At 40.9% G+C, this 71,845-nt stretch overlaps 4 protein-coding genes and 1 long non-coding RNA gene across 7 annotated transcripts in view; 1 reads left to right on the plus strand and 4 right to left on the minus strand.

Moving 5' to 3' along the window:
• Window positions 1-9,985: 9,985 nt before the first annotated feature.
• On the minus strand, window positions 9,986-23,557 carry LOC109197114 (T-cell surface protein tactile-like). 2 transcript variants are annotated; one of them, XM_019352278.2, is made up of 5 exons: window positions 23,158-23,557; window positions 21,317-21,334; window positions 21,002-21,206; window positions 17,985-18,362; window positions 9,986-13,256 (listed from the first exon to the last, which is right to left on the minus strand). In XM_019352278.2, exons 1-5 carry the CDS (start codon window positions 23,419-23,421, stop codon window positions 13,138-13,140), a joined length of 984 nt encoding a protein of 327 aa, XP_019207823.1. In that variant the 5' UTR covers window positions 23,422-23,557; the 3' UTR covers window positions 9,986-13,137. The 2 variants fall into 2 exon arrangements, with proteins under 2 accessions (XP_019207823.1, XP_019207824.1); XM_019352279.2 differs by having other exon boundaries at window positions 21,002-21,334.
• Window positions 23,558-33,075: 9,518 nt separating this feature from the next.
• On the minus strand, window positions 33,076-40,682 carry LOC102078586 (uncharacterized). Of its 2 annotated transcripts, none has more exons than XR_002058369.2 (4): window positions 40,621-40,682; window positions 40,392-40,490; window positions 37,652-37,736; window positions 33,076-34,372 (listed from the first exon to the last, which is right to left on the minus strand). It is a non-coding gene; the product is annotated as an uncharacterized LOC102078586 (long non-coding RNA). The 2 variants fall into 2 exon arrangements; XR_001223510.3 differs by having other exon boundaries at window positions 40,392-40,493; window positions 40,621-40,677.
• Window positions 40,683-40,884: 202 nt separating this feature from the next.
• On the minus strand, window positions 40,885-42,791 carry LOC109197071 (Fc receptor-like B; the record flags this gene model as incomplete). The annotated part of the gene is made up of 2 exons (XM_019352155.2): window positions 41,191-42,791; window positions 40,885-41,111 (listed from the first exon to the last, which is right to left on the minus strand). Coding segments are annotated over exons 1-2 (525 nt in total), but the record flags the coding sequence as incomplete, so codon positions are not given.
• A 22,475-nt stretch (window positions 42,792-65,266) lies between these two features.
• On the plus strand, window positions 65,267-68,070 carry LOC100705985 (butyrophilin subfamily 1 member A1). Its single transcript, XM_013267005.3, has 3 exons — window positions 65,267-65,581; window positions 66,873-67,211; window positions 67,450-68,070. The coding sequence occupies exons 1-3, from the start codon at window positions 65,512-65,514 to the stop codon at window positions 67,662-67,664; spliced, it is 624 nt and encodes a 207-aa protein (XP_013122459.2). The 5' UTR covers window positions 65,267-65,511; the 3' UTR covers window positions 67,665-68,070.
• Window positions 68,071-71,490: 3,420 nt separating this feature from the next.
• LOC109196786 (uncharacterized) overlaps window positions 71,491-71,845 on the minus strand; it is a 3,014-nt gene continuing 2,659 nt past the window's right edge. The window contains exon 5 of the mRNA XM_025906026.1: window positions 71,491-71,785. Within this exon, the coding sequence (XP_025761811.1) occupies window positions 71,742-71,785 (44 nt within the window). The 3' untranslated portion in view covers window positions 71,491-71,741. The remainder of the gene's footprint in view (window positions 71,786-71,845) is intronic.

A 71,845-nucleotide genomic window follows, 5' to 3' on the forward strand; every position in this document is an offset into this window, starting at 1 on the left:
CTCTCACTCTGCCAATATTCATCTTAAACACTTCTCTTTCAACTGCTGCTGTGTCCACAGTGTTTGCTCTACAGCCATCATTTTACCCTCAAAACGAAGCCATCGTTGTTCTCTTTCCAACAGCGTGTCTTTCAAAGCTCAGAGATGTAAAGTTTTTAAACTGTGTGGATCCAAGTGGAGGGATCACATTTTAGTCATTCAGTGATTCAAAGAATATGAACTTTTAATATTCATTCAGATGTTTTCTGACTCTAAATAGTCTTTTCTCATTTTTTAGGTTTTTCTAATTTACATTTAAAACATTTTCAGCTGTTTTCTAACTTCTTCTCTGTGGATGTCAGCTTTTAGCAGTTCAGCTTTTTTGTTTTCAGGTGCAAATTTCTGTATTTTTTATCTCATTCAACATTTTTAACTTAAAATTCAGCAATTAATTCATTTCAGCGCATATATTCAGATTCAAGCATTCACACTGCAGTTTCTTCAGAAAATGCACTTTCTAGTTATATATTCCGTACGTTTTTTGTACTGCTTCTCCTTCAAAACCGTTCAACTTAGAAAAGCCATTCAAACACCGTTAGATTCCTCTTCTTTTGGACATGACTGCTTCTATTTTTCTCATTTATAACATTTATATTTTTAATTTTATTCAACTTTTTTCAACAAAAATTTCCCATGTATTTCAATGGAGAGACCCTTCAAATTCTCATTCAACTCACTCCTCTTTAAACTGTATCTACTTCCACATACATTGACGTAGAGCCATCATTCAAACTTTAAAACGAAGACAAGACATTTAACTATTCAACTTGTATTTATCTTTTCAATATCTATTATACTTTTTCTTCAGTTCCAGTTTAAGTTTCATGATGATTTTTCAGCCGTTTCAGAGTTTATAATGGGTGTGTATGGGACGGAATGTTGGGGCTAGAGTGAGACAGCTCAACTGCCAGAGTGAGAGGAGCGGAAAAATTAATCTTAAAATATTTTTTAAAACTGCTGCTGTGTCCGCAGCGTTTGCTCTACAGGTCTGATTTTACCATCAAAACGTAGCCATCGCTGTCCTCTTTCATCCAATGTGTTTACTATTGTACTAGGTGTTATGGTTCTTTCATAAATGTCACCAAAGCACAGCCTCCTCCCTCCAACTCCTCCATAGACTCTAATGTTAAAATGGCTCAGAAGGTTCGTTTGAAAATCAGAAGAGCATGGTGTTTTTACACTGTCACCACGTCCATATAATAAACTCCACAGGCATGAAAAATGAGAATTAGGTAGACTGGACATTGCTGCCGCTCACGGTGAAAGAATTTCGTCAATAGGACCTGTACTTTTCATTTGGTAGCGATTTGTTTCGACCTGACTTTTCTGTTCATTTTAAGCAGCAAAAGTGAGGTGCATGTCTGTGAGCGTGTGTACTGAGCCATTGGGTGCAGTCACTATAGTAACCAGGCTCACACCTGCCTGCCTAACGAGCTCTGTCTCTCACTGTGCCAAGATTCATCTTAAACACTTCTCTTTCAACTGCTGCTGTGTCCACAGTGTTTGCTCTACAGCCATCATTTTACCCTCAAAATGTCGCCATCGTTGTTCTCTTTCCAACACCGTGTCTTTCAAAGCTCAGAGATGTAAACCTTTAAAAGTGTGTGGATCCAAGTGGAGGGATCACACTTTAGTCATTCAGTGATTCAAAGAATATGAACTTTTAATATTCATTCAGATGTTTTCTGACTCTAAATTTTCTGTTCTCATTTCTTAGGTTTTCCAAATTTTAATTTAAAAACTTTTCAGCTATTTTCCAACTTCTTCTGTGTGAACATCAGCTTTCAAAAGTTCTGCACTTTTGTTTTAAGGTTAAAAACTGTATTTTCCGGCTCATTCAACATTTTTATTTTTAACTTAAAATTCAGCAATTAATTCATTTCAGTGTATACATTCAGATTCAAGCATTCGCACTGCAGTTTCTTCAGAAAATGCACTTTCTAGTTGTCACTATACAGTTGTACAATGAGATACAGAGCATCTCCTACTCAGTGCAAACATGCTGGGGGGGGGGCAGTTCTGCAGCGCTATATACATATGGACAGTATTAACAGAGTTAATGTGTTATCGGTGCATGTGTGAGTTCAGGGTGGTTATGGCTTTGGGGAAAAAACTGTTTTTGAGTCTGTGGGTCTTTGTGCTGATGCACCTGTACAGGCTGAACATGTTGAAGCCAGGGTGGGAGCTGTCCTTGATAATGTTTGCTGCTCTGCTGAGGCAGCGGGAGGAATAAATGTCCATCAGGGAGGGGAGAGGGCAGCCGATGATCTTTTGTGCTGTCTTGACCACACTCTGAAGCCTCACTCTATCCGCCTTGGTGCAGCTGCCGTACCATACCGTGATGCAGTAGGTTAGCAGACTCTCAATGGACGAGCGGTAGAAGGTCAGCAGCAGGTTGGAGTTCAGCTTGTACTTCCTGAGGACTCTCAGGAAGTGCAGCCGCTGTTGGGCCTTCTTGACGACCGCTGAGATGTTTTCTGTCCAGGAGATGTCAGCAGAGATGAGGACACCAAGGAACCGGAAGGTGTGGACCCTCTCCACACACTCCCCGTTAATGTAAAGGGGGGGCAAGTCGGTGCTGTGTCTCCTGAAGTCAACAATGAGCTCTTTGGTTTTCTTAGTGTTCAGTGCCAGGTTGTTTTCTGAACACCATGCTGCCAACTTCAGGACTTCCTCTCTGTAGTCTGCCTCGTCTCCCTTTGAGATGAGTCCAACTACCGTGGTGTCATCAGCAAATTTGATGATGAGAATGTTGTTGTGGGTCGAACTGCAGTCGTGAGTGTAGAGAGAATACAGGAGGGCGCCCAGCACACAGCCCTGTGGGGAGCCGGTGCTCAGTGTGTGAGTGGAGGAGAGATGAGGGCCGAGTCTCACAGTCTGGGGCCGGTTTGTGAGAAAGTCCTTTATCCAGGCACATGTGAGAGGAGGGAGGCCAAGAGTGACCAGTTTGTTGATGAGGATGTCTGGGATGATTGTATTAAAGGCTGAGCTGTAGTCCACGAAGAGCATTCGGACGTAGCTCTGCCACTGCTCTAGGTGACTCAGCACAGCGTGGAGGGCTGTGGCGATGGTCTCTCCTGTGGATCTGTTTGCGCGGTATGCAAACTGGTGGGGGTCGAATTCTGTGGGGAGGTAATCCTTGATGTGATCTGGGATGTTGTGTGTGCGAAGAAAGTCCAGTGAAACAGATGTTTGATGCTGGTCACCGATGTCTATGAGGCTCTGGCAGGTGTAGCAAACTTTGAAAGCAGAGCCGATAGTGCAAAAAAAAAAAAAATAAGAAGAAGGACATACAAACTAAACAAACTAAACAAAAGAAAGGAGTACTGAGACAGAGAGCCGTAAGCCGCTGCAACAGTGTGCGCCACCATCTTGAAGAAGCTTCCCGCCATCTTGAAGAAGCTATTGTGTCTTTATCATGAAATGATATCACTTTTGAGATTCTATGATTAATCTTGTGTCAGCATGAAAACTTCCCTACCAGATTCAGGATGTCATAAACTGGCCAGAGTGACTTTACTGGAGCGATGCACGGCAGTAAGACTGAACATACCCACATATGCCTACAGCTGCATTCGATCCATTTTTCTTCCTCTCTTGTTGTCCCTCCTTGTTTGTCATTGAGTTGACTGTAGAGAAGGTCACCTGCTAATTGGATGGTTGTTGGTTCAATCTCTGTGTGCTCTACTCTGGAGTTCTTACCAAGGTGTCCTTGGGCAAGTTACTGAAGCCCATCTTGGTCTCTGATGCATCCATTGGCATGTGAAAGTTAAAAAGCAGAATACATTGTGTATAATACTTTCAGTGCTCGAGTAGAAAAGCAACTGAAGGAGTATGGGACCTGGCATATGTGCTTGGACCACAGTAGATTGTCTTTCTCTGTGACGCATGAGAGAGTCATGCATCGTCTGTCACTGGGAAGGATAGAAGACCAGATCAATGTTTCCTCACACACTGCAAATATTTCTGTGTCTCCGCTAACTCCTCTTTCTTGCTTGATTCTTTTTCTTCATCATAATTTAAATGGAAGATATGTAGTCCTCTGACACACCTTAGCGTTAATGTTGTTCCTGTCTGATTCTTGGTCTTCAAAGTTAAAGACAACAGTAACGTTTACAAATTCACGCCAGTTAGGTGAGTTTGATTTAACCCAGTAGTCGAATAAGTGGGCGTTGGTCAAGACAAAGTTGTCAAATAGCAAAAAGCCTGTGCCTTGCTTTATGAAGAAACCAGTTATATAACACTGCGAATTTCAGTAAAAGAGTGCCAGCTCTTTCCAAAGTTCTCCTTCCTGCATTTCAGTGCTTTCTGGAAAGAAGTTTTGGGGAATCTACTCTCCATCCATTGTTTCAGACGCGGATACTGTTGACAAAGTAGATCGTAAACCTCCTTACGGTCAATGCTGCTGCCCGTTTCTTTGATTGCCGTTTTTAGACTCAATCCGTTCTGCTGTGCTACATCTAAGACTGATGTCATTCCACCACTGCGCTTTGCATTATTTGATGCGTGTGGAGGTTTCTGCTGCCCTGGGATGGCTACATCTTTTATTTCCGTATCTGCTCCCTGTGGAAAACATATCTGGAATTTCATATTGTCCAGATGATCAATTATGTCTGTGCACTCAGTCTTACGTTTGTTGTTGATGTTAACCAGCTCAGAGTAGCCCAGGTCATCGGTGAAGCGACCGTCTCTTTTCAGAGCCTAGCCCGCAGTTATTCCCTTCTCCCCATAAACACAGAGATACTTGAACTGTTTTAAAGCGCCATTTTAAAAAAAACTTCTCTCTTTTTTTGGCATTTAGTCCTCCCCTTGTTCCGATGTAAAAGACAGGATAGTAATCTATCGCCTTAACCATCTTCTTATATTTATTGAAAGGCCTCCAGGTTGAACACAGTTAATGTTTCGTGTGCCGTCAGAACAGGATTTCAGTCTGAACTGATGTCCATGTGGGTCCTGCAGGAAATCAGAGTTGGAAAAGGTAGAAGTTGTTAATGTAGAAAGACAAAATGTATTGCATTTTGTTCATAATCTCTTTTAAGCCATTATCTTTTTTTTTTGCTTTCACTGGAGTGGGTAAATTAGTCTACAAAGTTAAAAAACAGATTTACATTTATTGTTTATTACTTTTATTGGACATCATCCGATCCCATTGATACACAGTTAAGATATGAAGTGGAAAATATCTTTTTGTTTGCATATGGAGACTCGGCATTTGAGCCATCCTAAATATTTGGACCGGACAGCATTAGGAACCAAGTCCTCAAGCCGGCAAAAAGGTCAAGGACACAGTTACACGATCGCTAAACACCTCATGGTCTTATTTCCAGTAGCCCTTGACTCAGCTGCAAAGTGCTTACAATTAGTTACGGGTTTTCCTTTTCATCAGAATTATCTGCCGTCAACCGGACATAAGTTGAGCAATGGTTTAACCAATTTTCCATCAAACCATGAAGGGAAGTTGGATTTAAACAGAACATAGGATGTAAGTTAAGGAAATATAAGTTTATGTTTGACTATGGAGCTCATCTCCTTCAGTGTTCACGATGACCCGAGTGGACTGCATTTCTCTCAGTCAACTGACTGTTTAGGGGAAAAAGCAGCTAATAGTTATTTAGTTAGTGGGTTCTGTGTTTGTGGATGTGTTGTTTTTTCATCACTATAATTAATCTAAAAAACAAAAAATTTAATCTAAAAAACAAGCCAGTCCCTGAAGCTTATTTATCCCACAGATGCTAATTCGGTGACAACTCAAGTCTGTGTAAGGAATGTTTTGGGACTGGACCCCTGTCTGATCGGTTGGAGGTTGATCATGTAGCAGCATGAAGGTCAAAGGGAAAGTCCCTCCCACGCTTCCGGTTATGCTTCCATCCGACGTAGTCATCCGACCGATCCATGCTATATTGCCCCTCCCAACGCGGAGTGGTATAACGTGTTGTAGAAAAGTTTGATCGATTCTCTCTCTGTCTCTCTTAAAAATAATAAATTCTCTGGGTCTTTTTCTTATACATTTGTGGTACCCGACAGAGGAAGTTGAAGCATCCCGAGCTCTCGGAGGTAATTGACCAGGATGAACCGATCCTATTGACGGTTGTCTGACTCCTTCTTGACCCACGGTGTGCGTAAAACAAGGCTGTTTTCTTTTAGGGTGTGTTTTTCTGTCTATCGAGCATTTTATGCTAATGAGAAAACCTGCATCCCTGTTGTAAAAGTGGCTCTAAAAAAAGAAAACTCTTTCCCACACTTAACCTAAGAGGGGGGTGAAGTTGTTTTAATAAACTTATTCGAGTTCTGAATCCGTGCGTGGTGCTTTTTTTTTCACTAAGGGTTATTTTACACATACAAGGATTTGAGTGGAGGTCTGTACGTGTATGAAATTCTTTGCTAGGTTACAAGCATTAAGAAATAGTAATATTGATTAGAGGGTTGTTGACTCCCTCTTGACCTGTGCAAAACAAGGCCATTTCCCTCATCTCACGGTAATTATCTTTTTGGGCTTATTTTTCTGTCTATCGAGCGTTTTATGCTAATGAGAAAACCCGCTTCCCTGTTGTAAAAGTGGCTCTAAAAAAAGAAAAAAAAACATCTTGATGCATTCTCAATCATCCAGGAAAGTAAATCTCCAAAAGTTGAATCTGTTCATCTGGACGTAGCGTTTTGTGGGAGAAACGTTTCGTCACTCATCCAAGTGACTTCTTCAGTCTCGAGACTGAAAAAAACAAACAATTTCACACAATAAACCTAAGAGGGGGTGAAATTGTTTCAATAAAATTACGCAAAAGTCACACATATGGATCAAATTAGTCACACATCTGGATTCGATTAGTCACTTCCGGAGTACTTCTGGTAAGGTCAAAAGGTCAAGGCAAAGGTCATCAATCAAACTCGCATTCTTGAGTGACACAAGCTGGGTACCTTGTTGCAGATATGCAACAACATCCTAATGTCTGATACAGCAGAAAGCAAAAGCTTGTCGTTCAAACCCAATCATTATCTGTTGTTTGGAAAAACTTTGGAATCAGTGCAATTTATGTTAACCAGGAACAAATCATATAGAAAAAGTGCTGCAGAGTTGTGTTTCCGCTGTAAAACAGCTGAAAGCACATTACAAATAGCAGGATAAATAATGCAATAATGCAGACTTGTGTAAGCATTTCTGGAAAAAACTAGTGTGTGCACTCTTTACATGGTAACCTCTTAACATGTACCATTTGGCTGAAAACAACTCACTATAGGAGTGATGCTAGAGTTCAGCTGAACATGTAGCTTCCTCAATCAGGTCTCTTATATACATTTTGGCCCGGCAGTTTTTCTGTTATAATGTTTCTGTTTGGTTATGTCAAAACAGTGAAATTTCCCCTTTAAGATGAAGGTTCGACACCTTGTAGGTGGATGTTAAATAACAACCATAGATCTAGAATTTGGGTCTTTTCTGGAAACATTTTTATTATTTATTTATTTTTTATGCTGTTCTGTTTTCTTCTGCTTTTTGGTTACGTTTATACACTTTTGTAGAATTATTAAAAACATTTAGTTTGTAAAATGTTCTGTTTTTACTCAATGTTAAACATTAAAAGTTTTATTTCCCAGAGAACTACTCTAATTTTGTAATGATCATCATCTACAGGTAATAAAAGCAGCACATAAAGGCTGTTAGAGCTCATTTAACAGGATGTGAGTAAAGCAGTTTTATACACACATACACATACGACCTGTTGTCAAATTATCAAGAGCCTGACAGCTCACTGACAAACATTTCTCCCTCATTTTCTCTTATCTCTGTTGACTTTGGGGTTAGGAAATAGGGTGAGAATTACCCACTGTTCATAGCACTGTGATGTTATATGTACGATTGCAGGATATTCTTTTTAATTAGTACGGAAATTAAGTACAGAAGGCGCAAACAAGCCAAAAGACTTGAGGAATGCAGCACATATTTATTCGGGAATAATAAAATACTCTAAAGAGATTATATTCATACTGCATTTAATGAAATTATTGCTTTCTTCTCTCTTTTCACTGTGGCTCTAGCTGCAATAATTATAGTAGTATTTGTAATATTCAAGCAGACATCAAAGAAGTATAAAACCGTGATTATACTTATACTTGTTGTTGGTGCCGACCACCTGTCGTCCCACAAATTTGGTCCCACAAATGTGTCCGTCTGAGTCCATGTTTCTGTTCATATAGGGGGGAGAGTTTTCATCACCTCGAGACGGGCTCCTGTGCAGTCCTCCAGCAGACTCAGCATGAATACAGAAACAGATAGATAAATGTCGGGGAAAGTGGTAAGGACAGACAGACTAACATTATTCGGGACACAAAAAAGGTAAATGCTAGTCTAAGTCTGATGCTGGAACAGCTCAGAGAACAAAAACATTGTTGGAGTCGTTGTGACTTGATGGGTTTGAGAGACAAAGGGTGACAGAGTCAAGCTAGTCAACGGAGGTAAGAAATGTAACAGTGGCTCCTTTTTGTCCGACCAGAAAATAACAGAGCTCTGTAGGAATGGAAGGAATACTGACAGCTTGTTTGACTTTCAGTGAGCAGAGACCTTTTCTTCTCCTCAGCCAACAGAGCTTCTTCAGCTTAAATCCAGTAAGCACTCCTGTTTTTCCTATAGTGTTTATTTCACAGGTCTACATGCATCCCATTGAAAGGGTCTGCATCTGCTGCACTCATCTGTAATCACTCTTCTTCTCTTTCTTTTCACCTGGTTATATCCATATAATCTTTTTCATTTGTATTACATTTTTGCTTTTAAATGAAGTGCTTTTGTTTCCCTCTTTTAATAAAACAATGAATGGCATGCAGTTTTGTCTTTATGTACAACATAAGAGTATATAGAAATGTACAAACCCACACTTTTATTTAGAAAATCTGGTACAGTCTGAACTTCAAAAGAAAATCTTTTTTATTGAAGCACAAAGTTAAAAAAAGACTTTTACTGAAACGGAACATGAAGCTGTGAGTGTTTGTTTGTTTTTTGTTTTTTTAACAAACCCCGTCTCTGATGACTAATTTTTATAACATTTACATCTGTCAACTTTGGTTTTTGGTTCAGACTGATGGTCTAACAGGCAGGGAGGAAATATTTGTTACTGCAGCATGCAATTTATTTCTTCCTTTGGTTTCATGATACTGCAATAACACAAACTGCCTATTTATAATTCATAAACCTCCATCTGTTCTTCAGATACATCTGTCATAAACAGTGTTTTTAGAGTGAGGAAATCTCTATGAATATCTGAAATATCTGACTCTGCAGCATCTTCTTTGTGTTGATCCATACTCACATAACAAGCTCACATCTGATCTCATAAACAGCTGCTGAACACGAGGCTAAAACAAATCAAATCATCACTGATTCTAACTTTACATTTAACAAGAAATTATTATTATTATTATTATTATTATTATTATTATTATTATTAATAATAATAATAATAATAATAACATACATAATTCATTGATGTATACAAAAACACTGAAATTAAACTATATCACATTGCAGTGCATTATTTTGATTATTTAGTTTCCCTGCAGAAAGTTGAATAAAAGTTGTTTATTATTCATTTATTTATATTTATTTATTTATAAAGCACATTTAATAACAACAGAGGGTAGACCAAAGTGCTGTACAAAGTAATAATTAAACAATGACATTAACATTAACAACAGGTAAGAAAATTAAAAGAAAATTAGGATAAAAAGAATTGGTAACTCTCGTGCAGTATCGAAAGCCAAAGTGAAAAAATATGTTTTAAGATATTTTTAAAACATATTTTCCTTTTCCTTTCCTTCTCTCACCCCAACCAGTCGCAGCAGATGGCCCCGCCCCTCCCTGAGCCTGGTTCTGCTGGAGGTTTCTTCCTGTTAAAAGGGAGTTTTTCCTTCCCGCTGTCGCCAAAGTGCTTGCTCATAGGGGGTCATATGATTGTTGGGTTTTTCTCTGTATCTACTGTACAATATAAAGCTTTTGTTGTGATTTGGAGCTATATAACTAAAATTGAATTGAATTGAATTGAATTGAAGATGCGATTTAAAAAGAGTGACAATTGGGACCTTTCTAATGCGGAGAGGTAGATTGTTCCACATTTTCGGCGCCACAGCCGCAAACACCCGATCCCCACTATGAACCATCCTAGACTTGTGTAAGGTAAGGAGTAAATGATCACTTGACTGAAGGGCTCTAGAGGGCATATAAAGCTACAAAAGGTCAGACAAATATTCTGGTACCTGGCCATTTAGTGCTTTATGACTCAAAAGTAAGATTTTAAATTTAATTCTAAAATGCACTGGAAGCCAGTGAAGGGAAGCAAGCACCAGAGTAATATGCTGATGTCTCTTCACACAGTCAAAAGGCGGGCTGCAACGTTTTGTACAAGTTCGAGCCATGCCAAGCTGGACTGACTGACACCAACGTATAGTGAATTATAGTAATCCAGTTGAGATAAGACGAATTCACGGATTGCTCGTTCCAAGGTTTTAAAGGATAAAAATGACCTCACCTGGGATAGGAGCCTTAATTTAAAGAAGGACAGCTGAACAACTGAATTAATTTGTTTCTCAAATGTAACTTTGTTATCCAAGAAAAACCACAGATTTTTCCTGTGTTTTGACAGCAGATGTTGAGTTATATAAATCCAAATCTGAGGCATTCAAATTACAGCTTGGTCCAAAAGTAATTACTTCAGTTTTATCCTCATTGAAGGTAAGAAAATTTGAGGCCATCCAGGTTTTAACTTCGTTAAGACATTTGACTAGCGATTCCATGGGAGTGGAGGTGTTTATTAAACCGAAGATAAATCTGGGTGTCGTCGGCATAGGAGTGAAAGCAGATGTTATGCTTCGTAAAGATTAGGCGTAGGGGTTACATATAGATTGAATAGAGAATTGGGCTTAATACGGAACCCTGCGGGACAACACAAGTAAAAGGAGCTGGGGAAGAAATAAAAAGTCCTCTCGGAGAGGTAAGACCTAAACCGTTCCAAAGGGATACCTGTGATATCACATTGCTCCAAACGGGAGATCAGAATGCTGTGGTCAATAGTATCAAATGCTGCAGTTAAGTCTAGAAGCAGGAGCACAGTTGATTAATTAATAAAATATCATTAAGTATTTTTAGGAGGGCAGTTTCTGTACTGTGGTGGGTTTTGAAGCCCAACTGGAACTTCTCGGACTATTTAGAAAGGATTGTAGCTGCTCAAATACAATCTATTTTAGAATTTTTGACAGAAAGCTTGGAAATAGGTCTAAAATTAGCAAGAAGAGTCAAGGTTCAGTTTTTTTTTAGTACTGGCTGCACTACAGCGTACTTGAATCCAGTTGGTACTACTCCAGAGCTAAGACTACTATTAAAAACAGTTAAAATGTCGGGTTAAATGTCTGGGCCGACTACCTTAATAATCTTTTTTAGAAAATGTGTTGGGACTCAATCTGTGGTGCTACATCAGTCTTTAACTTCGTGTAATCTCATAACCATTTGTAAATGTAAGATTTCATAAGTTCGATTGAATGAAAGATCATGCAAACGCTTCAGCTCAAAAAGATCAATGTCAACTAAAGAAAAGGCAGGTGAAGAGCTTGGACTCCCCAGCAAGTAAAAACTGACTGAGCTGTGTGTGGTCTTGTTTTGTACACAAATGATTGGTCTTTGAGTCAGCAGAGTTTAAGTGTTAGACCCAACAAGTTCTCTTAAATTTTAGACCAATCTCCAAACTCCCCTTCTTGTCCAAAATCATAGAAAAAAATGTTTTACTTAGCTTCAGGCTTTTCTGGAAAATAATGGCATCTCAGAAACATTTCAGTTTGGTTTCAAAGTACTACATAGCACTGAAACGGTGCTTTTAAAAGTTTTTAATTATCTTTTATTTTCATTAAAAACCAGAATTGCTCACTCTGGTAACTCTTCCATTTTAGTGCTTTTAGATCTGAGTATGCCATTTGAGAGCGTGGATAATGGGATTCTACTGTAAAGACTGGAGAGCTGTGTGGGTATTAGGGAACTGCACTTGAATGGTGTAGATCGTTTTTCTGGTGGCTCTTCATCCACATCCACCCCCTTTACATGTGGAGTCCCTCAAGGATCTATCCTTGGCCCAGTACTTTGCTCCAATTAGGCTCTATTTTCAGGAAACATGAAGTCTCATTTCACTGTTATGCTGATGATTTTCAAATCTACTTTCCTCTTAAAAAGAATTCTACAGTCTCTTTATGAGTTTTGCAAGAATGCCTCAATGAAATTATATAATGGTTGGCATTACATTTTTTGAATGCAAATGATAAATAAACTGAGATTGTACTATTTGGACATTCTGACCCTCGTTCTTCTCTTTATGGTAACTTTGGTCCTCTGGAAAAGTCTGTAAAAAATCTGAGAATGTTCTTTGATGGCAGGCTTTCATTTGAGAAACTGAGAACATTTTGTCGTCTGCTGACTTAGAGAAAGTGACACATGCATTTTTTTCATCCAGGCTTGATTACTTTAATAGTCTTTTTTTGGTATCAGCCAGGCTCTGCTCTCTAATTTCAAGTTATTCCGAATGCTGCAGCCTGACTCTTGACAGGCACTCGTAAATGCAACCATATTTCTCCCGTCTTGGCTCGTTTACACTGGCTTCCAGTACATTCTAGAATTGATTTGAAGATTTTATTTCTTGCTTTTAAGTCTCTAACTGGATGAGCCTTAAAAGACCTCATACCTCTCTGATCTTTTAAATAAAAATACTCCAAATAGGACTCTCAGGTCATCTGTTAAGTTGCTTCCAGTTGTCCTAGGAGCAGGCTAAAAAACAGACTAGATCAGGCCTTTGCTATTGCCTAAACTTTGGAACAGTCTTAGGATCTCCCCAACACCTTATTTTTAAATCCCGTCTGAAATCACATCTTTACTCACTAGCATTTAATTGTGACTGACTGTTTGTTTTGTCCTCTTTGTGTGTGTTTGTTTTACTTTTTATTTTGTACACTTTGGTCAACCTGTGTTGTTTTTAAATGTATTGATTGATTGATTGATTGATTGATTGATTGATTGATTGAGAAAGAAAATGAGAAAGAAAATCACATTATAGATGTTTGACATCTATGTCTGCTAGATGTTCAGGATACTTTAACAGTTTTTTTTAAAACAAAACAAAACAAAAATCCAGCAACAGCAATAAGCAGACCAGAAACTATCAGTCCAACAAATCGATTCTCTGTGTCTCCTCCTCGCTGACCTGCAGGTGAGAAACAGGTGTTAGATGTCAGGTAGCTGATGATGAACCAGGGAAGTCAGATAAAGGTAAAATCACAACTGTATACTTTATTCATTTATGTATTTTAACAATATGGTTTGTTTATTTTACATTTGAGTTTTACTTGTTATTTTGGATTTAATTAGTTAAACCTAATAACATCCACCAGGTCAACAGTGAACCAATTTGTCAGATGCTAGACAAACACACCTTCAGTAAGTGGAAGACACAGGCTCAACTTCTTTAAATATTTATCTGTTAAATGTATCTGAATGATTATTCTTATTTCCTTTGACTTTGGAGAGAATCTTACAAAAGCAAAAATTTCATGTTTGACAGCACAGGTCTGTATACTGACTACAGAACAAAGTACAACACATCATACTGACATACATTACACTTCTTTGTCGTTGTCACGGCTGCACACACTTGTGACATCTTCACACAAACAGACAAACTGTAAACCTGACTGATGCTCTTTATGCCATGGTTCTGGGTCAGTTAACCCGGGATTTTGAGTTTCTTTGTTTTGGTGACTGTTATAGATCAACTTTAACTGGTTAGTTGTAAGTTTATTTATATTATGTCCCCAAGTTAACTTGTGATCAATTTAGTTCCTTGTTTATTAGGTTCTCCTTGTGTCTTTGTCCAGTGTCCCTCTCTCTGAGTCTCTGTTAATGTCTCTGTGTGTGTGCCCTCATGTCTTCTTTCCCCTTTGTGTTCCCATGTTCACTCCTTGTGTTTCATCTCATGTCTCCCCTGTCTGTCACATTTATCCATGTTTCCCCGGCCCGTCATGTCTCTCTCTCTCCCTCTTCATTCGCCCTCTCTCGTCCCCCCTCGCTCTTGTGTTTCCTTGCACTCTGTGTCCTCTCCCTCATCCTCTTAGGAGCACCTCTATGTTGTCTTCTTTACCCGTTCCCGTGTTTCTCTGTGTTTCATCTGGTCTCCCTAGGCTGCCATGTGTGCAGGTTCCATGTCATATTGGCAAGCTCGTGTTGTCAGTCTATGTCTCACAATGTTTCCTGTTTTATTTTGACAGTCTCATGTTCCATGTTCGGTGTGTCTAGTTTTGCTTCTTCTGTGGCGTCTTTTTCATTTGTGTCAGCTGTGCTCCCAGTGTGTTTCAATTTTCCTCTCTACCATTTTGCTCATTTATGTCCTCTGTCTCTCTCTGTACAGGGAGTGCAGAATTATTAGGCAAATGAGTATTTTGTCCACATCATCCTCTTCATGCATGTTGTCTTACTCCAAGCTGTATAGGCTCGAAAGCCTACTACCAATTAAGCATATTAGGTGATGTGCATCTCTGTAATGAGAAGGGGTGTGGTCTAATGACATCAACACCCTATATCAGGTGTGCATAATTATTAGGCAACTTCCTTTCCTTTGGCAAAATGGGTCAAAAGAAGGACTTGACAGGCTCAGAAAAGTCAAAAATAGTGAGATATCTTGCAGAGGGATGCAGCAGTCTTAAAATTGCAAAGCTTCTGAAGCGTGATCATCGAACAATCAAGCGTTTCATTCAAAATAGTCAACAGGGTCGCAAGAAGCGTGTGGAAAAACCAAGGCGCAAAATAACTGCCCATGAACTGAGAAAAGTCAAGCGTGCAGCTGCCAAGATGCCACTTGCCACCAGTTTGGCCATATTTCAGAGCTGCAACATCACTGGAGTGCCCAAAAGCACAAGGTGTGCAATACTCAGAGACATGGCCAAGGTAAGAAAGGCTGAAAGACGACCACCACTGAACAAGACACACAAGCTGAAACGTCAAGACTGGGCCAAGAAATATCTCAAGACTGATTTTTCTAAGGTTTTATGGACTGATGAAATGAGAGTGAGTCTTGATGGGCCAGATGGATGGGCCCGTGGCTGGATTGGTAAAGGGCAGAGAGCTCCAGTCCGACTCAGACGCCAGCAAGGTGGAGGTGGAGTACTGGTTTGGGCTGGTATCATCAAAGATGAGCTTGTGGGGCCTTTTCGGGTTGAGGGTGGAGTCAAGCTCAACTCCCAGTCCTACTGCCAGTTTCTGGAAGACACCTTCTTCAAGCAGTGGTACAGGAAGAAGTCTGCATCCTTCAAGAAAAACATGATTTTCATGCAGGACAATGCTCCATCACACGCGTCCAAGTACTCCACAGCGTGGCTGGCAAGAAAGGGTATAAAAGAAGAAAAACTAATGACATGGCCTCCTTGTTCACCTGATCTGAACCCCATTGAGAACCTGTGGTCCATCATCAAATGTGAGATTTACAAGGAGGGAAAACAGTACACCTCTCTGAACAGTGTCTGGGAGGCTGTGGTTGCTGCTGCACGCAATGTTGATGGTGAACAGATCAAAACACTGACAGAATCCATGGATGGCAGGCTTTTGAGTGTCCTTGCAAAGAAAGGTGGCTATATTGGTCGCTGATTTGTTTTTGTTTTGTTTTTGAATGTCAGAAATGTATATTTGTGAATGTGGAGATGTTATATTGGTTTCACTGGTAAAAATAAATAATTGAAATGGGCATATATTTGTTTTTTGTTAAGTTGCCTAATAATTATGCACAGTAATAGTCACCTGCACACACAGATATCCCCCTAAAATAGCTAAAACTAAAAACAAACTAAAAACTACTTCCAAAAACATTCAGCTTTGATATTAATGAGTTTTTTGGGTTCATTGAGAACATGGTTGTTGTTCAATAATAAAATTATTCCTCAAAAATACAACTTGCCTAATAATTCTGCACTCCCTGTATATTGTCGGATTGTCTGCTAACCACCCCTGTGTTTCCTTGGTTCATACATTCAAGTATTTTATTTATTTAGTTTCTCCGAGTTTAGGGTTTTGCTAGTTATCTGCCTGGTTATGTTATACTTTATTATTATGTTTATTTTTGCCCACAATAAAGGCTTTCTTTTTGTTAAGTTCAGTTCTACCTCTCGTGGACATTTGGGTCCACACTGCTATTCTGCTCAGTCTGCATCATCAGACCTTGACACTTTATCCTTCTTTATCTCAGAGATAAACTTTTCTTGGTTTTTAAACAGCTAAAGCGCATCTGCAGAGACAAACACAAAATTAAGCAGAGTGATGCAGGTACAAAAGACATTTCCTTGTTAGTATTATTGTTTTTTTTTAGTTGGTGATAAAAATCTGGGTCTGTAATTTTAGTGACTAACAGAGAACCTGAGGCTAACTCTGATCAAGTGGGAGGTTGCAAGAAAGTCTCTGACTGCATTCATAGATGTGTCCTTTCAGCTGCTCGCTCTGATCCAACCTTTGGTCTCTATGAAGAGGCTTCAGGGAGATGTTTGCTACGTTGGACTGTAGGACCATCAGAAATGTGTGCAGTAACAAAACAGGCAGCACTGAAAGGAGTTCTAAGTGTTGTGTTGTTCAATGATTTGTGCACAACAACAAAAATGGGACCTCTCTCATCCATCAGTCATCATGTGGACATTTTTCTGACACACTTTGAAGCTGACGGACGTTTTGTGTCTGCACTAAGTACGTTTTCATGAGCTATGGCACCGGCAGGATTCACTTTCACAGACTCACAACCACCAGCTTTGTCAGGATCTGGACGGTTGACTGGAAGGTTCGGTCAGGCAGCTGAGTTCTTTGGACTCCACCCCTGGCAAAGCCATCATCTATCCTGCAGTCCTGCACACCTGAGGCTGATTCTGGGTAATCAGGTTGAGGATTTAAGCTCCACTCACACTCTCCTTCGCCGCCAGTTCGTCAGCGACCTCACGTTGGTATCGGCTCTAATGTTTTTCATGCTCTTGCTACTTGTTTAGTTGCTTACTCTGATTTCCTGTGCTACAGTTTTCCTGGACTTTCTTTGCCTTTGCCTTCAACCTCAGCTCTCCTCGGATTATTCTCGCATTCTGGAACAATGCAAAGAACCTCTCCTGCCCCACTCACCACCTCAAACACAGTGTAACTCAGGTCAGCCAGCCTTTGCCACTACTCACCTGGGCAGTTACATGGGCAATGTAATCCGATTACTTCTTTCAAGTAACGAGTAAAGTATGGGATTACTATTGCAAAAAAAAGGTAATTAGATTACCTTTTCTTTCCCATAAGAACGCTGCGTTACTGCGTTACTGCGCCACTCCCTCAAAGCCAAGTTCACCCAGACTATCAGTAAGCATTATCAGTCATTACCAACTCCGTTAAATACCCTGCGCCTGCCGGCTTCTTAAGCCCGTTCTCTTTTCTTCCCAGATGCACCTGCTCGTCCTCGTCGCTACCTGCTAATTCCTCATTCACCCCACTGACCCACGGCCACATCATTAGCAACACTTTGTCACGAATTCACCTGTTGACTTAATAAACACTGTAAAACGTATGAGCCTTCTCTGTTGTGGTTCTCTGCATTTGAGTCCAGTTTAGCTATCGCCCTGTAGCCATTGTGACAAGCTTCACCCCTCCCCTCCCCTCCCCCTCCAGCTGTAGGCTTTAACATTGAGTTTCCCCACACATGTTTACAGACGAGTTAGAGAGCAAGAGAAGAAGAGACTGATTCATAAATGTCTTTGTTTCTGCTCTAACCTTACCCAAACAATGCTGCTCTACAACTCTAGACTACCAGCCACAAAGACAACAGTAAACATCTGTCTACCTCTGACATCCACCAGCTCATCCATACAACAAACAAACATCAACAACCAGGAAGCAGCTTCACCTCTGATCTCACTCAACTCTACTCACTCACCTGGAGGAAAAACAACAGTCAGATTGATGGTGCCAGTGATGCTGTTCTTCCATGAGCGTGTTTCTTCCATGAAGACACGGCACTCGTATGTCCCAGTGTCATTAATCGTCACATTCTTCAGAATCAGAGACACGTCTCCATCCTTCATCTGTCTGTCCTGCAGATCCACCCGGTTCTTAAAAGATGGATGCTGGTGATCTAGATCAAACCGCTCATTGTGATAATATGGATCAAAGTGACCATCCTGGTACAAAAGAACATGTTTATTTCCCAGGTCAGGTCTGCTCCACTCTACAGCTATGATTTTGTTGTTGTCATTTGTAACTCGACATGGCAGAGTGACATTCTGTCCAGACTCAGCTGTGATGTTTTTCGGGTCTGAAAGAGGAAACAACACAAGAGCAGAGAGGTTAAAGGTCAAAGTAAATTGATGATCAGAATGATTGACTTTAAATATGTCATTTATTTATGACATATGTCAAACATATTATTTATTTGACTTTTGAGTTTTTAGGGCAGCACTGTGTCATGATAGTTATCAGTGTTGTCTCTTGGCAAGAACTTTGTGGGTTCTCCAGCTTGCTCCAGAGACATTATTGGGGTTACAATAATTTCTGATTCTAAATTGCCCGTAGGTGTGAATGGGAGTGTGAATGGTTGTCTGTCTGTCTCTCTGTTAGCTCTGCAACAGACTGGCCACCCCAACTCTTACCCCAAGACAGCTGGGATAGACTGTAGCCCCCCGCAACCCTTTAGCTTCACAGAGACTTCACCCGGGCTCATGTTGCCTTCCCATACACAGAAAAACTGAATCAATATGAAACATGCAGTTAACACCTGTAGGCGCCAGACGTCTGCTTTATATTTGAATGTATGACTGAGTTCATGTTTGTTTTATGATTCATAGATTTGTTACATAATTCATCTTTTCAGAATTAAAAACTATGAATATTTATGTTGTGTTTACATAAAGTAATGTTATGTCAATGTTTGGGATTGGAACCTAAAAAGGGGTACCTCTCACTTTAAGTATGTAAGTGCAATAGTAGCATGAAACTCTGTGTGAGGGGGAAGGGGAGGAGCATGGACAGAGAGGTTAGGAGTCTCACGGTTTTCTGACCGTACACAGGTCACACACACATCCCTACCTTCAGTGGTGATCCTCTAGATTACAATACATTCGTAAGAGCCTTTGAGCATGGAGTAGAGTCTCACACTGAAAGTCCTAAGGACTATCTCTACTTCTTAGAGCAGTTCACTAATGGACAGTCGAAAGAGCTAATTATGAGCTGCCTTCATATGAAGCCAGATGTAGGCTATCACAAGGCTAAACAGCTCCTTAAAGAGCATTTTGGAAATGACTACAAAACTGCTGTAGTCGACATGAACAAAGTCTCAAACTGGGCACCTATCAAGACAGAAGATGCAGAAGCTTTAAATGCGTTTTCACTCTTCTGACAGCTTGCTGTAACACCATGGCTGAAGTGAATTACATGGAGGAACTTGATAATGTCACAAGCTTGAAAGCCATTGTAGCTGTGGGGGGGAAGGGGAGGAGCATGGACAGAGAAGTTAGGAGTCTCACGGTTTTCTGACTGTGTGCACAGGTAGTTCTGGATAACTGCTTTTTTGGGGAACTTTCATGCTTATTTAGTAAGTTCATTGTTCCATCTTCAGTTTGTAATAAAAAACAGTCTTCAAATCACAATGCAACTGGAAGCATTTCTTTTGGAAACCAGGAACACACGTCAACCATAGACTCCCTTTTTGAACTTGGTTTATTGTTACACATGTGTAAGTCTGTCGTTTCAGTGATGAATAGATAACTTCAAATTAAAACTGATCAGATGAACTTTGAGGTTGTGAGAAAGTCTCTGACTGCATTCACAGATCATGTGGTTACTTACTCAGAGTTACAATCTCTCTACTCCTTTACATATTCAATATGTAATATGGGGATTGGACCCTCAGTCCAGACCCAGAGGGCATCTCTCTGCCAGATGCAATACTGGTGAGCGACTCCGGCAAGACGCGATTACTGCAAGAGAGCAGCACGCTTTATGGTTGGCCAGCAAGATGCTGAGCCAGCCACAGAGATGAAGGCTGGCGTTGAGGGGCACCCAGCACCTGTTTGGGCTAGCTGCTACACTCAGAGGGTAGAACATAGAAATTATCAATACAGATGACCATGCTGCTGCCACACAAATAGCAGAGTGGGAGGTGCTGCTTCACAAGGCCCACAATATAGCCACACTGCAGGTTTAGTCGGCTAAACAACCGACTAAAGGAGAGAGACTAGAGAGAGGCATATAGAAGAGCCCGTGGCCAGGGATGTGCCAGGGTGTCCCACAGCAGGGGAGGGTCATCGTCCTGCAGGGAGAAAATCAGGTGGCAATGTATTGACTCTCTGGAGGCAAAGAGGTCGAGGGCAAAGAGGCCCTCCTGAAGTGGCGCCAGATCTGGTCAACCACTTGCTGGTGGGGTCTTGTGCTGCCATGTTCAGTTGCCCTGGCAAGTGAATGGCTCTGAGGGAGTGGAACAGGGAGGGCCACAGCCTGGCAGCTATCCTGCAAAGGAGAGAGGTGAGCCTACGCCCCCTGCCTGTTAACAAAGGCTGCCATGACCAGCCTGTCTGTCCTGAGAATTACACGGAACCCCCACAGTCAAGGGAAAAACTACAGGAGTAGGATGGGAGCCTGTGGTTCCAACACATTAATGTGGTGGGAAGCCCAAAGGCTGGTGCAGCAGCTGTTGACCTCACAGGAGTCCCCAAAGCACTTGGAAATCCAAATCCTTCCCCTCGAGCCAAAGCCTCAGAGGGTACATATGGAATGTGTAACAGAGTCTCAATATGAAAGAACTTTCCTTTCAGCTGCTTGCCCTGATCCAACCATTGTTCTCTAAGGAAGAGGCATCACTGAGACGTTTGCTATGTTGGACTGTAGCAACAAAACTAAAAAACATGAACAACCAGGAAGCAGCTTCACCTCTGATCACATTGAACTTTACTCACTCACCAGGATAAATAATCAGGTTGATGATGCTGATCAGGCTCAAAGGCTCTCTTACTCTCTGAACAACATAACACTTGTATGTTCCACTATCAGCAGTCGTCACATTCTTTAGAATCAGAGACACGTCTCCATCCTTCATCTGTCTGTCCTGCAGATCCACCCGGTTCTTAAAAGATGGATGCTGCATGTCTGGATCAAATTGTTCATCCTGGTAAAAAAGCACATATTTATCTCCCAGGTCAGTTCTGTTCCACTTTACAACTATGATGTTGTTGTTTGGAGCTCGACATGTCAGAGTGACTTTCTGTCCAGACTCACTTGTGATGGTTTTCTGGTCTGAAAGAGGAAACAACACAAGAGCAGAGAGGTTAAAGGTCAAAGTACAACTATGATGAGAAGGGTTTACCTTAAATATTTTGTTATGAACCTCTGAACATCCACCAGGTCACCAGTGACCCAATGAGGGGGAATTTTAGCCTCATGCTAAACATGCACACAACAAGTGTCAGAAACTACAAGATATTAGCTTCCACAGAACAACAACACTCAAAGAAATGAGATTGGGTAGTTTTAGTTTTACAAGAGTCTAATTTATAATTTGAATAAAATAATTTCATGTTTATATGGTGAATGTAATAAAATATTTCAGGGTCTGCATGAAATTCAACAACTTAACTTTTTCTTGTTTATATGACGTGGTACAATTAAGTAAGAGTGGTTAGTTGCCTGGACTTCACAAGATCACACAAGATTTCAAACCGCAGAAAATTACTGGGGTTATAAGAAGGAGACAACCATGCACACACCACATGTATGCTATTGCTATTTATTGTGGTTTAACCTGTCAAGGACAAAAATGTAAATTCTGTATTAGGCTTTTAAATCATAGCTGTTGTACTTTTTTAAGCGTAGCATGACACCTCGGTAGAGCAGTGGTTAGCACTATTGCCTTACAGCAAGAGGCTCCTGCGTTCAACTCCACCATCAGGCCTGGGCCTTTTCTCTGTGTAGAGTTCTGCTCATGTTTGTGTGGGTTCTTCTACAGGTCTAAGACAATGATTAGGTTAACTGGTGATTCTAATCTGTCTGAATTTGAATGCAGATGTTTGCTAGCCTGGTGGCCTGCCCATGTTCATAACTTGCATAGTTCACATTTCTGTATAGCTGTATATCTCATATTTCTGTATAGTTTTTCATATTTATATCCTGTTCATATCCTGTACATAGCTTGTACTCACTACAGCCTGTACATACTTATAGTTATAGAATATTCATAACATACTTCATACCGTGTACATTATAACATACCATAATAGACCCATTTCTGTAATATACTTACACATCTCTATTATTGCTAATATATATTGTAATATATCTATATCACGGCTAAAGCACTTCTGGATGGATGCAAACTGCATTTCGTTGCCCTGTACCTGTGACATGTTCAATGACAATAAAGTTGAATTCTATTCTATTCTATTCTATGATGTACCCCTGCCTCTCACCCTATGTCTTCTGGAATAGGCTTCAGCCCTCCTGCATAAAAATAAGAGGATGGATGGAGTGAAAGTTCTTATAAATTCAAGTTTTATGTTAACCAGATTCTAGACTGTTAAATGTTAAAACAAAATAACTCTTTTTTTATTAGCATTGTTGTTGGAATAATGTAATTTACAGGGGTTGGATCGACTCAGTTAAATAAAGTTAGACTAAACTGCAGTAAATAGGTTTGTTCAACATAATCAATTAACATTGTCCAACTAAAGTACATTAAGTTGGAATAACACAATTGCATAACGTTAAAAAGCAATGAATGGCATGGAAATCATATTTATGTTCATTTAAATAGATAATTTCTTGAGTGTATAATGTGTGAGAGAAAGCAGCCTCTCATTATAAGACACTGTGAGTCTCTGCATGCTGCCTTTATGGAGCTACAGCTGTTTGTATACACTGAACAAAAAGCTTTGTAGCTGTATACTGACTCCTGACACTACAACACATCACACTGACACACACACATTACACTTCTTTGTCTCTGTCACAGCTGGATTACAGATGTGAAGTGTCCATCCAGCCTTGTGTCTCCTTTACACACACGGAAGTCAATATGAAAGTAATTCGAGAGAATACTTTAGTTTCTAACAGTTAAATCTCACCTGCACAGGCAAACACAACAAACAGGAAAGTCGAGCAGAGTAACTCAGTAACAGCAGACATTTCCTTTTTCTCGAGTGCTGACGACGCAACACGTAGTTTGTTTGTTTGTTGGTATTTTCACTGAACAGTTTACCACTCTCCGTCTTCCGCACACATTTTCTGTTTTCACCAAATGGTCGTCTCAGTCTTTCAGTGAGAGATGCGGTTTGATAGGATTGAAGACCTCGGCAAAAAAGTTCTCCAGCTCGTGCAAATGAAAGCATGCATCAATATTATCTTCAGAAATTATTTTAATTAAAATTCCGCTTGGTCTCGTGCCGCTGTCTCTCTGTAACACTAATAACGATGAGACAGTTTCCCCAAGACACCACCGATCAGCTAGACTGACTCTCGAGATTACCTTCTAACTTCCTGTTCACCTGTAACCTGTTCAACACCTGCTGTTTACTTAGGAAACGCCCACGTTACTTGGTGACAGTCACAGTGTAACGTGGGCAGCTGCTGCTCGATATAATGCAGAGTATATTTAGAGCACTTTGAGCTGATCATTGTCTTTGAATGAATGTGTCAGTGAATGTAACACGGAAGGGAATTCAGAATCAGAATACTGATGTAGCCAGATGGGCTACTCGCCTTTTTTTTCTCTCTCTCTCACTCTCTCTCCTGCGCTCGCTCTCTTCGCTGCGCAACTAGGTTAATTGGGAACCCACCCGCATATTGATTGCAGGGTGGCGTCAGCCCGTGTAAAGCTAAGCCGGTGTTTGTCTAGTGAAATAGTGAATAGTGAAAACTATTTGTATTAGCATTCACTGCTATAAGGGTCTAAGGTTACATTTATCTGTTGTTTTAGGGTTTGATTGCTGTATTCACCTCTCCGTGGCAAATCGCCCCAACCTAAAGCGGAAGAGTGAAACTCCTTCCCAGCCGCTGTTGTGAGGGCTCCTCCTCGGTGGAGCCTGCTGTCTTGTCTTGTCTATCTTGTCGTGAGACTGTTTTTATTAGGTAGGCCTACCTTTTCCTGGTTCGCCTGGTTTTATTCTATTTTATTCTGGACTGTGGCTTGTACCCACGCTTTTGTGATCGGGCTGAAGCGATCCTCTGCCCGAGTGTCGTGCCGGGAATTTTAAATCGCCTCCGTTGCCGGTCTCAGCCTGTGGGGAGCCAGACCGGCTTGCGATTGAGGCTTGGACAACTACTACCAGCACGAGTGGTAGTTTGACCCGTGGGGCGTAAACCTTCCAGTTTGGTGTGTGTGTGTGCATGTGCGATTTCTTTTATTAAAGTGTGTTTTAGTTTGTATGATCTGTAGCGAGCCAGACGCTCAGTGTCCTTTTATTCTTTTAACGTATTTTTCTGTGTTTTTATTTCAGTGAACGGAGGACGTGCCAGTGGCCCTGGGACCTCAGGTGGTGGGTCGTTTTCACACTTTCTTTTGTACAGCACCGGGTGGGCTGCAGTGATTTTCTTTTTGTGTGATTTTTGTTTTGGGTCCACGGCTGCTGGTAAGTCCAAGTTCCATCATTGTTTTATTGTACTTTTAGGACACTGTCAACAAAGACGCTACATTTTGTTTCCTAATATTTTATTTATTTATTACTGTAAATAAAACTGTTTTAATATTGGAGCCAACCTGCCTCAGTGTGCATCCTTGAATCTGTGCGACCTCTTTTTATTCCTTTTATCTAATTTTCATAAATATATTTAAGCGAAATTCCCCTAGGTGGCGTTGTCATTTTATTATTATTTCTTTTATAGCCCTGCCGAGCACTTGGTCACACTTACATAATTTCCGTGGAGATTATTAAATGTTTGATTCGCTGTAAGCTTCACAGCAGATACCTTTGTGTCAAAGTGACTGAGGATAAAACAGAGGAAAACATAAAGTAGGTTTTTCTGGCCTGACTTTTTATAGCAGATAACCAGCTTAAAAATATTCAGCAGTAGATCAAAAAATGAAGAAAACCATGAATCAACATATGAACATTACCTGATGCTGCTGAAGTGAGGCAGAGCAAAATTACAGAGGTTTTATTAGAGATAAAGCGTTTTGTCGTTTGACATCATTTTTAGAAGTTTACATTTCTTCGGTGATGAACAGCAGAAATGAGACTTTCTTGTCGGAGGTCATTTTTGAAAGAAAAAAACAAATAGCGGCAGACTGGTGCGTAAAAAGCAAGCGAGTAATTCAGAAAATATAGATTTTTTTTTTTTTTAATGGCAAACTCTGAGATAGAAAAAGCTGTGCGGGAAGTTTGATTTTATACTGGTGGAAGCAAAACAGCAAAAGTAAGAGAAGGCTAGCAGGTCGAAACTGAGATAAGAGGAACCCTCTTATCTCAGTTTACACGACCGCTGTACACCGCTGTACACGGGTGGGGGCGCTACATGAAGCTAAAGATTAAACAAAGAAAAGTATATTTATTATCTCAGAGGGCTGCAGTGCTAAAACGACTCTTATACTCTGAATCAAACTCTCAGCGCCCTGAACTTGTCACACAGTGGAAATTTGGATTTTTCTTTATAATCGGTTTTATTCTGATTGGCTGGACATTGGACAAATTAGCTGAGAGCGAGCACCTGTCGTGGTGTGGATGTGCCCTGAGGTGGCCCATCAGCTGCAGAAAGGAACTGTTTAAAGAAAGTAGGGCACCGAGTGAGGCTCTACATATGAAGAGAAAGGAGCGTGAGAGAGAAGGAAATGCTGCATGATCGCCAGGTAAAACGGCTTGTGGAAGGACGGCCAGAGCAGAGCTATGCAACGTCTCATTTTCCGGCGACAGAGACAGCAGCCGGTGGAAAGAAACGCGTGTGATCAACAGAGGTGAACCTCTGCCCTGCACTTGTGAGCAGTCTCCACTGTTGTTCGCGGGTGCAGTGTTGGGGAGGGTCGCCATGGCTATTTGCCCGCTTCCCGGACGATGGTTCTGGTATCTGTCTGCTTACAGGGCAACACCACAAGGGAAGACGCTGTAGCTGAGACTCGAGTGCGGAGCGCAAGCTGGGCTGTGACGGGACGAAACGGAGATGGAAGGTTTCTCCTCGTCCTCCTTATTTATTTGTTTATTTATTTATTAAAATTGTTCATGGGGGATTTTAGTGTGCCACAGAATTTTTTTTGCGTAAGTTTTTCCTTTTTTTAGTATTTGGTTTTTGTTCCTGCTTTTCGCCTCCGGCAGTGCTTTAAGTGGCCCAAAAGAGGTGCCGGTACTCTATTTTTTTTTCCGCCTCCCCTGAGGTAACAACAACAACTATATTGAATGGGTTTTATATACAACAGTCAACAGACAACCTTATACAAAATAATAAATCATTTTATTAGTTTGTGGATTTGCTTGAGCTAGAAAGAGCTACTGAACATAAATAAAATGTGCAAAAAGGTACTGAATTTTTTTTTTTAACAAAATGTACATAAAATAAATTATAAACTAATTTGTATTTTGCTCTCTCTTGAGTCACTGCTGCTATCAGCAGCAGCACTTGTAAAGTGTACCTGCAGAGCTTGGTAGTTCTCCCATACTGCTTTCACTGTTCTCTCACTTGAAGCAACCCAATGCACTGATAAAACACGGCCTATCACAAGGAGACGTTGTCCAACATTGTGAGCACTCTCGGTTAACTCCCTTTGGTTTTTTGGTGATGCATAGAGGGAGTAAAGTTGATCTAAGAATATTTTAAAGTGGTTGATTCCTCCTACCTCCTTCAAAACATCACAAACTGCCAGTTCCAGTCTGTGATTGGAACAATGCCAGACAAACAGGTAAGGGAATTTGGAACAAAGCTGCGCAGCAACTCCTGCTTTCCTCCCAAGCATCACTGAGGCTCCATCACAAGCAAATGCCAACAAATGTTCCTGTAGGTAGTGAGGGTCAAAGCCATTATTATGAAGACATCCTAACAGTGCTTCAGTGATGTCCTTTGCTGTGGTCCCCTGCAGCTCAATCAGTTCAAAAAATATTGTGTCTGGATTTTCACTGGAAATAGCTGACCGCAGGCACACGACAAGCACAGACTTTCCACTTATTGTAGTGGATTCATCAATGAGCACACACAATTTTCTTTCATTCATCACTATGTCATTGACTACCTTCTTTTTCATTTCAGCTGCAATGTGATCCAGTATATTTGCACATGAGTTATTAGAGTGCAAAACTCTGCCCATCTTGACACCATTTAAGACTTGCAACTGGACATCTATTGGCATGTCTGTAAAGGGACGCCCATGCTTGCCAATCTTATAAGCTGTTCTAAACACATTGCAAGTTGAAGCGTAGTCAGCCTTTCTCATATCTTCAATGTGTTTTTGCATTGTATTTTGTGTTGCCTTCTCTTTTATTTCAACAGCTTTCTTGTGATAAATTGAGTCTCTGTGCTCTTTTATTTTCTTTCGTAGTGAGTTTTGTTGTGCAGCCTTGTCCCTTCCAAAAGACGAGATTAAGCACCCACTCCACTCCTGCGACACTCTCTGCCCTTGCTACATGTCCACGCGAGCACAAACTTGACTACACACACTACAACCCAACTTTTGATTTCTGCTGATCAGCCACTTGTAATTTGTGGAGAAATACCGGACTTGTGCCTGGGACCAACATTCTGGCCACTCATGCTCGCTAACGCGGCTGTTGTCATCGGTAGAAATGGGGCGTTTATCAATATGCGTACTTGTGCGTACTTGCGTTCTCGTGTACTCGTGATACGTCATCAGTCGGAGACCAAGTACTGTTCCAATTCGAAGTACGCATCACGCCGAGAACGCGAAAAAGTCCCGGATGTGTTCTCGATCCGCCCATTTTATCGAGCATGCATCGGTGTAGACTTGGGACAGCTATATATCCCAGAATGCATTTCGTCCAAAACTCAACAGCGGACTCCCGGCACATCGTCCGTCCCCACCCCCCGCTCGCGGACTTCTCACTACTCAGGTTAAAGAAACCCCAGCAGCTGTCTATAGTATTGAGTGTCCACTAGAATAGAAATAAAAGCGTTCTAACATCTCACCTGCTTGTTTTTATTAAGGTATGTACACGTATGTACATGTACACTATTTTTATTTTTAGAGGTTTCACTACTGAGGTTAAAAATGATATATAAGTCACTTAGATCACTTCTAAATGTTAATGTTTGGTTTATTTCAGTGTTTTATTTGTTCCTGAGTAAACCGGTTTGGCTGTGATTACAGTTAAGCTTCATAACATGTTACTCACAGTTAAATTAGGAGGGGACGGCAGTAAAAACTCCGGACCTGTGACATCATCACGTACGCTGGTGTTCCGACTGTACAAATCACGAGTCCGTGCTCGCGTACTTGAAAACTGAGAAACGGCCCACGAGTCCGTGCTCGCGTTCTCGGCGGGTACGTACTCACCGAGCACGCGAGTACGTACTCGCGTACTTGGGCATTGATAAACGGCCATGGTGTCATTCTCGTCCTCGTCGTCGCCAAAAGTGCCGTCGTCCGCGGCTGCGGCACTAGTGCAGCTTTCATTAGCTTGCGTCTGACCTGCAGCGATATCATTCTGGCTTGGTGGGGTGTCAGCCAGCGAGTCCTCTGATTCTGACCTTGTTCTTTTACTACTCAGAGTCTGAAGCCAGGAGAGCATATTAAGTGTTCATTGTTTTTGTATTTTAACCGAGCAGCTGTTTGCGCGTTTTACACACCCTCTCCGGACCACGTTGACATGACAACGGCAAAAGCGACGCATGCGCTTTTCACTTGTAAAACACATTGGTGTATGGGTAATGTAGTCTCTGCTCTCGGTGGGACGAATTAGGAAGCGTGCTTGTGAAGGGCGCTCTGAAAAGCGGCAGCGCAGCCAAACGATTATAACAGATGTGCAAATGAGAGTACCGGTACGCTAAAAGCACGTTCTGGGCGCATGGAGAGGTGGCGGTACTCTCAAGAGCTATATTTAGAAGTGGCGGTACTGAGTACCGGCGCGTACCGGCCCACTTAAAGCACTGGGGGATGAAACCTTTTCCCCCCTATAGACCTGTTGCCCTGAGATTCTGATTCACTTCCTCTCCCCCTTTTATTTAAGGAAAGTCTTGGTAACGCATTTTGGCGCACCAGCTTTAGTGTCTGCAAGTTTATTCATTGAATAACATTATAATGAAACACTACAGATACAGGTGCTCAGTAGTGGCGACGTTTTTTTTTTGTTTTGTTTTTTGTTTTTTTTTACAATGTTTTATGACCCTGATGAAGGCCACAAGCCGAAACACGTTGGTCAATTATTAAAGTTGTTCTTCTTTCCTCAAGTGTTGCTGGAGTTCCTGTTTTTTTTGTTTTGTTTGTTTTTTAATTCTCTCATCTTCTCCATGCACCTTGGAAGCAGGTGAAGCCAGGATTTGTTGCTGTGATTGACGTTTGTATATTCCCCATAACACCTGAGAATTATTCTTTAAAGAGGATTTGTTTTTCACAATAACCATTTGTGACTATCACCGGGTGACGTACGTGTTTCCTGAACACGAGGACAGCCAGTGAAAATATCCCTTTATTTTAAAGGTTGTTGTTTTAACTAGGAAGGGACATCCAAAGCCAGATTCACTGACGTCTGCAGCAGCACAAAACTACTTTAGATGTTAAAAATCTGCTGGATTTACTGAAGAAGCAGAGAGTTAGTTTGTGACTAGAAGTATTTTGTGGCTGGCCTTAAGGCATATGTATTTGTAAGAGTTTCAGGAGGAGAATATTAGAATGAGTCATGACTTAAGTCTACAAGGTGCACGAAATCTAAGGATGTCTTTATGGCTGTATAGATGCTACTACGAGAGTTGATTTAATGACGGGGTGTTTTCAGGATGAGTGCGTGGACAGTTCAAAGCTGTTATCACAACGCCAAAACTTTGGCTTCGCTCTGTCATCAAACTGTGATTTACTGTCCTTTACTCTTCTTTTACTATTACGCCTTTGGCAGTTTTTAGCCACTTTGAACCTGTGTGTCTGTCTTATCTGGGTAAAATTGTTACCCAAATAAAGTCTGGCTCTCCTAGTGATGTCCTTCCCCTCGCTTTTTTTTTTTTTTTTTTAAAGAAGCTTGGGACACTATTGGGCCTTATATCCAAAGGCTTATAAACAGCAGCCTGACTTTAGGCCATGTACCTATAACCTTTAAAGTCTCTGCTAAACGCTCTGGCCTAGATGCTTCTTTGTTGTGTAATTTCAGACCTATTTCAAGGCTGGTCGCAAATTTTCAAGCCAACATGATAACTTTATCCCACCAACGCTGTGGAGGTCCAGCTTTATTAATTAATAAAGTATTCTGTTTCAGGATGACCTGCCATCAATGGCACATCTGCTTTATATCTTTTGCTCGTTTCTTCTCCTCTTCTTTTCTGTTTTTTTTCTGAACTGAGCACCTGATGGCTTTGAACTTTTCTTGTCCATCTTCCATTGGTTTTAATTTTGCACTCCAGTATGAACACAAATCCCTCAACCCGAGGATCACCACAACATAACCTAACAGACCTACACCTTAGTTCACAGATTCACTTTGGCTAGGGTTTATTTCTGGGATTTCGCACAACCCAGGATTCAAATCATGAATACATAATGGGCTTGGATTTACAACATTATGAATGAAATGCGGTCTATTTGGAAGCAGCGCCCCCCCTCCTCTTTCGACGTGTTGTGTGTGAGACTTTAAATCATCAAACTGTAAATTTTAAATTGTTATTGATCCCTTTACCCCGAGTCCTAAAGTGTATATTTATTTTCTTACTCTTCTTATATTTATTGTTTGTTTACTTGCACTGCTGTAACTGGAGCCTCGTCGTCTCGTCTCTCTATATACTGGACTGTATATAGCGGAGATGACAATAAAGTTTACTTTGACTTCAGCAGCAGGCGCACTGAGGGCTCTCGCGCTCACTTTTCCCGTATAGAATTTCGAAAAAACATCGGTGCAAATCATAAGTCTGTATCATAATGTCTGGTGTTTTTTGAGTTTGTTGGTTTGTTTTTATTTTGTTTTATCTTGCGAGTTGGTTATTAGAAGCCGCCCTCTCCTCCCTGTGCTGCAAGCAGCAGGCGCACTTCGCAAACGGAGGGCGCCCTTACTCCCAGCAAATGGGCGATAGAAAACCGATCGGTGCCTATGCCATTCCCAATATGCGCTGGCTGACGTCGGGGCAGCATGAGTACGAGCATTTTTTTTATTTATTTTTTCCAATGCCCGTGATGCCGCCCCGGGCAACTGCCCGTGTCGCCCGTATCTAAAACCGCTACTGTTGGGTCCCGTTGACATTTTTATGGCCGACTGCATGCAAAAGTCTGCAAAACTACAGATATCAAACAGACTTCAGAGTGAAAACAATTAATCCTCCTGACAAGCTTGTCAGGTTTGCTGACAGGGGTGGGTTACTATATCCGTTAAAGAATGGGTTTTCACAACTTTGGGCGATGGAGCCGGGCTATTTTATGTGTTGTGTTGTTGTTGTTGTTGCTGTTTATTTTTGTTGTGTTTTTTAAACAGTCAAAACAATTTTGAGGTATTTCAATCAGGTTTTAAAGCACTTCGCTGCACAGAGTTTTATGTGTGTACAGAGCCTGAAGCTGAAACTCCAGCTGAATATTAAAAGGTTTTAGACTTTAATACTCTGAAGTCCAAGTCATCAGTTTTGTCCTTTACAATAATCATAATGCTAACCGTAGACAAGTGGAATTCATAATTTTTGTTTTTTAACAAGTTGATGTTCAAAGTCCTGTCAGTCATGGAACAAATAAAATAATTCTACATGATGCATATTCAAATATTTTCCCATTAAAAAAATGTTATGATGACATACTTCAAAGGAATTAAGTTTTGTTTAAAATCATGATCTTTATCACTTTGTAGTTTCTCACTGAACATTTCGGCTCTGTTATCTTAATAAAATATTGAATGAGTGCCATGCATGCTTCCTGGGTGGAAGAGCAATCAATAAAATGTTACGATTTGTCATTAACAATAACAAGTAATAAACCACAACTGCAATAACATTGAAAATTGTTAAGTTTCCCAAGATAAATTTCCAGTTAGTTTGACTTGTCTTAAACAGCAGTCAAAATAAAACAGCCAATGAATGATTTTCCTGTTGTTATAGTCTGTGGTCCGGTTTTGTTTGTTTTCTGAGAGATAATGAAGAACGAGAGAAGGGTTGTATCAGTTAGCCACAAGCAAAGTGGAACAAGTGAAGTCCACCTGATACCTCAGTGAAACACACAGAACCACACAAGTGAGAACAGAACTTTATGGAAAGGGCTGATCAAGTGAATTGGTGCTGTGACAAACGGCAATAAAAAACAAACCAACATGAAAAACGTAAAAAAAAAGCAAAACAGATGAAGTCAACTCATAAGAGGAAAACCTTTAATCCTTTTAATATGTGGATGTAGTCTGGTCTGAGGCACTAGTAGCGGTAAGATTTGTTACAAAGTGAAATTAAGGGCTTAGTGAGCCCCACCATGTAAACATACTGTGTCATTAAACGGACTGTCTTTTGATCTGGTTAAATCAGTGTAATACTCTGATAAATATCAGTGGTATTTGTTTGTTTGTTTTTCATGGGAATAAGTTAAAGATAAAATTACAGTTCATGGTGAAACTAAAACTTGCATAAATATTAGATATAGATAAATGTATTAAAATGCATAAATAGTTGTGTTTAAAATCAGTTGTTTTAAAACATAATTTCATGGAATGTGAATGTCTTTAAAAAGAGAAGAGGTTTAAAAATTATTTTCTTACGCTACGTCACGGGAGTTCATGACCTTGAGTTTTTTTTCACTTCCGGGAGAAGACTGGAGAACGAGAGAGGAAAAAAGGGAGATATATGAAAAAATGGCGTAGTCAGAGCAAAGACTCCGGGACTGCGTATGTCGCCAATGTTGAGGTTGTTCGGCAACAACAAAACAACAGACTGTGGACTTTCCGTAACCATTTGTGCTGGGTGAGCACGAGGCAAGTTTGGTTACGTTAGCTAGCCGGAGCTAGGCTAACGTCACGGTCCTTGCTGAAGGGGATACCGCCTGAGCGGACAGAAGGAGTTTTGAGAGTCGCCTCGGGAGAGAGACGTTGACGGAGGACGATTCGCTACTACTGAGGGAACCGGAGATTCGTTGCTCGCTGCTGCGAGCGGAGACGGTTGCTACCGCAACGAGCGAGTGATTCATCGGATGCGGCCAAGACTTCACGGATACACAGAGGTATCGTTATTACAACGAGCTCCAACTAAAGCGCGCCAACAAAAATAGACTAAGAGTGCACTCAAAATAAAATTGGACAGTTTGAGGAAAGAAAGACTAAAACCTATCCCCCGGGGTTCTATTTTATTTTCTATATTCGTTCTTCTTCATAAAAAAAAGGGTTTCAATGTGAATTTCCTGCAAATGTTTAATACATTTTCTAAACCTGAGATCTTGTGTTGGTTTTATTGCATGGTGTTTTAACATTTAAGTATTCAGATACATAAGCGTTTACAGGCCAAGTGTATTTCCCATAGCCTCCAATTGATTATTTAGACGTGAGAATCATACGATACCCTAGACTGATATTTACTTTTCGAGATGTATCTTTTATCACAGAATGTTTAACCAGGGTTAAGACTTCACCCGAAGGCATAAGGTGGGTTTTGTTACATGAGCCGGTGGTAAAAGTGTTACATCAGTGATACGTTAAGCTGAACACATAACCTGCCCCTGAACAGGTTATGTTCAGATTTAATTAAAATCAATTTAAAGTCATCAGGAAACATCTCATGTTCATGGCCCAGTATGCTAAATCACCAGATTAGCGATTTTCACCAATTGTAATCCAGGAGTAATCTTGTCTTACTTGCAACAGTATTGCATTTTACTTTTATAATTTTGTTATGTATAGATTTTTAATCAACATTTTATTTTCATTATGTAATATTGTCCTTGATTGGAATGGGCGGCACTCACAGGGATCATATTGTTTGGGAGAACAGTCACATGACTTTGTTGTGGCAGCCCTTGTTTTGTAAAAGTGAACAAAACCTGAAGCAGACAGCCCAGCTTAACAATGAAATTTGTTAATCAGTTGCATGATACCTGATATCTCCAACTGGGTTTTTACTTTTATTCGAGCTAGCTAATGCAAAGAAATCTTGTGTGCATTGAACTTCATTCATAGTGTATCCCTCAGCAGTCAGTGGTTGGACTGGTGGACTACTTCAGTGAAGAGTAGACGACGTCTGGCTCTGGTTTAAAGTCTGAACACAAACACACACAGTTCAAACAACAGGAAACATGATTACAAGCTTTGGAGGTCTTGATTGAAATACAATCTCTGCCTCTCTGCATCACACGCAGTCCCATGTTGTCTATTAGATGTGTAACATGGTTTGGCTTGTGTTTAATTTTATTATTTGTCATTTAATTCAATTCAATTCAATTCCAATTTATTTATATAGCATCAAATCACAATGACAGTTGCCTCAAAACACTTATTGTAAGGTAGACCCTACAAGATTGCAAAGAAATGAGAGAAAACCTCAACAACCATATGATCCCCCCCGTGAGCAAGCGCTTTAGCGTCAGTCGGAAATAAAAACGTCCCTTTAACAGGAAGAAACAGACTCTAAATGAATATCAATGGCTGAAAGAATCTGTAATTTTGTCCTGGGTTTTAAACTTTTATTTTGTTATTGTATTTATTTTCAATAAAAATATTTTTACCATTTAAAAACCTCTGTTGTTGGGGTTTATGTTGTACATTACCTAAATAGCAAACTATATGAAAGGCTACATACATGTCCCCTTTCTCCTGTCTGTGTTTTTAATGTTGGCTAATAAAGTATGATATGGGAAACTGAGCTATTAGTCATGAAGTTAGCTGGCTAAGAATAGAGGCATTAGTTGGAGAAGAACCGGAATCTGTAATATGTTTTGAACAACACAGGTGAATGTGAAGAGATATAGATGACATTTGACCTGAAACAGTTTTAGTAGAAACTATAAAATCCTGCTCCTCACGTACAAGGTCTTAAATAATCAGGCCCCATCTTATCTTAATGACCTTGTAGTACCATATCACCCTATTAGAGCACTTCGCTCTCGCTCTGCAGGCCTACTTGTTGTTCCTAGAGTATTTAAAAGTAGAATGGGAGGGAGAGCCTTCAGTTTTCAGGCCCCTCTTCTGTGGAACCAGCTTCTAGTTTGGATTCGGGAGACAGACACTATCTCTACTTTCAAGATTAGGCTTAAAACTTTCCTTTTTGACAAAGCTTACAGTTAGGGTGTCATTGTCCTGGGTCTGTGGGACAGTGTTTATTGGTTTGGGCTTTAGATATTGGTTTATTTGGTATTTTGAGGTTTAGATTGTGTTTAAGTGTTTGGTTTGTACGATAGTTCTATTCCTCTGCTTAATGCAGGTATTCTCAGTTCTTCTTAGTTTGGTTATTTAATCTTTAGGTTTATGTTATTTTGTGCTCTCTTTCTGTCATGTTTACATTTTTTTTTTTTTTACTCCCAGTCCTAGTGTTTCTGTGCCTTTGTCTGTGTCTCTGTGTCTGTTACTTCCTGTCAGACATGTGCAGAGGGGGGTGGGGGGCTGGAGGGGCTTGAGCACCTGCCCCTTTCCCAATTGGTGCCCCAAGTGCCTTTTTCTTGAGGCCTTTTATTTTTTGTGTTTGTGTATGTGTGTAGTGTGTCTGTGCCCCTCAACAATAACATTAACTATTATCACAATTTTGCTTGATAAAAGGATCTGGCTTGTATCAGTCACATTACTACCATTAACTGATGCTCATCCTTGATGCCATAGCGTGCTGGTTAGGAGACTTGAACGAGCTCACAAAGAGCACAGGCATTTTTTGCTGCCTGGGCGGTGCAGAGCTGTAGGAGAAACACAAATTAACTGGGAGATGCAGACTGATGCAACAAAAACCAGTAAGTAGGTGTGCAGCGTGACAAACATCACCTTTTATTAACTGCACACATAGTGCTGGTCGTAGCTGGGTAAGGCTGTCATGGGTCTGTAGCTCTGTTCACCGTTTTAAGGAACATATTTAGCTTTCAAATAAGTTACAGGGCTTTTCCTGCCCTTCTGGAGGGCTTATATTTCACTAAAAACGATGTAATAATCATGTCCACATAATTATGGATTATTATAATTATGACTTTAACACTATTTTAATGAAAATACATTAAGAAACAGACATATATTCGTTTATATTTCAAATATGACAAAATGTTGATTTTACAGCAGGAAAAATATCTCTACAGTTTAAACATTTAATAAGCTTATTGCCTGCACAGAGTGGATAGTGAACGATTTGAATCAAAAATATGTTATATTTATTATTTAATTTTTTTAGTCTTATTACTTTATTATTTTAACACTAGGAATAAATATAAAGGGGAGGATCCTGGATCAGCACCATGAAGCAGTCTTGTAGCCATAGTATATACAGTATTCTGAAGAAGGTATAAAATGTCACTGTGTGTAGATTTTGTTTTTACATTATTACCCTGCCATGACCACCCCTCTCTTTTGCCCTGCTTATATTCTAGTTTCAGTTTTTTTTATTTAAATTTGTTGCCTAATGGTTCCAAGCACTGTCACCAATCTTTGCATTTTATTATTATCTCATTACACTTGCTTTATGGACTTTTTAATGTCTACAGTCTCAGATCAGCCCTGCCCTCCAGCACTATCAGCAGCAGGAGCAGCAGAAACCCCTCCAACAGCAACATTGTACCCATCAGGTAAACTTAGGCTACGTTTCATTTTCATTGCACTGCACAGCCCTGCTTTCTTTCCCTTTTTGATAGACTCTTGCCCTCGTTGTGTTCCTGTTGCTCATACTCTTGTTATTTATGTCCTCAGTCTCCCTCTGTTCCTTGTAACACAGTCCTCTCATGCCTTGTGTTTCCTAGTCCCTTGGTTTTTTGGTTTTTTTCTTTCTTTGAGATTTTTGTATTTTGTTTTTCGTTTTGAGCATCAAAGTAACACCAATAAAATGTTTATTTTAGTTTATTTGTTGTTTCCACGTCCTACACCACCTGCTATAAAGTGCACCTTCACATAGGGCTGGATCAGGTGACCACGAATCCTCCCATGATACACTGATGCACTTCTCTTTCTTTTACCTATTTTCACTCACTATGTGTTAATAGACCTCTCTGGACTGAATCATACTTGTTATTGATCTCTGTCTCTCTTCCACAGCAAGTCTTTCCTTCTCTCACCCCAACCAATCACAGCAGATGGCCCCGCCCCTCCCTGAGCCTGGTTCTGCCGGAGGTTTCTTCCTGTTAAAAGGGAGTTTTTCCTTCCCACTGTCGCCAAAGTGCTTGCTCATAGGGGGTCATATGATTGTTGGGTTTTCTCTGTATTATTGTTAGGTCTTTATCTTACCATATAAAGTTTGTTTTTTTTTGACAGAAACATGAAACATTTTGCATGTTTGAATGATGATGTGGTTAATTTATAATGGTTAAAACGAGGGTGAGCAACTAGTTTGGCTCTGTCTAAAGAGCAGCTGTACCTGGGCCTCCTTATTCTGATGGTTGTTTGTCCATAACAGACATCTTCAGTTGTCACTGCTGAGTAGACCACAGCTGAATCTGTCTCTGTAAAACAAAGCACATAGAAATTATTGCAGATACAGCATTGGTATTGTGATGTTATTATAATGCAGCTGTAGAAATATTTTTTGTATTGTTTTTAAATGCTGAATTATAAAAGTCCTTATGCGTTTCCTTTTAATGAACCTCTGTAACCTTTTTACCGTTTTCTTATCTGAACATCTTGATTGCAAAACACAGTCACTGCAAAAACCTGTGGGTGTTTCTTTGAAAAAGGAAAGTGGACGACCACAAAGCTGCCATCTTGTTTAAGTGCAGATTAAGACCCTTCACCACAAAGCGCAAAACAAGCATGTTAAAAGAGTTACAGGTTCAGCAGCTGAAAACACACAAGTATTGATCTTTGGTCCATGTCTTTTAATATTCATATTAACATCAAACTAATTCTGAACAAGTTTTATTTATGTAACTTTTTGTGAGAAAGGTCAAAGGCTAATTTTAAAGGAAAGCAGGTGATACTGGAAGAATTTAATGAAGGTAATATTGACTTTGAAAGAGTTGATGTGTGCAGAGTTTAGAGAGATTATTTTCCAAATGTTCCTTCCTGTGTTTAAATTGAACAGCTCTGTGTTGAAACAGCTGCAGCTGAAGTGTTTTCTTTCCATCAGAAACAGGATGCTGGACGACTGCAGAGCTGTTAGCTTCAGTTAACCACAGACCACAAACACACAGTCCAGCTCACAGTGAACAACCCTCAGTAAGGACAGAGTTGAAGACAGTTGACTAAAATGATGACATTATCACATTTTGTTTGCAGAGCGCTTCATAAAAATCATCAGTTACATTATTAAAGTCAGAAACACTTTTCATTAACCCAAATCTAACTTTAACACCAACTTAAAACCAAGTCCAATTTAAAGGAAAGGACAGAAAAGCATCCTCATATTTCAGATTTAAGGCCGTTACACACTGACCACCACAATTTGGGCTTAATGTTGATTGCCCCGATCATTTTTTTCCCCCATATTTTTTTGAACAAACACACAGAGCTGAGAAACATCTGAGGAGGCAAATAAATCCCCAAGAACTAGTAACTCAAGAAAAAAGGACAACTTCACATTATTACATCTTTACCACAACTAAAAACTGCTGCTGTGAACCTCAACATGACTAATATTTTCCTGTTTCAGATTTGCTGTTTGGCTCTTTGGCTTAGTGACCTTCAAGTTCTCCCACCTGAAGGTCAGTGGGCCAAACAGCAAATCTGAAACCCCCAAAGAAATTCGAAACAACTGTGTAGGAGGAGGGACAAAAGTTTCCTTGCTAACACAATGCTGCATTTACTTTTCTAACAGAAAACTAAAAAACCAACATGATAAGAAAAGGGAAATAATTCAAAATAAATCAAAAAGTACTCCTGAATGTTTCCAGATCCTAGAAGTGCTGCACAACAACCATAGAGATATATTTATTTTTAAGGTTTAAACTGTAAAAAATTATCTACTTCTTATTTACATCCAGCTGCAGCTACTCCCCCTGTGAGCAGAACAGGGAATCAGCCCTGACCATCGGCGCCCTGGGCCCCTGGCCCAGTGACAGAGAGGTGTCTGTTCAGCGGCACTGGTGGGTCTGGGGCCACCCGTGTGGCAGACAGTGGTGGCACAACAGTTGGGGCCGTGAGCCAAGTATCCAGTGGTTTGGCAGGTGGATGGACCAGACAGCACACTGACCTCAGGCTTCGTAGCAACCCCACATGCCTTGACCTCCATCTCAAGCTTGGCAGGTCCTGCTGGCACACAATCCTTGGGTGAGGACACCGCTGTATCAGGCCTCACAGCCAGTCTCTTCCTGTGTGGAGGGGTGTGTGGCGAGCCATTTGCACTGACCCGGCACCGTTATGTTTCCATTCAGAAAATAAATTGGCAACGATCAACCATAGGCTCCTTGTCTTCTTAAAAGCACAACAAAACGCAAAGTCGAGGAGTTATTTGGCCCGACCTGTTGCAGCAGGGGGTGAAGCAGAAACCGGCGACAGGCACCAGCCACTCCCACCTGAGAAGTGGGTATGGGTGCGGAGGCAGCCTGCGACCTGGCTAGCCTCTCCCGGGGGGGCGTTACAGGCACAGAAACAGTCCAGACCTCCTCCACTCCCATGGTGTCAGAGAACACCGGTGGGTGTGGCGACAGTGCTGGCCAGGACCAGATCCCAGTTGCCAGATTCTCAATCATCTCCATCCCATGCTCAATCTGGTCCTGGAATTCTTCCTGCTGGCAACGTGACACCACCGCCTGCTCCCACTGTGTGGCTGTCAGCTTGGCCACCATTTGGGCCTGCTCCTTTCCTTGGTGGCCCAGTCCTGGGTTTCGCCACCACTGTAAATGAACCATGGCAGACCCGACAACATTTTTATGGCTTTCAGCATACTTTATTAACCACGGTTGCTGTTCACACACCGGCTGCAGCTTTGCAGCTCACGGCCACACACTGCAACAACAACCTCATGACAAGACCCAGTTCCCATTTCATGCGGTGAGGTGTGATTGCAGATGCCGCTCAGGTGCGTCCATCTTCAATGCAGCAGCACAGCAGACCATGTCCCACCACATTATTATTGTTACCAGTAATAGTAGTTGTAATCATATTTAATTCAAGGATGCTTACACAGAGACATTGTGTGTACACACTAGAAATGGAATTACCTCTCTGTGCTTTGATTGGTAGTTTTATACGCGCTGATATGTTGATGTCACTGTATGTGATTTTGCTGGTGATGTCATCTTCTCCGTCTTGTTCTTCATCTGCTGATGTGACCCAAATTAAATATTACTGACCAAAATGATTTATGAATTGTTAACAAGTCCACAGAATCCAAACAGAAATGATCACAATGAAAAGTGTTTATTTAACATTCAGAAGTCTGAGTCTCACCTTCAGGTTTCCTGTGAACACATCGTCTCACCAGCAGAACCAATAACACCAGTAGAACCACAACACAGACTGATCCAAGAGATGACAACACAGAGAGAACAGGAGGAGAGAGTGATGGAGGCGAGGTGGACGTAGGTGGAGGTGTGGTGGTGTGTTCCCCTAAAATAAAGCAAACACAGTCATTAAGTTGTCGTCACATTGTGAATGTTGAAAGCTGCAGAAACACAGACAGGTGAGTGTGTCACCTGTGACAGTGATCCAGCTGGATGGAGACTCTCCATGACCGCTGATGTTACACTTGTAGAGGCCTTCATCAGACCTGGAAACATGCTGGATGGTCATGTGACCTGTAGGCTGCTTCCTGATGAGGGAGCCATCTTTATAGAAAGCAGCTGGGAGGTTGGAGGGAGTGGTCTTTGTTTTACAGAGCAGAGTGACGTCATCTCCCTCCATCACAGGGAGGACAGGACTCTGCAGGATCACTGATCCACCTCAACACAGAGACAAACTACAGCATTTCATCCATTTACACACAGCTTCATCAACACTAACTCCACACACTCAGCTTACCAGTGACTGTCAGGTTAACCATGTTACTGATGGGACCCTCTCTGGACTCACACCAGTAAACTCCACTGTGCCAGGGCTGAATGTAACTGATGTTACATGATGCTCCAGCTGCTTTCCCCCACCCATCTCCACACTGAGTCCTCTGCTGTTTGCTTGTGTTTCTCCTCAGAGTCCATCCAGCAGAGCTGTCGTCCTCCTCACAGCTCAGAGACACAAAGTCTCCTTCGAAGATCTGAGAGCTGCTGGGACTCGCAGTCAGACGAGCTGTCAGGGTTACAATGAAAAACTCACAAAACATCAACTTCTAATCAGTTATACTTTAGTTCAAACTTAGGCTATGTCCACATGTACACATGTATTTTTTAAAATGCAGCTTTTTGAAAACTCCGGTTTTGCGTTCAGGTGTGGACAAGGAAAACAGATTTAGTCATGCAACGTCAAAGGTTTGCACCTTTTTCCACGTCACTCTGTGCGCCACATTATTATTATTATTATTATTATTATTATTAAGTGAGATGAATTTCTACAATGGCAGATATAGACAAAATACTGTCGCTGTTAATCTTATTATCTGCAGTTTTACATGCTTACATATACATACACAGTCACTGTCCCTCCATTTAGAAAGACAGAGCCATCAGAGTGAACTTCTTCATTCAACAAAGATGCTCCCACAAATCCTGACGTCATGGTCAGTTTTGAATAAATTTTAATTTTACATTTCTGTATGCTCTATGCATTTTGTTCATTCCTAAGTTGTGAGTCTACACCAGCCAAAATACTGTCTTTGGTTAATAACATTTTAAATGTTGAAGGCACTTGAAAAGTGACCCAAAATTAACTCCCTTTTCAGAAAAACACAAAAACTTTTCAGAAGTACTTAAGGTTTGCATAAAACCCTGTTTACTCTTTCCCTCCAAGGCTTCCAGACTTCTGATTGCCAAGATTTTACATGGCTAGGATTTGGCATGTTCGTGACAACGTTTCACTGCGTTTTTGGCGTTTACATGTGGACGGAGATATTTTCCAAAAACTGCACGTGTGGACAGGATTTCTTTTAAAACGGAAAATCTCAGTTTTCAAAAATACCAATGTAAATGTGGACGTAGCCTGAGATAATGGTGTGGTTACACTTTAAATTATCAGTTTTCTGATACATGAACCCAATCAGGTCATATCAGTGAGCATTTCTCAGGTTTAAACTGTGACAGAAGAAGGTTACTGACCTTGGTTTGTTGTGCAGCTCAGCAGTGAGATCAGAACTAAAGAGAAATGACACTCAGGCTGATTTGAGGTGAACATAAAGAACAACTCCACACAAACAGCTGACAAACACACAAACTCGTCTCTCTGATATATCTGCTCATTTTCTATTTGATGCCAGCAACATGTTTCAATGAAGTTTAAAAGACCTTATTCATACAACTAGGATTTTTCATGCTCTTCGACTTTTTTTCTATGTTTTTATTTAAAAAGCAGCTCTTTATACAGACCGACTAAACTCTAAGTACATTACAAAATATCCACTGCTCTTAAATACCACAGTAAAGTCATGTGTCCACTGTGCAGCTGTGTTGATATAATGAGTGAATGATTTGAGCTTTTCACTGCCTGCTGTGTTTCCTCGACTCCTGAGCAAAGATAAAGAGTCAGTTCAGACCTGCAGTTGGTCCTCGTGGTGTTTTGAACTTGAATTCAGCCTGATTTGTTTTTCATGTCTTCTCCTCCATCATCAGTTATCAGGAGAGCAGACAGTCAAAGTACAAGAATTCAAACAAACACAGAGATTCTACTTACAGAGCAGACACAGCACAGATGTTTCCTTCATCGTCCTTCTCACTCATTTGAGCTTTTTTTCATTTCTCTCACTGACACCAAGTAAAGCCCGCCCTCTTCCTCTGAGTCTGTGGTTCTTCTGTTGGTTCAAAGACAGTGGTTGGGGACTCACTTTTTCTTTTGTGAAAATATTTTAAAAATATAACTGCTTTGCAATTTGAATTAAAGTTATTAACCTGTTACTGAGAGCTGCTGGAGAAACACACATGACCAGAAAGAAACTTAAAACTAATATATAACTAAGTGTTGCTTTAATATAATCTGTTAATATCACACAGATGTAAATATTTTTAAAAAAATTTAAGTTTTCTCTTTTAACACCTTTTTCTTTATCAAGTCATTCCATTCAAAGGCTCTGTTTAACACCGCCCTTGCACATAGGGTATATATATATACATATATATATATATATATTTTTTTTTCCCCGGGAATTCTCGTATGTTATCGTGATAACATACATGTGTGTCCACCTCGGCCAATGCAGATGCAGCCTGTAAGTCTCTCCACTCTGTGGTCTGCTGCTCTGCTGACAGACTTTAATCAGACTTTAATCAGACTTTAATTATGCTAACAGTCTTTAATCATGTCTCACTGGACTCCACACTGCCCACCTTCACCCAGTATGTGACCTGCCCAACCAGAGACAATAAAATACTGGACTTACTGTACGCCAATGCAGAAGAGGCATACAGTTCATCACCTCTCCCTCCCCTGGGCAGATCTGATCACAACCTGGTGCACCTTGTCCCTGTGTATGAGCCCTTAGTGCGCAGGGAGCCACCAGCCACCCGCACAGTGCAGAGATGGTCGGAGGAGAGCGAGGAGGCTCTTAAGGATTGTTTTGAGTCCACTGTGTGGGAGGTGATCTGTGACGACCACGGAGAGGACATCGACAGCCTTACTACATGCATTACTGACTATATTAATTTCTGTGTGGATAACACCGTACCTACCAGGACTGTGCGGTGTTTCTCCAACAACAAACCTTGGATTACCCGAGAAATTAAAGCTGTCCTCAAGCAGAAGAGGAGGGCCTTCAAATCCAGAGACAAGAAGGAGTTAAAAAGGGTGCAGAGAGAGCTTAGGGGACTGATAAGGAATGGGAAGGACAGCTACAGGCAGAAGATGGAGAACCAGCTTCAGCAAAACAACGTTGGTGAAGTCTGGAGAGGCCTCAAAACCATCTCGGGCCACAGAGGTCAGAACTCTCTGCCTGGGAGGGATGTGAGGTGGGCAAATGAACTGAATCATTTCTTTAACAGATTTGATTCAGCCATGAGGCAGTCTCCAACATCGGCTGCAGACTCACCCACCCCCACTGCTGCTGTTCCACCTCTGACACCTCAGACACTTCACACCTCCTCTATTCACCCTGCTCACTCCTCCCCACCCCCAACAACAGCATCCAATACACAATCAACACAAGGCTCCAGCCTGTCTCTCTCAACCACCCAGGTTAGGAGGGAACTGAGGAGGATTAAAGCCAAGAGGACAGCGGGTTCAGATGGCATCAGCTCAAGGGTCATCTGGTCCTGCGCAGACCAACTGTGTGGTGTGATGGAGCACCTCTTCAACCTGAGCCTGAGGCTGGGGAGAGTCCCACAGCTCTGGAAAACCTCCTGTGTTGTACCAGTGCCAAAGACTTCACGCCCCAAGGACCTCAACAGCTACAGGCCGGTGGCTCTGACATCCCACCTGATGAAGACCCTGGAGCGGCTGGTCCTGGCTCAGCTTTGGCACCTTGTGAGCTCATCACTGGACCCACATCAGTTTGCCTACCAGCCTGGCATTGGAGCGGATGATGCCGTCATTCACCTCCTACATCGTTCCCTCGCTCACCTGGAAACCGCTGGGAGCACTGTGAGAATCATGTTCTTTGATTTCTCCAGTGCCTTCAACACTATTCTTCCCTCGGTTCTGAAGGACAAGCTGGAGAACTCAGGAGTGGACCATCACCTCACTACCTGGATTTTGGACTACCTCACCGACCGACCACAGTATGTGAGGACTCAGGGCTGTGTGTCGGACAGGGTCGTCTGCAGTACGGGGGCCCCACAGGGAACGGTTCTGGCTCCGTTCCTCTTCACCATCTACACTGCAGACTTCTCCCACAACTCCACCCAGTGCTTCCTGCAGAAGTTCTCTGATGACTCTGCAATAGTCGACCTCATCACTGATGGGGACGACAAGGAGTACAGAGGACTGACTCAAGACTTTGTGGACTGGTGCCAGCTGAACTACCTCCAGATCAACACTAGTAAAACCAAGGAGCTGGTGGTAGACTTCCACAGGCACAAACATCCTCCACTGCAACCAGTGAACATCCAAGGTATGGACATTGAGGCTGTGGACAGCTACAGGTACCTTGGTGTTCATCTGAACAACAAACTGGACTGGACTCATAACTCAGACGCCCTCTACAGGAAAGGGCAGAGCAGGCTGTACCTGCTGCGGAGACTCAGGTCGTTTGGAGTGGAGGGCCCACTCCTGAAGACCTTCTATGACTCTGTGGTGGCCTCAGCCATCTTTTATGGTGTGGTCTGCTGGGGCGACAGCATCTCTGCTGGGGACAGGAAGAGACTGAACAGGCTGATCCGCAGAGCCAGCTCTGTTCTAGGATGCCCTCTGGACCCAGTGGAGGTGGTGAGTGACAGGAGAATGGTGGCTAAGCTGTCATCCCTGTTGGACAACATCTCCCACCCCATGCATGAGACTGACAGCACTGAGCAGCTCCTTCAGTGGGAGACTGCGGCACCCACGGTGTGGGACGGAGAGATTTCGCAGGTCTTTCCTCCCCACTGCTGTCAGACTCCACAATAAAGACTTTAACTGATCTAACACACACATGTGCAATAACACTAAGTGTAATACGCTTTCTCTTTCTGGCATCGTTGTATTATACTCAATTGTATATAGCATTTGTATTCTATTTTATTTTATTTTATTCTATTCTATTGTGTACAGTATCTTATTAATATGTTATTTCAGTGTTTTTCTCTAATTTTTCTATGCAACTTTGTACTGTCCACTGCTGTAACAAAACAAATTTCCCACACGTGGGGCTAATAAATATATGTGGCCATATATCTTATATATGGCCACTAGAGGGAGATATTTTCAATTTAAATACAAACATTCTCAGTGTGACGATGCCCCTCCTCAGCTCTTCTTCTCATGTGTTAATTTTTGCTCTTTTCTTCTCAGTCCTCCTGGTTGTCACATGACCAATAAGTGATAACATCATCTTAATGTCTTATCTGTGAATTAAAGCGTCAGTCAGACATTCATTCCAACACACACACACACACACACACACACACACAAATAGTTGCAAACTATGGCTAAAAAAAGAAAGGACAAAGATCAAGAAAACATTATCCAATAAAAAGACATTTTCAGTCCCTTAAACCAAATAGCAGAGTCAGCTGACCTGACTGACAGAGGAAGTTCCACAGTTTGCTCAAAACAGCCTCCAAAGCACAGTCACCGCTGGTTTTAAAATTATAGAGAGGGACAGTTAGAAGACCCTGATTAGATGATCAGAAAGGATGGCTGTACTAAAAAGGTCTTAGAAGCTCTGCTTTATGAGCATGGTACTCTCCTTGTAAGTAAAATTGTATTTATATAGCACTTTTTAAGACAACATGTAGAGCCTGTAGAGCTTTATATGTTAATAACTAGAAGCCAGTGGAGGAATTTAAGGATAGGTGTAATATGTGACTGTTGGCTAGTTTATGATAATGAGCTACCACCCACTGAGGCCCACACTTCCAATCAAACGGCGTCACTCGATTTATTAACAAAGAGGCTCATACGGCTTCTGCAGCTATGACCAGCTGTGATGGAAGCTTCAGGAAGGTAATCTGCGGGTGACCTCTGTAACTCCACTTGTATCTCCATACAACATGGTCATGTAAAGCAACACAGCTCTAACATCCAGAGCTTTCAGGAACTCAGGGCCAACCTCATGCCCCCCACGGGCCCTGCCACCAAGGTCATGGTGGCATGATGACTGTGAAGGTTCTCAGTCATCCAGGTCATTGTAGTCTAAGGAGCTTGGAACTGAGTGACCTCAGCCTGCCGTCCATGGCCTCTCTGAACTCCTCCCACACCCAAGTTCTTGCTTCAAACACTGTGTGGGCCACGTTCCACTTGGCCTGTCCCACAGCGTAACCAAGCTCTATAGGCAGTACAGCAGGAGGCGCTGTAGGGGTTGGTTGCAGTGTGCGCATTGGCCAGGGGCCGAAACCCTGGCTGACTGGTCCCTGGTTACAGAGACTAGCGATTGGGAACTGGAATGTCACCTTCACAACCTTATTTGTTGCAAAATATACTGATGGCACTGGTCACAGAAAAAATTCAAAACTACTGAACGTTCCAGTGAGCACTGTTGGGGCCACAATCCAGAAGTGGAAAAAAAACATCATTTCACCATAAACCAGCTATGACCAGGTGCTCCCGACAAGATATCGTACAGGTGTGAAAAGAATAATCAGAAAAGTTGTCGAAGAGCTAAGGGACACTTGTGGAGCGCTACAGAAAGACTGGAAGGAGCAGGTACCATTGTTTTGATGAAAACAATAAGTAATGCACTCGACTGGCCTGTGTGCATGATCACCATTCAAGACTGCATTGCTGAAGAAAACCCATATTGAAGCATGTTCAAAGCTTGCTGAACAACATTTAGACAAACCTGTAAAAAATACTGAGGGAGTACAGTTTGGTCAGATGACTTTTTGGATATCATAATACACACCATGATTAGAGGACAAAAAGGCATTTCATGTCACCCCAAAAACCCCAACAGTGAAGTGCGCAGTATTTATTTTCTAACACTGGAAAATAACTGTGTTAGAAATAAGTGGTATTTTCACACAAAGTGCACGATGCACAAAGGGCAGTGAAAGCAACATGCTAATCTAACTATGGCCTCAACTTGGTAATGATGTAACGCATGGATAGAAACAGGCATGACAAAAGCTTTATGACAGAAAGCTGTTTGAGAGACCAGTGGAGAGAACACTTTAATTTGATATGCTTTCAATGATGTAAGTGTCAAAGTTTCATTATACAACCTCTGCATTCCATGCTACCAAGAGAAATGAGAAAAACATTCAGCTCCAGTTTCTGCAGTAGCAGCAGTGTTCTGATTCAACTGTTTTAAGAGAAAAGGCACCACATTGCGTTACTTTTAAAATTACTTATTGCATATATTTTCACAAAGAAAACAGTGGGTCCCCCACTACTATCTTTACACCAGTAAAAACCACAGACTCAGAGGAAGAGGGCGGGCTTCACTTGGTGTCAGTGAGAGAAATGAAAAAAAGCTCAAATGAGTGAGAAGGACGATGAAGGAAACATCTGTGCTGTGTCTGCTCTGTAAGTAGAATCTCTGTATTTGTTTGAATTCTTGTACTTTGACTGTCTGCTCTCCTGATAACTGATGATGGAGGAGAAGACATGAAAAACAAATCAGGCTGAATTCAAGTTCAAAACACCACGAGGACCAACTGCAGGTCTGAACTGACTCTTTATCTTTGCTCAGGAGTCGAGGAAACACAGCAGGCAGTGAAAGGATCAAATCATTCACTCATTATATCAACACAGTTGTTTGTGTGTTTGTCAGCTGTTTGTGTGGAGTTGTTCTTTATGTTCACCTCAAATCAACCTGAGTGTCGTTTCTCTTTAGTTCTGATCTCACTGCTGAGCTGCACAACAAACCAAGGTCAGTAAATGCAATCAAAAGATGCTATTACTGCAGGGAAATGTGCAAAGGTTCTCGGGATTTATTTGCTTACACACATACACACAAACAAGAAACAAACAAGAGACAAGAAAATCAAATGCCTAACCAGTCCAGGAGCTTGGGTAGGTGTCAAACTATGACACCTTATTCACCTTGTGGTAGTCAACACAGACCCACATAGACCAATCAGTCTTCACCACAAGAAATATTGGGTCACACCAAGCACTGTGTGACTCTTTTATTACATTTTCAGCATTTCTGTGAATTCTCTCTGAAAAATGTGCCTCTTGGGCTCAGGTAACCTGTAGGGCCATGAATGCAACATCATGCCAGGACACGTTTCAAAATGGTGCTCTAAGATTGGTGTGACCCACCGTGGGGAGAACACATCTGCAAAAACCTGTTGCAATGCAGCAACATCCACTCTCTGGGGCTGCATATGATGGTCATCATGATGGAGGGAAGTGAGAATGGTGGTTTCTGGCACTTCCGGCTCCAGCTCATCTTTTTCCTTCACCAGGCTCTCCAGAAAAGCAGAAGGTTGAGGTGTATAGAATAGAATAGAATAGAATAGAATAGAATAGAATAGAATAGAATAATATTTTAATTGTCCGAAAGGAAAAATTGGTTGTAACAGCAGCAAAAAACAACAACACATATACAAAAAAAACAGTACACAAGACACAGAACAGAAACATACCCAATTTTTACATATTTAAGGACAATGGTTACCAAAAACAGAATACCGTACAGTTGTTAAATTAAATAAAATTAAATACAGATAAGAGGCAAACCCTGGTCATAGTGCGAATCAGTTGATAAAATAGTGCAAGTTACAGCTTTGATTGTACAGTCTGACAGCTGCAGGGAGGAAGGACCTTTGAAAACGCTCCTTCATGCATCTAGGATGCAGCAGTCTGTCACTGAAGCAGCTCTGCAGTTCAGCAACATTTACATGCATGGGGTGGGAGACTCTGTCCATCAGAGATGTTATTTTGGCCAGAGTCCTTCTGTCTCCCACCACCTGCACTGGGTCCAGGGAGCATCCCAGAACAGAGCTGGCCTTCCTGATGAGTTTATCCAACCTCTTCCTCTCAGCTGCCGATAAACTGCTGCTCCAACATACCACACTGTAAAAAATGACAGATGCCACCACAGAGTCATAGAAGGTCTTTAAAAGCGCTCCCTGTACTCCAAATGACCTCAGCCGCCTCAGCAGGTAGAGTCTGCTCTGACCCTTCCTGTAAAGAGCATCAGTGTTGTGGCAACCAGCCACCACCGTTCCCTGTGGGACCCCTGTACTGCAGACAAGCGTGTCAGAGACACAGCCCTGTGTCCTCACATACTGTGGGCGTCCTGTGAGGTAGTCAGCTTGTCCCTCAGAAGTCATGGCTGGATGGTGTTGAAAGCACTAAAGAAATCAAAGAACATGATCCTCACAGTGCTTCCAGGCCACTCCAGGTGAGTCAGAGCTCGGTGCAGTTGGTAGATGATGGCGTCCTCCACCCGATGCCAGGCTGGTAAGCAAACTGCAGCAGATTAAATGAAGACCTCACCAGGGGGCGCAGATGGTTTAGAACCAACCTCTGGAGGATCTTCATCAGATGTGATGTCAGGGCTACCGGCCTGTAGCTGCTGAGGTCCTTGGGATGGGAGGTCTTTGGTACCGGTACCATAAAGGAGGTTTTCCACAGCTGTGGAACTTTCCCCAGCGACAGGTTCAGGTTGAACAGATATCCTAGGATGCCACACAGTTCATCTGCACAGCACCCCAGGATCCTGGAGCTGATGCCATCTGGACCTGCAGCTTTCCTCACCTTGATCTTGCAAAGCTCGTTCCTCACTTAAAGTGCAGAGATAGAAAGAGAGGATTTTGGGAGAGGGGAGTGTATGTTGGAGTCCACAGAAGCCGGGGGTGGGTGTCATGGCTCCTGTGTGGCTCCTCCCCTGTCCATTGTTAGTCCATTTAAAAAACACGATGCTTTTCCTCGACATTTTCCTGCATCGTTTCAAAGAGCTGGAAAGTAAATTAACGGCAGACAGAAATGAGGCAGGTCAAATCGTCTTGTGTTTCACACATGCGCAGTACTGGAATGTAAGCGCTTTCAATGTGGACGCACAACTTTGTGAAAATGACTGAAAATGATAGTGTGGCCGTTTTCAAATGTATCCGGGCTAGTGTGGACGTAGCCTCAGTTTCCTTTAATTAGGTCTCACACCCCACATGGTTTTCTGCTGAACAGTAACTCAAAGGGAGAAAATCACAGGGTTTAGCTAGGAATCCCAATTGTGTTCATCCTTGTGAATTAACTTATAAATCATGGACTTTAAATTCTTACTCAACAATTCCACCAGTCTGTTATTCTGAGGGTGGTAGATGCTGGTCCAAACAGATTTAATGCTCAATAATTGGTATAGTTCTTTTAGTATGCAAGACATGAACAAAGTGCCTTGGAGAATTAGTATCTCCTTCTGCTCAGGAGATGATCTGTAACATTACCCGTGCCACACTTTTTGTCGAAATGTTGTGCTGTGTGAAGCACTGCTTCAGGATATTGCATTGCACAATCCACCAGAACTAATACAAAGTGATATCCCCATGCACTTTGGTGAAAGAGGTCCATGCCAATGTGCTCAAAAGGGACCTTCATTAACCCAATATGACCTGTTTGGGTTGCTGTTTAAAGAATGGGCCTTAGATTTAAAATTAATGCAATTAGGGATTAATTACAGAATTATAAATCTTTTGACAAAAGAAAACAGTCATCATGAGTTAATCAGTTTTTCATTTTAACCCTCACAGCTCGACTGACTGTGAGTCCCAGCAGCTCTCAGATCTTTAAGAATGACATCGTGTCTCTGAGCTGTGAGGAGGACGACAGCTCTGCTGGATGGACTCTGAGGAGAAACACAAGCAAACCAAACATCACTCAGTGTGGAGATGGGTGGGGAGAAGTAAATGGTTCTACATGTAAGATCAGCTACATGTACCCATTGGACAGTGGAGTTTACTGGTGTGAGTCCAGAGAGGGTCCCATCAGTAACATGGTTAACCTGACAGTCACTGATAAGCTGAGTGTGTGGAGTTAGTGTTGATGAAGCTGTGTGTAAATGGATGAAATGCTGTAGTTTGTCTCTGTGTTGAGGTGGATCAGTGATCCTGCAGAGTCCTGTCCTCCCTGTGATGGAGGGAGATGACGTCACTCTGCTCTGTAAAACAAAGACCACTCCCTCCAACCTCCCAGCTGCTTTCTATAAAGATGGCTCCCTCATCAGGAAGCAGCCTACAGGTCACATGACCATCCAGCATGTTTCCAGGTCTGATGAAGGCCTCTACAAGTGTGACATCAGCGGTCATGGAGAGTCTCCATCCAGCTGGATCACTGTCACAGGTGACACACTCACCTGTCTGTGTTTCTGCAGCTTTCAACATTCACAATGTGACGACAATTCAGTTCAATTCAATTCAATTTTATTTATATAGCACCAAATCACAACAAAAGTCGCCTCAAGGCGCTTTATATTGTACAGTAGATCGCACAATAATAAATACAGAGAAAAACCCAACAATCATATGACCCCCTATGAGCAAGCACTTTGGCGACAGTGGGAAGGAAAAACTCCCTTTTAACAGGAAGAAACCTCCGGCAGAACCAGGCTCAGGGAGGGGCGGGGCCATCTGCTGCGACCGGTTGGGGTGAGAGAAGGAAAACAGGATAAAGACATGCTGTGGAAGAGAGACAGAGATTAATAACAGATATGATTCGATGCAGAGAGGTCTATTAACACATAGTGAGTGAGAAAGGTGAGAACTTAATGACTGTGTTTGCTTTATTTTAGACAAACAAACCACCACACCTCCACCTGCATCCACACCTCCACCTACGTCCACACCTCCACCTACATCCACCTCCAACTCTGGTTCCTATGTTCTCTCTGTGTTGTCATCTCTTGGATCAGTCTGTGTTGTGGTTCTACTGGTGTTACTGGTTCTGCTGGTGAGAAAATGTGTTCACAGGAAACCTGAAGGTGAGCCTCAGACTTCTGAATGTTAATTAATCACTGTTCACTGTGATCATTTCTGTTTGGATTCTGTGGATATGTAACACTTACAAACATTTGGAAGCTGAACAGTTTCATTTCCAGTTGTTGTAAATGTATAATTTGTTTAGATTCTTAAAGGAAATTAGTTTTCACTTTGTCCACATCAGCAGATAAACAAGATGCCCAAGAAGATGACTTCACATATAATGACATCAAAATATTAAATCATCAACAGCAGCTAAACAAAAAAATCAGAGGTAGATGTTTTTCTTCTTCCTTTTTTTAAAAAGTGATGATTGGTTGAGGATGGAAGTATTCACGAATGGTGTGTAAATACAAATATGTGTATACACATAATAATAAAAATAATAATAATACACAGTTTAAAAAATGCTAACAATAGGACTGAGGTAAATAGCAATAAAGTGTTAAAGGATACATAACGAAAATAAATTGGTAATACTTAAGTTTTACCTTCATGAAATTACACATACTCGAATGGGAAACCCATTTTTCACCACATTTTTTCATAGACCAAACAAAATAGAAAAATTAAGTTCATAGATCGTTGTTTGTTTTTGGTTCAGTGGTTCAGTTTCCTTCTAGAACCAGTCTTGTGATGCTTCACAATATGGAAATGTTTAAGAAAAGTAGGAGTGAAGGGTATTTAAGAAACTGCAAACATGTAACAGTGTTTGCACATTCAGAGGATATTGTTGGTTGTCTTTGAACTTTGAAGAAATTTAGGCACTTTAGGGTGTTTTTCAGTTTTTTAGTTTGAATTGGATTACTTTTTCATGTAATCTAAACACTCCTCAGAGCCGAGTACAATAACCTCAGTTTTATCTGAATTAAGAAGCAGAAAGTTAGCGGCCATCCAGGTCTTTATGTCTTTAAGACATTCCTGCAGTTTAACTAATTGGTGTGTGTTATCTGGCTTCATAGACAGATAGAGCTGCGTGTCATCTGCATAGCAGTGAAAATGCATACTATGTCTTCTGATGATACTGCCTAAGGGAAGCATGTATAATGTAAACAGAATTGGTCCTAGTACTGAACCCTGTGGAGCTCCATAATTAACCTCAGCGCGTGAAGAGGACATGTACAAATTGGAGTCTATTAGATAGATATGATACAAACTGCAGTGTAATACCTACAGCATGTTCTAATCGCTCTAATAGAATATTATGGTCAACAGTATTGAACGCTGTACTAAGGTCTAGCAGGACAAGCACAGAGATGAGTCCACTGTCAGAGGCCATAAGAAGATCATTTGTAACTTTCACTAAAGCTGTTTCTGTGCTGTGATGAGCTCTGAAACCTGACTGAAACTCTTCAAATAAGCCATTCCTCTGCAGATGATCTGTTAACTGTTTGACAACTACTCTTTCAAGGATTTTTGATATAAAAGGAAGGTTGGAGATTGGCCTATAATTAGCTAAGACAGCTTTAAGCTAAATGAAAACAGTAGAAAGCTACCACCCTGATTTTAGTGGTTTTACTCTTCATTGTGTTTACCATCTTACTACTATGCTAACATTAGAGAATTAGCACTGGACTGATGATAACATCAGATTTGTATTTCTGAATAGAAATATGGAAACTGCTTGTTACTTTATAATTAATTCCCCAGCTTACCAAGACATTTCAGACAGTTCAGTGCTTCAAACTTTGTGGAAACAGTTTGAGGAAGACTTGTTTTTCCTTTTTTCTTATTTTTTTTAATTTTTAATTTTTTTTTTATTGAGCATCAGCAATGTAGTACAAAGACATACATATAGCATAGGCCACAATGCTCCTTTTTATATATTTACCCCACCCCAAGAACATATTGGACACCGATCCAGAGGGGGAAAAAAATTAAAATAAATTAATGAATAAAGTGAATTTAAATGAGGTACAAGGAAATTCACCATATTTGAAGATGTGCACTTAAAGGGGAATAGTTTGCACAAAATTAATCCCAATCACACACAAAAAAAAGGGATTTACGGCAGCTGTCAAGCATCTTTCAGGTGGGTATGGTTTTAATTTTCTCTAAAATTTCTCTAAATGTTTTAGCAATGTATCCCAAACAGCAAAGAATCTCTCCTTCGACCCCTTGAGAGCGTACTTTATCTTTTCCAAAAAGCCACTAAAAATCAAGCCTCGTCTTATAGCTCAATAAACCAGATGCTGTTACTGCCTTTAAACAATGAATGTCTGTTCATATAACTTCGGGTGGCTTTTTGGACTTCCAATGCAACAATATCCTTCTGCGTGCAAGCAATGTAGTGAAAGCGATTATGTTTTTATGACTCTTCCTTAGTGTTCTATGCCCTCTCTCTGTGACACCAAATATAGCTCAACATTCAATGCTTCGGACAATGTTTTGAAAATTGTTGACCAGTAGGCTTTTAAAGTAGGACATGACCAAAACATATGTGTTAAATCTGCAAAGGGATTTCTACATCTCTCACAGCTTGCATCTATGTTTGGAAATATTTTGACCAGTCTTGCCTTGGAGTAGTGAATGCGGTGTAGAATCTTGAACTGTATGATGTTTAATTTGGCACAAAAAGTGCTGTTGTTTACTCTTAACAGAGCGCTCTCCCAGGTCTCCTCCTCTAAGTCCACCCCCAGCTCATTCTCCCAGTCTGCTTTGATCTTTGGCATTGTTATATTCTTAAAGGAGGCTATACAATTATTAATTCTTGAGATAAGGCCTTTAGGCTTAAATGTCAGTTTCAACAGATCATCTACAGCAGTAAATGGAGTTATATTTGGAAAGTCAGGGTTATGATGCTGAAGGAAGTGGCGAACTTGAAAGTATCTAAATAAGTTGGACCAAGGGAGGTCAAATTTGTGTGACAAATCCTGAAAACTTGCCAAGACACCGTCTATGTACATGTCAGAAAAGTTATGGAGGCCTCGTCTCTGCCAAAGAGCAAATTCAGAATCTAATCTGGTGGGAAGGAAAAGGTGATTATTGTGTATAGGGGTTAAATGGAGAAGATTTTCAAACCCAAAGTTCTTTCAAAATTGAGCCCATATTTTGAGGGTGTTAATAACTATAAGACTGGTGGTGTGCTGCCGTGAGGAAATTGGAAGGCTGGAGGTGACCACGGCTCTAAGAGAGGTGGAGATGCAAGACGCCGCTTCAATTGGGCACCAGTCTTCATCAGGGGTATTGAGCCAATATATGATTTTTTGAACATTTGAGGCCCAATAGTAATGGCGAAAATTTGGAAGGGCTAAGCCGCCTAGGTTTTTAGGCCTCTGTAACAGATCCAGGCGTATTCTAGGTTTTTTCCCATCCCATATAAATGAGATCAGAGCTTTATCAATAGATTTAAAAAATAATTTTGGAAGGTAAAGTGGGATACACTGAAAAAGATAAAGAAACTTGGGGAGTATATTCATTTTTATACAATTTACCTTCCCTGCCAACGATAAATGAAGTGGCTTCCATTTCTTTAAGTCTGATTTGACCTTTTCAAGTAACGGACAGAAATTTTCTTCATAGAGATTATGCAAATCTCTTGTTATATTTATGCCAAGATATTTAAAGCCGTTTTTGGCTGTTTTGAAAGGTATAGCACTGTTCTGTATTTGAAGAGCTAGATCGTTAACAGGATAGCATTCGCTTTTACTGAAGTTCAGTTTGTATCCAGAGAAGGAGCCAAAGCTGCTTAAGGTGTGAATAATATTGGGGACACATGAAACAGGATCAGATACATACATTAACAGATCATCTGCATAAAGGGACACTCTATGCTCTTTATCCATCCTATGGATAACTGCAATTGATGGCAAGGTTTTGAGTGTAATAGAGAGGGGCTCTATGGCCAGGGCAAATAATAATGGACTGATTGGACAGCCCTGACGGGTACCCCTTGTCAACTTAAAATAACGTGAACATTTACCATTTATGATTATAGAGGCTTTGGGTGATGTATATAAAAGTCTTATCCATGAAATAAAATTGGGGCCGTAACCAAATTTTTTTAAACAAGCGGATAAATAACCCCATTCCACCCTATCAAATGCTTTCTCTGCATCCAGCGCGATAACCACCTCAGGCACCACGCTGGATGCAGGAGAGTGGATAACATTTCGGAGCTGACGGACATTCGTAAATGAGTGACGGCCTGGGATAAAGCCAGTTTGGTCAGCAGATATTACATCGTGGATTGTAGTTTCTAGGCGTAGGGCAAGAGCCTTTGCCAAGATTTTTACATCACAGTTTAGGAGTGAAATGGGACGGTATGAACCAGGCTCTGTGCTGTCTTTACCTGATTTCAGCAAGAGGAAAATAGATGCTTCAGTCATTGTCTGTGGAAGTGACCCACGAGACAAAGAATCATTAAAGATGTCAAGTAAAATTGTTGTTAGCTTGTCAGAAAATTTTTTATAGAACTCAATGGGGTACCCATCAGGGCCCGGTGCCTTGCCATTCTGCATCGCCTTTATTGCAGTACCTATTTCTACATAACTGAGTGGAAGTTCAGCTTCAGTCCTATGGGCCACTGTTACAAGAGGAACCTGAAGATTGTTAAAGAAATGCTCCATATCAGAGCAGTCACTTGTAGTTTCAGATGTATAAAGATTTGAATAAAATGTAGTGAAAGTTTCTTTAATTTCTTCAGGGTCAGTTGTTAGCTCACCATCATCTTTTCGTATTTGTGTGATTTGTTGTGCGGCTGAGCGACATATGTGCTAATAAACATCCGGCTTTTTTTTTCTGTTCCAGCACAACTGTGGCCCAGTACACAAAGCAAGGTCCATAACAGGATTGATAGATCATTAAAACAAAAACAAATGAACATATTAAATATTCTGTGATTCATCAAACATTATGACTTGGCTATTTTCTTTAAGAGTCATTACTTCTTAGAACAAGATCTTTTTTAGTCACTGATTTTCAATTTACCCTTTTACTTTTACCTTAGTATCAGTAATTAAAATTAAAATCTATCTTCTGTGTTTTCATTTATTTCATTTGAAATAATTGTAAACTTTTAATATAATCATAATACCTTATGAAATTATAAAGAAGTATTACTGCATCAGGGGAAGCACCATCAATACAATCTCTTTCGGTGTTCTACCTGCACTGATGTCCTTTGTATGCCTTTGATTGTGCAGAGAGTGATGAAGCTATAGTCTACTCAGCAGTGAGAACTGAAGATGTCAATTATGGACCAATCATCATCAAAGAAAAGGAAAAAAAGTCAAAGATGAAAGGTACAGATGTTCTTCTTTGTCTCCATCATGGTTCACTGCTACAGCCACACACTAAGGCTTTGCTTTGAGCTACATGCTAACATTAGATGCTAACATTACATTAAATGTTTATCATGTTCATCAACTTAGTAGCATGCTAATGCTTCGCAAGTAGCTGCAGGCTGTGGAGAATATCACAATGGAGATTTGAAGATTTTGTGTTAAGTTTTTTTAAGAAAATTTTGGAAAATCAGAGAAATGATAAATAAGTGAATTATCTTGTGAATACAAGTTAGGTACCAATAACTAGTCTCTACTGAATATATAAAACAGTCTTCACTATCAGAAGTATGTTTTATTATTATTTTATTATTATTATTTTTTTTTTTTTTTAAATTGCTTCATAATTCCCACTCTTACTACAACATGTGTTCACATAGCAAAGATATCAAATTGCCAAATTCTGTCAAGTTTTTAGAGGAATAAAACATCTCAGAGGATTTTTTTGTTTAGTTTTAAGGGAATTTTTTTGCCCAAATGAGTCTCATTTGTAATTTTTTAGAGCGTCGACTAACAGCAGTGACTCAGGATGGGTCTGACAGCTTGAACTCAGCACCAGTATGTCAGGGGTCTTGTGACTTTAGAACATTTGGCAGTGTTATAACTGAGTCACCAGTGTCAAATGCTGCCCTCTTATCAGAGTTCAGTGTATACACAAGTTACCAGCAGGATTGATGGGATTCAGTGGTTGATATGAGTGAGACTGAAGAGAATAAATGTTATTTAATAAAACCATTTTTGACTTCTTTGCCATTCTGCATGTAGATCCACAGCAGCTACTTCCTGTTGTTGGCTCCAGTTAGTGTAAAGTAGGTGAGACTTCTCCCCTACTTAGTGTCGCTGTACTTCTCTGGCTAATAATAGTATTCATGCTGTAAGAACCTGTGCTTTGTGCTCTGTGCAAACAGTGTCAGTTTGCACTGAAAGCAGATAATATCTTTGTGGTCGTCCGCTTGCCTTTTTCTCAGAAACGCCCACCAGTTCCTTGTTGCCAGGTCTTCTTGCGCAGCAGAGGTGTTAAGATAAGAAAGAACCTGTGAAAATCTGCTGCTGTTTATAAAAGGCACCGCTCATGTATTCATAATGTTGCATAAGAGAAAATGATAAAATCTTTTTCCATAGCTGTAGAGGAAGAAGTTAACCATACTGTTGTAGTCATACTTGCAGTACCCTAAAAGGTTGATTTTGTTCATCTGGACGTAGCGTTTTCGAAACCTGCAGTCAGCTGAGACTGAAGTAATTTGGATGAAACGTTTCTCCCACTGAAAACACTACGTCCAGATGAAAAGAATGAACCTTTTGGAGATTTACTTACCTGGATGATTGAGCATGCATCAAGACATACTTGCAGTAATTTAGATCTGTTTTTGCAGACAGTGATCCAGCCATAGTCTACTCAGCACTGAGAACAGAAGACGTCAACTATGAACGAATACTCATCAGACCACGGAAGCCCAGAGGTACAGCTGCCCTTTAACTTTAACTTTGAGAGCCAAGCTGGCTGCTCACTCATCTTCCAGCCATCGTGCTAAGCTAAAGTAGCATGTTGCTAAACCTTTGCTAGTTTAGCGTAGCATAAGTAAGTAAGGAAATAAAATGTATTTATATAGTGCTTTTCGCAGATAAAAATCACAAAGTGCTTTATATCAAAGAAAATAAAAAATGAAAAGAATGGAAATACAACAAATAACAATGTAAAACAGTATCTTGATGCATTCTCAATCATCCAGGAAAGTAAATCTCCAAAAGTTGATTCTGTTCACCTGGACGTAGCGTTTTGTGGGAGAAACGTTTCGTCACTCATCCAAGTGACTTCTTCAGTCTCAGCTGACTGCAGGTTTCCCCAAACCTTATAAACAGTATAATATAATATAAAAACAACAAATTAATTAAAAGCTTGCCTATATAAAAATGTCTTCAGCTGCTTTTTAAAAGAATCATGGAGTGTGTACAGCGTAAAACCAGTGGGAGAGAATTCCACAACCTTGGTGCCACTGCCTGAAAGACCCGATCACCACAAGTTTTTAATCGAGTAGGTGGGGCCACCAACAGTTTCTGACCTGATGACCTTAGAGCTCGGGAAGATGAATGCGGTTTTAGCAGGTCAGATATGTACTGGGGGCTTGACCACGTAGGGCCCTAACGGTCAGTAGCGGTTTTTGATACGGGCGACACGGGCGGATGCCCGGGGCGGCATCGTGGTGGGGGGCGGCATCACGGGCATCGGCAAAAAAATTTTTTAAAAAATTGCTCTTGCTGCCCTGACATCAGCCAGCGGATATTGGCAATGGCATAGGCACCGATCGGTTTTCTATCGCCCATTTGCTGGGAGTAAGGGCGCCCCCGTTTGCGAGGTGCGCCTGCTGCTTGCTGCACAGGGAGGAGAGGGCGGGGCGGCGGGGATTCTCTGGCTGGCTGGAGCAGCATCTAATAACCAACTCGCAAAATAAAACAAAATAAAAACAAAACAACAAACACGAAAACACCAGACATCATGATACAGACTTATAATTTGCACCGATATTTTTTCGAAATTCTATATGCGAAAAGTGAGCGCGAGAGCCCTCGGTGCGCCTGCTCGCTGCTGAAGTCAAAGTAAACTTTATTGTCATCTCCGCTACATACAGTCCAGTATATAGAGAGACGAGACGACGAGGCTCCAGTTACAGCAGTGCAAGTAAACAAACAATAAATATAAGAAGAGTAAGAAAATAAATATACACTTTAGCACTCGGGATAAAGGGATCAATAACAATTTAAAATTTATAATTTATAGTTTGATGTTTTAGAGTCTCACACACAACCTGTTGAAAGGGGAGGGGGGGCTGCTTCCAAATAGAGCACATTTCATTCATAATGTTGTAAATCCAAGCCCATCATGTATTCATGATTTGAACCCTGGGTTGTGTGAAATCCCAGAAATAAACCTTAGACAAAGCGAATCTGTGAACTAAGGTGTAGGTCTGTTAGGTTAAGTTAGGTTAAATGGTGATTCTCGGGTTGGGGGATGGGTGTTCATACTGGAGTGCAAAATTGAAACCAATGGAAGATGGACAAGAAAAGTTCAAAGCCATCAGGTGCTCAGTTTAGAAAAAATAGAAAAGAAGAGGAGGAGAAATGAGCAAAAGATACAGGTAAGCAGATGTGTCATTGGATAATGGCAGGTCATCCTGAAACAATCAGAATCAGAATACTTTATTAATCCCTAAGGAAATTATGTGGGTTACAGTTGCTCCAAAAAGAAATGGTAAAAATAGTAACAGTAACAGACTAAACTCCAAACAATACATTATGTTACAGATTTTAATATTAATTAGTCATTGTCAGTTGTTGATTTGTCCTGTTCTCATTGTATGACAAATTATGATGGCTGTTTGGTAGCCGTTTGCATACAATGCATACTCTCTCTCTCTTCATATGTGTGTGTTTGTTTCTGTGGTGAAATTCAGTATGTTAATGTACAATTGTTAATATCTTTTATGTGTGTGTGTGTGTGTGTGTGTGTGTGTGTGGGAGGGGGGGGGGGCAGAGGGAGTGTCAAACAGGCTAGGACTGCCACTGCTAAAGGTTAAAACTAAAGTTTTAAAATGAAACTTACAGGCAACCAGTGAAGGGAGGCCAAAACTGGAGTGATATGAGATCTTTCCTTGGTGCCTGTTAAGAGAGACGTGCTGCAGCATTCTGCACAGTCTGAAGACGATTTAAAGCTGATTTGTTAAAACAAGTAAAAAGACCATTACAGTAGTCTAAACGTGAAGAAATAAAAGCATGAATAATCATCTCTAGTTCAGGCTTTGACACCATTAGTCTGAGTTTTGAAATATTCCTTAAAAGACAAAAACAGTTCTGGACCAGCTGCTTAGAATGCTGCTCAAGCGACAACGAGCTGTCAAATATGACATAGAGGTTTCTAAGGCACCAATTTGCATAAGGGTCTAAGAAGCTGATATGCTGCCTAATTTCTGGAATCATATGGTCAGGAGCAACAGTTAGAGTTTCTGTTTTATCAGAGTTTAACTGGAGGAAGTTGTCGTTTAACCATTGCTTAATTTCTGTCAGGCTATTACTTAAACTAGACAATGTATAAAACTCAGAGACTTTAAAAGAACAGTATAACTGAATGTCATCGGCATAGATGATAGGAGATATCATTGTAGCGCCTAATATTTTGGCCTAGGGGCAATATATAGAGTAAAAAGAGAACCGGACCCAAGACAGATCCCTGAGGTACCCCACAAGATAGAACGCTTGATTTGGACATCACTTGATTCATACGAACAGTAAAAGTCCTTTCAGATAAATATGACATGAACCATTTTAAAACAACACCAGTAATCCCAAATAAGTCCTTAAGCCTGTTTACCATGATTCTGTGATCCACAGTATCAAAAGCAGAGCTGAGATCCAATAGAACCACAAGTGTGTATTCTCCAGAGTCTGCTGCCATCAGGATGTCTCTAGATACTTAAAGTAAAGCCGTTTCCGTAGAGTGCAATTTGCGAAATCCAGACTGGAAAACGTCCATAATTTTTCTCCTTAACCCTAACAAACTAAATACAGAGAATAGAAGACTTAGTCAAGAATCACTGGAGCAAGATAAAAAAAATAAAACAATAAAATACATCAGAAAGTTAATATAACACATAGAACCACATTACAAGACTAAAACCGCAGGGTGCTCTTAAGTGTTTCACAGACACCACATGCCTACCTGATATTCAAACCTTCCTTTATTGGGACAGCCAATCAGGAGAAAGTTATCTTAAAGAGGACATGAAACACATATAAAGGGTAATTTACATCATTGAAGCCTGGTTTTAAAAACTGACATAGATGTAACTCTGTCTGTAAAGCTTATTTTAAGAACCAAGTGATTAAAGTTAACGTTTTGAGAGCATGTTTAGCATCATCTTCTGTCAGTACGGAAGATTACGCCATGTGATTGGTTAGTTGGTCGCGGCTACTAGACGTACATTATTTTATGTTCGCTAACTAGTGACAGAATCAATAATTCAGAGGAAAATAAAGACACTAAAACAAAATAATCAATTTAAGGGGAACACTGTTGTGCTGCCCCCAGCAGCCTACACATATTGCATCATAACTAAGGAAGGGTCAGCTGATTAAATCCAAACTCCATGGTAGTTGCACAGAGGATGTGTTTTCTATGAAAACTCAGTGACTGGTTCCTTCCCCACCTCCTAATGATAAGCTGAGATTTTTTTGTACATTAATGAGTTTATTTAGTAAAGCTGTGCAAAAATTTACATAGGGTTGGTTGGTTTGCCACTTTAAGTTGTCGTATTCTTCTCCAGCTTTTTCATCAACATCACCAGACTCTGATTTCTATCTGAGCTGGTTCCCAGTAAAGTCTGAACTGGGACTGTGTGTGATGCAGAGAGGTGGAGATTGGAGGTCTTGATTAAACTACAGAGCTTGTAATCATGTTTCCTGTTGTTTGAACTATGTGTGTTTGTGTTCAGACTTTAAACAGGAGACAGAAGTCGTCTACTCTTCACTGAAGTAGTCCACCAGTCCAACCACTGACATCCAGCTGCTGGTCTCTAACCTCAAAGCAGAGCATGTTTTGTTGTTTTTTGGTTTTTTTTTTCTAATTAGAGTCACCGGACTCTTCTTTTCTCTATTTTTTTATTTGCATTATAAATATATGTAAAACACACATATTTCCACAGAACCTAATAAATATTCCAGTTGTTTTATGTAATGAGCAACTTCACTGTCTCTATGTTTGATCCTGATCTTATTCCCACAACAGCAATCTAGTTTCTCTGTGGGATTAGTAAACTTTTTTAAACTTGTTACTGTGTGTAATTAAACTAAACAGACAAAGAGGAAGTAAACCTGGGCTGGACCAGGTGATTATTCTTGAACACTGATCATATTTTGTTTATTGTTACCCTGGGAAACATTCACTGTGTCTCATTCTGTAGTTTAAAATGCAAACACAGAGCCAAAGTGTTTTGTGTCTGATAAACTGCAGGCTTCTTTCTGCATTTCTACTCCTGAAACAGCACAAATCTCCCCCGCTAACCCACTCAGTGAAAATTGAATCGTATGAAAATCTGCCGCCATCTACTGGTAAAACTTGATGTTACAGCAGAACAGCTGCTTTACAAATGATAACATTTTAACCTCTTAACATCCAACACATTTCAAAGATTACAAGGGATTACCTTTCAGTTTAAACCACTCACACGCATTTTGCCTTTGGTATTATCTTGTCTTGGCTACATTAAAATGGGAAATGCCCATAAAGGGGAAGATGGGCTAAACAGCCATCTTCCCCTTTAAAGGGGAAGATGTTATTAGGCCCCAGTTACCCCAGTGCACAGGTCTGACACAGCTCTCAGAGGGTCTGAGCCTCTGATCCCATTGGTATCACCCTAAAGGTTAAGACAAAGTTATGGGATTCGCCCAGCCCGACTACCTACATCTGAATGCCTACCCCGCAGTCAGCTAGATGATGCACACCACTAACAACCATGTGTAAGGTACAATGAAAAGGAGTTATGTAATTAACAATAAAAGGCTGTTTTTCACCTTTAAATAGTTTAAATAGACTAAAACGAATTAGCTTTTAAACTTTCTTACCAGTCCTTCAAGAAAAGAAAACAGCTCTCTGTTCTCCTCGTGTTCTCCTTTCCATCACTCAGCTGGCTGGCTCCTCTTCCTCCTCCTCTTCCTACCATGCTGCTGAGTTTGTCCTGGTGTATCTTGTATCTTCAGGGGTGGAAAGCCTCTGTCCCACCACCTCTCCCTCAAAGAAACACCACTGCCCAGTTACTTCAGTGTGTTTCTCACTGTGTCCTGACTCTGGACATGTGCAGTCCTAAGACAAAGGACATAAACATGGCAGTTAACAAAAAACAGAATGGCGTGTTATCGAAGGTGTATTTCCTGGTTTGTGTGTAGCAGTTCCTGCGTCTGACAGTCATGTGTTACTCTGAGCCGAGTTCTTAATGTTCTTCAGTGTTTTACTGTCTGTGCCGCTGGATGACCGAGTGACATGAAACTTGTTCTTTTCTTTTAAAACTTTCCCCCCGGCGGCTTCGTACGAGCTGTTATTTATAATAATTTAAATTAAAAATTATAACACAGAGACGCGGTGGAGTTTAGGACCGGGTGTGTCGAAAGGATACAGATGGAAAAAAAAATGTTACCTCGGAGTGACGTCATCGATGTCCGAAAGTGAACTTCTTCTACCCTTTTTTTTGTTTGTTGTTGTTGTCGCACTCTTCTGTCCGAGCTGTAAAACGTCACTAAAATGTGACACAGTCCGTTACTAGTTTTACGTAAAACCTTGGATTTGATCAAATCAATGTTAAAAGTCGGTTATAGACGTTTCAACAGCGTCTTAAAATGCGTGTTATACCAGCCTGAGTGTGGGATCAGGAGTTAAGAACACGGACATGTCTGCTGTGACTGCGTGGCGCTGCTCCACTTTGGTGTCTGTCGGACTCTTCGTGTTTGTCTCTGCAGGTGAGATTTAACCGCTACAAACCAAACCGTTATCTCTGAGATGAAGAGGAGTGAGGAGGATCGGCCTGGATCACACGTTAGAAGTATTTCACCAAGACTGATAACTGCATCAGTGCAAAAGTTATTTAAAAAGAAAGGAACCAAAGATCTTTGGAGTGTTTGTGCTTATATTAAAACCCCTGTAAGGACTTCACCAAACACTGCAGTATAAATGTATATAGCACAGCTCCTTCTATAATAACAAAGTGACACTCAGCTCTGTGCTAATCCTCGGAGCTCAGAGTCCCACTGACAGTAACTGTAACCTCCATCCCTCTGCTGTCAAACATGAGCTTTACACTTCTGAACAAGTCTGTCCAAAGTCAGAACAATCAGACCAACACAGCTACACACATTTAACAGAACACCAAACATATGTAGGAGAGCTGATGTGATCTCACCGCTAACTCCTGTCTTCATCTTTAGCCTGTGTTTAAAGCTGTGAGTGTTTCACTGGTGTAGCCCTGACATACTGTTCAGGTCTGATTTGACAGCAGTAATGATCCCACACATTTTATTATTCGAGCCTGAAATTTGATGACTTTTCCTGAATTTACTCAAAATACACAAAAATTAAAATGTTAAATTTTTAAACGGTTTTTAAGCTGTACAGGTGCTACAAATATTGTTGAGGCTGTTAATTTTGACCTATTGAAACAGATTTTGGCTGAACCAGTGGACATTAAATCAAGGAAAATGATTGTTTACAGAATCTTGAACCTGTGAAACTGTTTATGTCATGTCTGTGTACTTTCTTTCTTTTTTTTCTTGTCATAAACCCCTAAACTGTGACACACTTGGTACGGTCCACTTAACACCTACTTGGTTTATGTGTGCTGGTTTCTGATTGGAGCAGTGACAGGATAATTGACAGAAGATGAATGAGCAGGGCTGAATATGCGAACCTGAACTACAAATCCAGCTGATTGATTTGCTTGTTATAAACACATCCTGTGACTCTACAACAGGAAACCAGGCCTGACTTTACAGCTTTGAACCTGTCAGAAAAAAATCAGTGATACAGTAGTGTGCTTCAATTGAAGGAATAACTTATGGGAGAACTCCATTATTGTTTACCACTGAAATATAGTTTCAGTATATTTTATGCTATATAACAGTTATTACTATGATTGTATACCTTTAAATTTGGAAAGAAAGTGTTCTCCCTTCCTCTCTCTGATTGGCTATTGTAGAAGTGATCAGCCATACTTTGACCTTTAACCTCTCTGCTCTGTCTTGTTTCCTCTTTCAGACCAGAAAATCATCACAGCTGAGTCTGGACAGGACGTCACTCTGACATGTCGAGTTCCAAACAACAACATCAGACTCGTTGAGTGGAGCAGAGCTGACCTGGTAGATGAATATGTGCTCTTGTACCGGGATGGATACTTTCTTCCAGACAACCAGCATCCATCTTTTAAGAACCGGGTGGATATGTGGGACAGACGGATGAAGGATGGAGACCTGTCTTTGATTCTGAAGGATGTGAGGGCTGCTGATAGTGGAACATATGAGTGTCGTGTCATCATGAGACGAACACACTGGCATGAAGACATCACAAGCATCATCCACCTTTATGTCGTTCCTCCAGGTGAGTGAGTAGAGTTGAGTGTGTGTGTGATCAGAGGTGAAGCTGCTTCCTGGTTGTTGATGTTTGTTTCTAAAGATGTTGTTGATGAGACTTTGTAGAAAGCAGCTGGTCTGAGTGATGTGATCAGAGTGCAGTAGATAATGTCTGACAGCAGTTTGAAGAGGAAATGGATTCTGTTCTGTTCTTCACTCATCACCTACCTGACAGCTGACAACTCACACCTGTTTCTCACCTGCAGGTCAGACAGGATGGCACAGAAAGGATGGATTATATGAACTGACATGTGGACTGGGAGTTGCTCTGTCTCTTTGTCTTGTGATTGCTGTTGTTGGGTTTTGCACATACAAATGTCGACTGTCCCAAAACACTACTCCACCTCGTCAGACTCCACAGCAGAACTATGAGTTGGATGATCTGAGGACAGGCTGTAGACGTCAAACATCCAGAGTTTGATTATCATCATGTTCAGACTCAGACCAGCAGTGTGTGTATGTGCTGTTGTTCCTGGGATTTACTGACACAAACTGTTACAAACATGTATGAAGTCATGTGCATTAATCTCTGAATCTGTGTGTTTTTGTATTTTTAGCTTCAGGATCAGCAGCTGCTTGTAAACTCGCCTTACTCTGTGAGGTTTGAACCACACAAACTCAGATTTATATGAAACTAAACATTCATGTACATGCAAACTCAGATATTTCTTTCCTGATACTGAGCTACAAGGTTATCCACATATGTTTTAATTATTTATCTTTTCATGCAGAGACACTAAGATGTGCAAATAATGTAAAGTTCTTAATCATGTGCAGCTTCGCTTCAACTTTTTTAAAATGTTAATAAAGATCTACATGTAAACCTATTGAAAGTCTTTTTCAGTCTTTTTTGATGTACAAAGTTGAAAATTATTTTTCAAGTATTTTTTATCGGAATGATAAATAAAATTGGAGTTTTTCAAAGTGGCTTTGAGCAGGTTAAGTGATGCCTTCCTCTTTAAATGTTGTTGACACACTGATGGATGATCTTTGGCTTTATTTCAGTGTCTGAAAGCCTGAACCAGCAGATGAGTCTGAGGTTGTTCCAGTCTTGGCTCATCCACTGAGTCAGAGCCTTTTTAAGCTTGAATGATTCAAAGGTCAGTGTTGAGCTGCTAAATGAATAAAAGCATTACTCTGAAAATGCTCAGGTAAAAAGACTGGACTGAAAGTAAGTGTCAAAGCAGCCAGTGCTATCAGAAAACAGACAGAGCTTCAGAAAGGTTGGAGAATTGTTGTTCAGGACCAGTTTAAAAATTACACAAGTCTGGCTCACTGGAAGGAAAATATAAAGAAATGAGTACCGCACAGTACTGTATACCAGCTCTGCTTTTAGTCTCAGTAAGTCTACAGGGAGTGCAGAATTATTAGGCAAATGAGTATTTTGTCCACATCATCCTCTTCATGCATGTTGTCTTACTCCAAGCTGTATAGGCTCGAAAGCCTACTACCAATTAAGCATATTAGGTGATGTGCATCTCTGTAATGAGAAGGGGTGTGGTCTAATGACATCAACACCCTATATCAGGTGTGCATAATTATTAGGCAACTTCCTTTCCTTTGGCAAAATGGGTCAAAAGAAGGACTTGACAGAAAAGTCAAAAATAGTGAGCTATCTTGCAGAGGGATGCAGCAGTCTTAAAATTGCAAAGCTTCTGAAGCGTGATCATCGAACAATCAAGCGTTTCATTCAAAATAGTCAACAGGGTCGCAAGAAGCGTGTGGAAAAACCAAGGCGCAAAATAACTGCCCATGAACTGAGAAAAGTCAAGCGTGCAGCTGCCAAGATGCCACTTGCCACCAGTTTGGCCATATTTCAGAGCTGCAACATCACTGGAGTGCCCAAAAGCACAAGGTGTGCAATACTCAGAGACATGGCCAAGGTAAGAAAGGCTGAAAGACGACCACCACTGAACAAGACACACAAGCTGAAACGTCAAGACTGGGCCAAGAAATATCTCAAGACTGATTTTTCTAAGGTTTTATGGACTGATGAAATGAGAGTGAGTCTTGATGGGCCAGATGGATGGGCCCGTGGCTGGATTGGTAAAGGGCAGAGAGCTCCAGTCCCACTCAGACGCCAGCAAGGTGGAGGTGGAGTACTGGTTTGGGCTGATATCATCAAAGATGAGCTTGTGGGGCCTTTTCGGGTTGAGGATGGAGTCAAGCTCAACTCCCAGTCCTACTGCCAGTTTCTGGAAGACACCTTCTTCAAGCAGTGGTACAGGAAGAAGTCTGCATCCTTCAAGAAAAACATGATTTTCATGCAGGACAATGCTCCATCACACACGTCCAAGTACTCCACAGCGTGGCTGGCAAGAAAGGGTATAAAAGAAGAAAAACTAATGACATGGCCTCCTTGTTCACCTGATCTGAACCCCATTGAGAACCTGTGGTCCATCATCAAATGTGAGATTTACAAGGAGGGAAAACAGTACACCTCTCTGAACAGTGTCTGGGAGGCTGTGGTTGCTGCTGCACGCAATGTTGATGGTGAACAGATCAAAACACTGACAGAATCCATGGATGGCAGGCTTTTGAGTGTCCTTGCAAAGAAAGGTGGCTATATTGGTCGCTGATTTGTTTTTGTTTTGTTTTTGAATGTCAGAAATGTATATTTGTGAATGTGGAGATGTTATATTGGTTTCACTGGTAAAAATAAATCATTGAAATGGGTATATATTTGTTTTTTGTTAAGTTGCCTAATAATTATGCACAGTAATAGTCACCTGCACACACAGATATCCCCCTAAAATAGCTAAAACTAAAAACAAACTAAAAACTACTTCCAAAAACATTCAGCTTTGATATTGATGAGTTTTTTGGGTTCATTGAGAACATGGTTGTTGTTCAATAATAAAATTATTCCTCAAAAATACAACTTGCCTAATAATTCTGCACTCTCTGTATATAAGTACTCATCTGTGCTCAGAGCTGAGGTCTCTCTATGAGCGTTTCTCTCTTTGTAAAGTTAAATTAAAAATACGACTGCAGGGAGGAGAGAGAGTTTGTAACCATAACTGATCCAAAATGACCTTTAAGAGCAGGAAACTGTCTGTGATCCATCTGAACTGAAGCAGATGTCAGGTCCAAGTAAATACACAGCAGTGAGTGAAGGACATGGAAGCTGAGGTGCTTAGTACTGTAAAAGGCTGATAACCTCCAATCAGTATGGCTGTGGAAAACAACACTGAAAACCAGCTCCAAGGAATCCCCATCAAACAAGGCATACAGCGAGGTGACACAGAGGCCCTCCTGTTCCACAGAGACCTGAAACTTTCACAGGGAACTCATCAAAGTATAGTTTAGGTAGTGTGTGTGCGTGTATGATACTCCACTGGGTGGCGTATCATAGAATGTATTCATGTTTCTATTTAAATTTTAACTCTGAGTGTTGTTAAGTCATGAGTTGGTAGAGAGCAGCTGGTCTGAGTGATCTAATGTCTGACACCTGACAGCTGACACCTCACTCATGTTTCTGACAGAAAAGGATGGAGTGGAAGGTGAAGTGACAGTTTTTGTTTTTTTGTGATCAGTCTGTTAACTGATCACTGCATAAACACTGAACATATAAATCAGTAATCCTGACAAAGGTTACTGGTTATTAATGAAGATTTTATAAAAGAAAATGATAAGTTAAAGGTTTTATATGTATTAGTTGTACACTTCATTTTGGCTGGCCCTCCATGAGGCTGGTTCTCCCTGACATTTCTTCCTGTTAAAAGGGAGTTTTTTCTTCCCACTGTCTGTAAAAGACAAAAAACATGTCGCAGTCAGCCTGTAAGGCGTCTGGGGTGTCCCACTCTCAAATAGAAAACATCTGGTGGCTCTCTTTTGAGCTTTATGGAAATGTTCTGTAACTAGTGATGAGTAAATGAGGCCTCGTGAAGCTCTCTCTCTCTCTCTCTCTCTCACACACACACACACACACACACACACACACACACACACACACTCCCGAGGATTGGTTCATTCTCCTTGATAACTAATCTCATTCTCCATCGATACATTTTTTGAGTGATTTTTTTAATTCCATAAGTAATGATCAATAAGAATTCAAAGTAAGGGAATGTTTTAAATAAATAAAGTAAAGTAAAAAGTATAAGAATTTTTTCTGAAAGGAGAAAATGAAGATGAAGAAAATGAAACTAGCTCGATATATCTGAGTATATTATAATACATCACAATCTGTTTCTCAATTTTCATTTGTATTTTAATAGAAAATATAAATATAGATAACAGGTACAGTTGCTGGGGACATAATATAATAATAACAATGGAAAACTTTATAACTTATTTAACAGAGTTTACAAAGTGCTTTGACAGAAAACTCAAAGTGCAGATTTAAACAGAGGAATGAAAATTTAATTAAGTGATAAATAAAAGTAACACTATACAAACTATAAAATCTCTGTAACATGTGGATGTCCATTGGTCTGAGGTGCTGGGGGGACCAGTTAGAGACCAGCAGCTGGATGTCAGTGGTTGGACTGGTGGACTACTTCAGTGAAGAGTAGAGGACGTCTGGCTCTGGTTTAAAGTCTGAACACAAACACACACAGTTCAAACAACAGGAAACATGATTACAAACTTTGTAGTTCA

This window comes from Oreochromis niloticus, linkage group LG3 (genome assembly GCF_001858045.2).
Source record: "Oreochromis niloticus isolate F11D_XX linkage group LG3, O_niloticus_UMD_NMBU, whole genome shotgun sequence".
Lineage (NCBI taxonomy): Eukaryota > Metazoa > Chordata > Actinopteri > Cichliformes > Cichlidae > Oreochromis > Oreochromis niloticus.

Bases quoted from the DNA above. Each gene is read 5' to 3' on its own strand.
- LOC109197114 (XM_019352278.2), bottom strand. From the start codon at position 23,421: ATGCTTTCATTTGCACGAGCTGGAGAACTTTTTTGCCGAGGTCTTCAA. The intron at 18,363-21,001 runs GTGAGTGAGTAA...TTCCTCTTTCAG, and splicing joins CAACCTGATTATTTATCCTG to ACCCGAAAAACATCACAGCT. The intron at 13,257-17,984 runs GTGAGTGAGTAG...TCTCACCTGCAG, and splicing joins GACTGTTGTTTTTCCTCCAG to GTCAGCGAGGAGGAGACACA.
- LOC100705985 (XM_013267005.3), top strand. From the start codon at position 65,512: ATGTCTGCTGTGACTGCGTGGCGCTGCTCCACTTTGGTGTCTGTCGGA. The intron at 65,582-66,872 runs GTGAGATTTAAC...TTCCTCTTTCAG, and splicing joins CTTCGTGTTTGTCTCTGCAG to ACCAGAAAATCATCACAGCT. The intron at 67,212-67,449 runs GTGAGTGAGTAG...TCTCACCTGCAG, and splicing joins CCTTTATGTCGTTCCTCCAG to GTCAGACAGGATGGCACAGA.